A 72,089-nucleotide genomic window follows, 5' to 3' on the forward strand; every position below is an offset into this window, starting at 1 on the left:
CGATTCCATTAACTACCTTTTCAATATACTTTTAGTATTTAAAACTCTTATTAAAACATGCTTAATTAAAATATTTCAAATTTTATTAAGCTATGAAAAATAATTTCATTTGACTTTTAAAAAGTCAACCCTTTTTAAAAGTCAAATCATTTTCCAAACTCATTTGGATTTAAATATAACTACATAAATACTTTAATATATTTACGAAAATTCTTTAAAATTGTGGGGGATTACACCTACTCTGGTTCAAGTCGTCGTAAATAATTCTTCATAACTTAAACAGTAAATATATGTACCTCCATCTACATTGGTTCAAGTCGTCGTATACGTAGTTGTACGAGTAAGACTACGAGAGCGTGATCTACCCCACACTAGTGCTGCACATGTTTAAAGAAGCTCGGGTCACTAGTAGATGATGAGCCATCTCCTCGAAGTAACTACATTAGGCCGCTGAACTCCCTCATCCTCTGGGTGTAACTGCTGATGAATAAGGTTTTTAATGTTTCTCCTAATCGTCGTATCACACTCAGAAAGTTCAGCAAGTAAACGCTGAAGGTATTCCACATCGCGTTCACTAGGCTTATTAATACCCCTAGTTCTACCACTCTCCTTTGTAAAAGACAAATGAAATAAAGTTAACGATGTTTGGCAAAACATAAAGTATGAAGCATAAATAAAGAAAAACATTTCTATGTAAGATTTTGTTAGATCTATTCTAAAATTCAAAATAATCTGACACCCTATTTACTAAGAACCCAAAACTTTTTTTTTTACAGGACTAGAACCCAACTTAAAATTCAATATTACGCCATAAATTAATTTAACCAGGCTCAACCATATCTAGCATAAATCTATAACCCAAATTTGTGATAACCGAAATCCCAAATTACTGTACCCAAAATCAAATCGAACTTTACACTTAACATATATATAAACCCCCCACCAAGCAAAGATAAGAAACAAAAAGATCCCTAAAAGTAATTTGGAGTGACGTGATATATAATTAGTTTTCGTATTGCAAATACAATTTGGCTAAATATAGGACTTACTTTTTTATGTTGATACAGTTTCGAATTGCTTAAATCACAAGCCTTCAGATGTTGAATACACGACTTATTTCCTAAACCAATTCTAGATAGTGTTTAGTTGATGTACTATATATATGCCATTGGAGGTTAAGAATAACTCGAGCTTTTAGTTAGCCTCTAATTCATTCCACACCCTCTCCCTGCAATTACATCAATTCTCAAGTCATCTTATTCTCAATTTTCAACTTCTTATTTTTCACTAAAGAAAGCTTCAACAATCATATATAATGGCGATACTAGTTAGAATGAAGAGAGAGAGAAAATCCCCTATTGTGCTACCTACTGAAATCTTAATGGAAATTATAAGTAGGTTATCTGTTTCTACCATCCTTCAATGTTCCCGTCCTTCATCATCATTATACAGTATCACTATTGTTAATGTCGAGTTTAGCCGTATTGTTAAAAACCCTCACTTTGCTAAGTTATTCCAACGCTCATAATGAACAATGATAATATAACTTTGTCATGCACTTTCATAGGTTTCTATGACAATTCTACTACCTCCTCTTTCATAGAATATGAGGGGAATGATAACACCCTTGTCTTTACTCATGAACTAGACACGAATTGTCTTGTAACAAATAATGACAAATACTTGATAATAATAATATCAAATTTACACGTTTTGTGTTCTTGCAACGACATGCTTCTTGTTAGGTACATACACAACATAATGGATTATGCTATTGTTGGTGGTCTTTACGAGTCTTTCCTTTTGGTAAATCCCGTCACACGTTGTTGTTACACTGCTCACGGGTATGACGAAGTACAATTTAACCCATCTCAAATAGGATTCGAACCATACTACGGATTAAGTTATAGCCAGAAGTCGGGGAATTACAAAGTGGTTAGGTTTATAGTAAATAAATTGTCAAATAAATACCAAGTTCTTTAAGTCTTAACCATATTAGGCGGTAGCAAAATTTGGAGAACGATTCATATATTTCATGATGGTTTTGATTTATTAAGTGCTTCCGGATTAGTGAATGATGATTTACATTAAATAATAAGTAATGAAAATTTGATCTTAAGGTTCAACATCGATACAAAGGTTTCTGAGTTCTTTCCTACACCCTACAACGGAAAGCGAGAGACAGGTGATAGCTTCTTCAGTTTGTTAGATGGATTAATTTGTATTGGAGCCTCCAATAATCTCACATATAGTTCCTGTCTTGAAATTTGGGTGTTGAAGGAGTATGGATTGATGAGTTCCTGGATTCGTGTTTCGGTGATAGATGATTATGGTGAATTGTTGGAGCTTATCTAAGTCCTCAACAATGGCAAGATATTGATAATTTCGTGTGTTAAAAACAATTTTGTGGTTTTTGATATAGGTGTTGGAAGTTCAACAATGCTCAAATTAAGAAATACCCCTTGCCCAACATGGAAGAAATATCAAGTGTCTCCTTTGTTTATAGAGGGAAGTACATTAGAACATATTGTTAGATAATGGGCTAAAAGGATTAGTAACCACAAATGTGCGCACGTGCCGGTCGGGCCGGGTTCGGGCTCGGGCTCAGCGCGAGCGCGACGCGAACGTTAGGCCTGTGGTCCTTTTTGGACCCCATTCATTTTTCACTTGTCGCTAAGTGCAAGAATCATGTCTTGCCGTTGTTAGCATGATACTTAGTTGTTTCTTACGAGATTTCTGCTTTGATTTACTTCTCATTTTTTGCCTTTCCGTTTTTCATTGATTTTGTTCATCTTATAAAACCCGTTTCTTCTAATCAGTTCATATACACAGGAAAACCTAAACACACTTTCAAAACCTTTTCTCTGTGATATTGGATAATGTTTTGATCTCCAACCGTAGCTTGTGAGTGCACAGAATCTAAGGTGTTGTGCTAATCTTGGAGGGTGATCGCGATTGTTCTACTTGCACCGAGGTAGCGCGGAATTGTCTTTTAGGACATTGATCCCACGTTGCAGCGATCTTATTTACATCCTTTTCGGTAAGTTTATTTATTATATTGCAACAATCTAAAAGACGATTGTGGCTTCCAAATTCACTATTCCTGGCATGTCCAAACTAGAACCGTTAGATGGTAAAAACTATAAACGTTGGGCTATTAGGATGCAATTTTATTTGGAATAAATTGATGTTGCGTATGTTCTTGAGGATATAACCTTACCTTTTGATGAAGCTGAAAAATCTGAATTTGAAGCGAATTTTGCTAAGGATGATAGAACTTATAAGCGCATGCTGTTGCACCATATGTCTAATGCTCTGCTTGATATTTATATTTATATTTATACATGTATATGTATGGGATGCACTTAAGGGGAAATATGGGACTGATGATACTGGAACCAAACATAATTGTGTTAGTAAGTGGTTAGGTTTTCAAATTGATGATGAAAAACATATAATTGACCTAATCCATGACTATGAGAATATCATTATTGTTATTGCTAGACAGTGTATTTGTGATTATACCCTTGCTATAATGTTGCTTGAAAAACTGCCTCCCTCATGGAAAGACTTTCGTAATCAGTTGTTGCATATATAAAAAGACAAACCTAACCTTAGAGGAGCTCATAGGTCACCATAAAATTGAGGAGGAAAATCGTATTAAGATAAAGGAACCAATGTCTTTGGTGGTTCTTTTAAGGCAAATCTGGTGGAACCTAAGACTCCAAACCATAAAGGTAGGACCTTTAAAAAGGATTTCAAACCCCAAGGAGGAGTTCAAAAATACAAATTCAGGGAAAACTGTCACAATTGTGGTAAGGCAGGTCATAGAGCCAAAGACTGCAGAAGTAAGAAGAAAACTAGACATAACCAGCTAACATTGCTGAAACTGTTGATAACATTATAGCTGTTGTGTGAGAGGAAAATCTGGTAGGCAATGTTACTAAATGGATTGTTGATACTGGAGCAACGAGACACATCTGCACCAACCACAAAACATGTTTTCAACCTACGACAAAACTGATGGTGAGAATGTGTATATGGAATACTTAGCTTATGCAAGCATTCAAGGGAAAGGGAAGATAATTCTCAAACTCAGTTCTGAATAGCTTCTCACTCTTACTAATGTTTTACATGTTCCTGAAATGCGTAGGAATTTAATGTCTCGTTGTTTGCTTTTGAAGGTTGTCATAGACTTTCTTTTGAATCTGATAGGCTTGTTATTACTCGCGTCGGGGAATTTGTAGAGAAGGGTTTTTTGTAATGGGAGGCTTTTTATTATTGATGCTTCTGTTGAAATTATGAATAAAATGGCTTGTACTTTTTTTGCTTATATTGCTGAGTCTATTGATTTGTGGCATTCAAGGTTGGGTCATGTTAATTTTGCTTCTATTAAAAGACTTAAACATTTGAATTTAATTCCAAACTTCTCTATAACTGACTTTTTTAAATGCGAAGTATGTGTTGAAGTCAAATTTGCAAAGAAGACGTTCAAATCAATAGATAAACAGACTAAAATACTAGAGCTTGTTCATAGTGATTGGGGGGATTTTAAAAATCATGAGAGTTGGGGTGGTAAAAGGTATTACATTACTTTTGCTGATGATTGTTCTTCGTCTTACTATGATTTATCTTCTCAGGTCAAAAGATGAAGTAGAGGAATTGTTCCTCAAATAGAAGGAAGAGGTAGAAAATCAGCTAGATCGAAAGATCAAGAGACTTAGGAGTGACAGGGGTGGAGAATATGACCCTAACTCTCTTGAGACCTTTTACGAACAGAATGGTATAGTTCATGAAATGACTTCCCCCTCATACCCCCCTGAACAAAACAGGGTTGCTGAAAGAAAGAATAGGACTCTTAAGAACTTGATGAATGCGATGCTTATTAGTTTTGGAATTCCTAATAATATGTGGGGGGTCGGGGAAGCTATATATACTTTCTGCTTGTCATGTTTAAACCGAGTACCTCACAAGAAACTAGACAAAACCCCTTATGAATTGTGGAAGGGTAGAGCACCCAATCTGAAATACCTAAAAGTGTGGGGGTGTCTAGTAAAAGTTAGGGTTCCTAGCTTCAACAAAGATATACAAGGTCCAAAAATAGTTGATTTAATTTTTTTGGATATGCTTACCAAAGTGCTGCTTTTTCGTTTTCTTATTAAAGGTGCTAACAACTCTTATGTAGGTGCTAATATTATTGAATCAAGAGATGTGGAGTTCTTTGAACACATTTTTCCTATGAATCCTCTGGCATCAGTAATGAATTGCCATTTTCTAGTTCTGCACCTAACTTATGTGTTGCTCCTTCTTCAGATAATCCTATTTCATATTCGGAGCCAAGGAAAAGCAAACGAGCTCGAAAAGAAAATAGTTTTTGATTTGATTTTATTACTGCTTTCTTGACCGAACCTCATTTGATTGACTGTGAATTTGTCTCTGTTTTCATTTTAGAAGATGATCTAAAAGCTTATGATAAGGTAATGAGGTCCATTCATGTAGTATTCTAGAAAGAGGCCATTGATAATGAACGATTTAGTCCTAAGTAATAATACTTGGGAAGTGACTGATTTGCCTAGAGTTTGCAAGATTATTACTTGTAAATGGATCTTCAAGAAAATTTTGAAACTTGATGGATCCATTGATAAGTATAAGGCTAGAATTGTTGTCAGGGTGCTTTACTAAAAAAAACATGGTATAGAATATTTTGATACCTATTCCCCTTTCACTAAAATTGTAACAATAAGAACTTTGATAGCTCTTGCACTAGTAGAATAAATGTTATTTGCTGCGGTGATATTGCTGCGATTTTACCTATACGCAGCAATAAACAGGAAAAAAAATAGAAATTAACAATATTGATGCGGTTCCCGCCCAAAATCGCAGCAATATTGTCTAACGGACACTTTTTAAAAATAATGTGGGGCCCTGAACAACAAATATTGCTGCGGTTTCCACGTAGGACAGCAGCAATATATTAAAAAAATATTTTTTTAATATATTGTTGCGGTCCTCCGTTGAAACCGCAGCAATATATGCTGCACTAACAAAAAAAAAAAGGGCGCCTGTTGAAATTATAAAACACAGCATTAGGGTTTTTCTTTCACTCCTGTCAAGAAAGGCGCCTCTCTCCTCTCTCTCTCTCCCCCTCTCTCCTCTCTCTCTCTCTCCCCCTCTCCCCTCTCTCTTAGTCGCTCGTTTTCCCTCACCTTCTCTCTCCTCTCAGCCATCGTTTCTTCGTCGATGCGGTTCTTCGTTGTTCGTCAACCATGCACAACCATCTTCGACTTTTCTCTCTCCTCCTCTTCATTGTTCTTCGTTGTTCGTCGCTCGTGACCTATTGATCTCGGCCGTCGCTCGTCGTCCAGCCATTTCCGACCGTCGCTCGTGGTCTACAAATCTGGGTCGTCGCTCGTCGCTCGTGGTCTACAAATCTCGGCTTGGCTGAAGCTTGCTGTGTACCAGTTGTTCGTCGCTCGTGGTCTACAATTTGTTTCTATGTGTTTATTAGGCTGAGTTTGTACCTCATCGATGTCGAAACTGGCGACAGGCGAAGCCTCAGCGAAGCAGATCTCGCTGGACGCTCGTTTTATTTTTATTTTTTCTTAAATTTAATTCTTTGATTTTAGTTTTTCTTTTAGATTTGATTTTCTGATTTTTCTTCTTGTATTGTTATAATTTTTTAGATTTACTGTTATAATTTTCATCATCTTACCGTTATAATCTAATGTTAGGAGTTTCGATTTTTTTGATTTATTGTTAGTTTCATTTGTTGTGAATGAATGTGGTGTTATCTTAAAAGATCTGATACTTATTTGTTATGTGAATTTGGTGGATAGTGCATGGGTTATTTGCTTGGTTCTAATTTTTTAAATTTAATATAAAAAAAAAAAAAATTTCCTGTACCTTGACATATTACTGCGGTTTCTAGGCCAAAACCGCAGCAATATACTTAAGTAAATTATAAAAAAAAGGAATATTGTTGCGGTTTCTAGGCCAAAACCGCAGTAATATTCTCTTATAAACTAATAACGCATAATTATATTGCTGCGGTTTGGCCTAGAAACCGCAACAATATCTGACATATATTGCTGCGGTTTAAAACAGCAGCAATATAATTATTACCTATTGTTGCCCTCTTAATTGTTGCGTGCCGAAAACCGCAGCAATAGGTCACTTTTTGACCGCAACAAATAGCATTTATTCTACTAGTGTTGTTTGCATTCATAATCTTGTTGTGCATCAAATGGATGTGAAAACTGCATTTTTGAATGGAGATCTGGAGGAAGAGATTTACATGACTCAACCTAAAGGGTTTTTAGTTCCTGATCAAGTCAATATATGGACTTAAGCAAGCCCCGAAACAAGACATGACAAATTTGACAAAATTATGGTATGTAATGGTTTTCATGTAAATGAAGGTGACCCTTGTGTTTACTCTAAGCATGATGCTTCTGGATATGTTATCATTTGTATTTATGTGGATGATATGCTAATACTTGGTACTGACTTGGATCTTGTCAATAAGACAAAGAATTTCTTAAATTTAAAGTTTAATTTGAAATGAAAGACATGGGTAAGGCTGATGTTATTTTGGAAGTTAAAATTAAACTCATGGTATTTGTTTAAATAAGTCTCATTATGTAGAAAAACTTCTTAAAAAGTTTAACTCCTTTTATGTTGATCTATTCGAAACCCCCTGTGACCCAAGTTTTCATTTAATGAAAAATAAGGGTGATCCAGTATGTCAATCCGGGTATGCAAAAGTTGTTGGAAGTGTTATGTTTCTTATGAATTACACAAGACTAATATTGCTTATGCAGTAGACTAGGCAGGTACACTCATAACCGCAACAAAGATCATTGGGATGCTCTTCGACGGTTGCTTAGGTACCTTAAAGGTACCATGGATTGGGGTCTACACTTCTCTAACTTTGCAGTTGCTTGGAAGGTTTTCGTGATGCCAACAGGGTATCTGGTAATGATGCAATAATTAACTCCACTAGTGGCTATGTTTTTACACTAAGTGGTGGACTTGTATCTTGGAAATCATGCAAGCAATCTTGTACTGCCATGTCAACTATGGAATCTGAATTTATTACTCTTGAATTGGCAGGTCATGAGGCAGATTGGTTGAGAAATTTGCTTACAGATATTCCACTGAGGGGGAAGCTAGCTCCTTCAGTTGTTATGCATTGTGATCCGCAAGCTGCTATTGTTGTTGCAAACAACCATGCCTGCAATGGAAACAGAAGACATATTCGTCTGAGACACAAGACGAGTACGGACCTTATGTCAAATGGAGTAATATCCTCAGACTATCTAAAGTCTGAAAAGAACACCGCGGATCCGCTTACAAAAGGCCTATGTAGAAAACTAGTTTTAGAAACCTCGTAAGGGATGGGCTTGAGCAATTCATTGAATTGTTAGTAATGAACTCCAACTCACTACGAGTTCAAGGGAGACTATTATGTAATAATTCGGAAGCACTGAAATTTTATTTTTCCATTCCTAGATATTTGATTGTCAAAGTGTTTGCTACATTGTGAATGAGGATGAGCGAAAGGCTCTTAATGAACCCATATCCATATGTTTGGTGGTGTAATGTAGCTCATACTTGATGGGATTCAGCTACTTACGTGTGGAAGTGTGGCCGCTTCCTATGAGAATTGCTTGGGTCGATTCTTTATAATACCTATGAGTATCCAAGTATTAGACGTGTGGCTAGTATAAGACATCATTGTTATTCGCGGAGTATCAGAACTGTCTACATATATAATTACGTGTTTTGAGTGATAGGTCTCTTACAACCCACTAAGTTGAAGACTAAGGTCACTTAATGGAAAGGATTATGCTATCATAATATCACTAAGTGTTAATTCATGTCGCAAGACATTAACACTAATGCGATTATTTTGTTCTTGTCCAAATCATTCTTCTTTTCTTTTCTCGTATGTTGAACCTGTGGGGGATTGTTGGAAGCTCAACAATGCTCAAAGTAGGAAATACCCCTTGTCACACATGGAAAAAATATCAAGTACCTCCTTTGTTTATATAGGGAAGTACATTAGAACATCTTATTGGATAATGGGCTAAAAGGATTGGTAACCACACACGCACGCGTGCCGACTAGGCCAGGTTCGAGCTCGTGGCGAGCGCGGCGCGGGTTGTGGTTCTGTGGTCTTTTTTGGACCCCCAATAAGTTTTGACTTGTCGCTAAGTGCAAGAATCGCGTCTTGTCGTTGTTAGCGTGATACTTAGCCGTTTCTTAAGAGATTTCCACCTTGATTTACTTCCTTTATTTTTAGCCTATTCATTTGACATTGAATCTATTCATCTTATAAAACCCTTTTCTTCCCATCAGTTCATATATATACACAGAAAAACCTAAATACTTTCAAAACCTTTTCTCTCTGATATTGGGCAACGTTCGGATCACCAATCGTAGCTTGTAACTGCAAACAATCTATGGTGTTGTGCTAATCCTGGAGGGCGATCGCGGTGGTTCTACTTGCACCGGGATAGCGCGAAATTATATTTTAGTGTAGTGGTTCTCCTACGTCATAACGATCTTATTTACATCCTTTTTCTGTAAGTTTATTTATTATATTGCAACAATGAAAACAGGGAAGAGATCAGAGTCTCATGTACTGAAGGATCTAGATTTTAGGCGTGGGTTTAGATTACTACCTTTTAGTTCCAACTTCTTGTCATTAGATGATCAATACACATCTGTAACATAAATATATTTAAGGAAAGATCTAAGTCTCAGGTGTAGCATGAGATTTCTTCCCTTTGTTCCAAGCTTCTTGTAATAATAAATTAATAATCTATGATATATAAGAAAGTCAATTCAGTAATTGTATGATAATTGAGTATATATAATCTTTGGTGTTTCTTTTGCTCTATGTAATTCGATCTTTTAATTTCTAGTAGTCTCATGTGAGTTGAGGTTGTGAAAGAGTGCACGAAAAATTATATCGTGAATTATGTACCCTATCAAAATATATTTTCTAACCTATGCCTTGTGACATAGGTTAAGAATTTCAAGATTTCTTAAAGAAAAATTATAATACAACATGATTCTATCTGGGGATAATAAATAAAATAGATAGTGAAGGTAAATAACCCATGTAAGATTTTTTGGTTTGATTAGATTTTAAAATTAAAACTTTTGGTAAAATAATGCAATCTTATTTAGGAATTTAATGCTCTTAATTTATGCCTTGTGGTATAAGTTAGAAAAAAATTCAAATCTTAAATGAAAATTATAAAAATCAGCAAGCAAATAAGGAAATTGTAAAAGTTTTGTAATGTTAATCTTTCCAATATTCTAAGTTCTAACCATTAAAAAGATGAAATTACAAATTACAATGCATAAACTAATTTCGAGCATCTTACGCTCCAATGATATTTAACCACTAAAACTAAGATGTTCATGTAAGTGTAATCTGATCTTGATGAAGCTAATACAATGTGTACGCACGCTATTACACTAACACATCCCATGGAAGAGCACTCTTGCTAACAAACTGAATATTAACCAGATAATTTTATACAATCGATCTAACATATACGGACAGAAAAATTAGACCAAAAGAAGATTAGAAGCTAAAAGACAATCTAGCTCTTCGTTGAAAAGTATTGATTTTGTGGTTTTTATTGGTGAACTTTAGCTTGATTTCAGCTGAACTTGTGTAGTTCTTCACCTCCATCGTAAACTTCTTTCTTTATGGTACAAGTATTCATTAAGAGGGTTGTGCAAAGACCAGGGTCGGACCGGAATGGACCGGAGATTCTGATCTAGTCCACAAAAAAATCTGATTCCGGGTTTCTGGTTCGGTCCGGTTCAAATCCGAAAAAAGTGTATATGTTTAAAAACGTTTTAAAGTTAAAAAGTTAAAAATCTACTATGTAATGCTTTATGATTATTGTTATTAAAATTAGGAAATTTCATATGAATAATCCCAATTATGTCCGTTCTGCCAATATTAATCCCAACAATCTATTATCCTGGTATAATCCTAACTCTTACCTCTAATTCACAATATTAGTCCTTAAACTTGATTAACTTGTTATAATGGTGATTAAGAAAGTGTAATTTGTTAAAAGTAATTGCATTATAAAGTAGTGAACTTTTTCAGTTTTGGGCCTCTTAAATTCGGAGGCCCTATGCAACATCCCAACTCGTTATGGCTGCTAGCCGGCCTTGTATGTCGTGCCACCTCATATGGAAATAACTAGTATATATATGCACGTGATGCGTGCGTCAACAACCATATGTAGTTATATGTACGAGTAGACATATATTTCTAATCTAAAATTATATATTTTGGTTGTGATGTAAATTATTGAGGTTCTTTTGTAAATGTTACTATCTTTCTGCATTGAAGGTGACTGATTTTTAACTGTTCAGTACCATCACTGAAAATTTTGGTTGATGATTTAATAATTCCTTGTCAGCGGCTTTAGTATAGTTCTTTAACGATTATAAATGTTAATAAACCATATTGTTTGAACTTTTTAAATACAAAGTATTATGTTGTTAGGATATATTGCTAATTTTTTTATATTGAAGATTCTAATTAAATTTGTGAATTGTATCAATCTATTTGTCAAGTTATGAATGCTGATTATATATTCCATTTTGACTTATCCCATATGGCAAGTTGCATTGATTCTTAATTTTTTATATTCATGCGAGTTTCTAGCCACACGAAGGGCATGTTGTTAGGATATGTCGTTATATTATAAGGGAAAGGAGGGGCAATGGTATCCCCTTTTGAAATTACATTTCTAGACACACTAAAGAAATTATTTAAAAAAAATCTCCAATCAATGCAAATCAACGTAAATTTGACAAAAAAATTAAAGAAAGGAAGTTCCCAAATAACATCCTAAACAATTCAATGTGTCAACACAATCATATTAATGTAAATTTGTCAAAATTTTTTAAAGTAAATATACCATAAATTTGAAACGACACACTCAAAAACATACTGTACAAAGGATTATACATTGATTAAAACAAAATTAGAAGTGTGTTATCAAAATACATTATCGATAATATTGTATGTAAAAATATGCTGAATGATTTATGATGTATTTAGAAATATATATTCTTTATCAATAAAATAAGACTCTTTAATCTAATTGAACATCGATCAAATAGTCTCGACTTCATCTATATCATTAGAAACTACATAAGGTTAATCAACATACATAAATAACGGAGGAACTTACGGGAGCATAGAGAGCTCCTTAAGATTTCGAAGCAATAGAGTGTACCACGTAGGATTGCAATGTCATCAAGTTCTATTTTTATTTTTTAAAATAACAGAGTTTGTTTTTGAATGAATAACCTAAATTATCATATTATGTAAAATGCATATAATTTTTGCTACGTAATTCGAAATATTATGGTTTTTGTACAAATAGATAATGCTCGAAATATGCTTCGAAATAAGATCCATTTATAATATAGTTCTACAACTTATGAAATAGAGAGCGTCATTTAGGATTGTCATGTCATTTATTTTTATTTTAAATATTTTTGAAAATTAAATTTTACATATATATAAATACATAAAAGGAGTTTTGGATAGAGAAAAATTAGAGTTTCGTTTCGAAAAAACAACGTAAATTATTATATTACGTAAATTGAATACAGCTTTGCAAACTAATTTAAAATATTATAACTTTTTTTTTACTATTGGAGAGTGCTTGAAATATTTTTTAAAGCAAGATCCATTTACAATATAGTTTTACAAATCATGAAAATATATTTAATTAGATGAATGGTAAGTCATTATTTAGTCTTTCTTTTTAATTAGATGAATGGTAAATATATACTACATCCGTTTCAATTTAATTTACACACTTACAATTCTCACGCATGCCAATGCAAAATTTTGAGGACATATATCTTTAGTTTTGTATTTGTAAAAATTATAAAAAGTACATATTAATATAATACATACTAATACGAAACTAACAAGATCCCACATGACTATGTTTTTATTCACGTATAAATCACAAACGAGGGTCAAAGTGCAATTTGTGAATAGTGTAAAATGTCAAAGTGTGTAGATTAATATGAAACGGAGGTAGTATATATATATATATATATATACTTCCTCCGTTTCTAAATAAGTGCAACATTTGCATAGTGTTTACTATTCACAATTTAAACTTTAATTAGCTTTGGTGATTTACATTTTAGGAAAAACATAGTCATGTAGGATCTTGTTAGATTCATCTGAATGTGAATTTTTTCAATATCAACTTTTTATAATTTTTACTATTAATAATTGAAGATATTAATGGTTAAAATAATGCATTGGCAAACGTGAAAACAAAAAATGTTGCACTTATTTAGAAACGGAGGAAGTATAATATATAATATATATATAGTAATATATATATTATGTAATATAATATTAAATGTATATATAATATGTTAATATATATAATATTATATATACATATATGTATATATTATAATATATGTATATATACATATATATATATATATATACATATATATATATACATAATATATATATATACATATATATATATATATATATATATATATGTATATATATGTATATATATATATATATATGTATATATATAAATAATAATAATAGCTACAAGCATAGTATATTATATATGTAATTATAGCATTCGATCATAGGTACAATTAATAGGATCAAACATATTATCTTTCAAAACCTCAGCCTTATTACTCAATAGAACCAATATAATTTAGTATTGCAACAAAATTTATTAACAAAACTTTGTTGTTACAAATACTAAAATCTATAGCGATAAAGTTACATATATATTAGATTTTTGTATGATGAAAATATTAGAGTTTGATTTTGAAAAACTATATTAGAATATTATAGAAAACTCCCCCTAAACATGTCATGTCATTTTTTTTTTACTTTTAGTTTTTTAAAAAAAATAAAGATCGACATAGATATAAATATATACAAGGTAAATTAAATATAACTTTTGCTACATAATTCACAATATTATAATCCTTTTTACCATTAGAGAGTGCTCGAAATATACTTTGAAATAAGTTCCTTATACAATATAGTTTTACAACTTATGAAATTATATTTATTTATATGAACAATAAAGTATTATTTATTTTTTTATTTTAAATATATATATAAAATTAACTATAAAATAGCGTATTATATGTGACAATAACAATTATGTCTTTCAAAATCATACTTTTGAAAATTGAGTTATATATAGATAAAAAATACTATAGTGCGAGTGCACCAAACAGCCCCGACTACGCTTATAGTCAGAATACCCCAAAGTACGGACCTAGGTGCAGTCCGTACCATAAATGAGGTCGATGCCTGAAATTCTCACCGAATTCTCCTCTCTTTCTTATTTTCTTCTTTTTTAACCCTAATTTTTTTACTAACACAAAAAGAAGGCACATGCCTTCATTTTCTCCTTCCTCAATTGAAGACGAAAAGTTTCTTCCCCTAATTCCTTCTTACAACCAAATGAACCCTAAATTCTGAAAGACTGAAATCTACATAACAATAATGAGTTCAACTTCATCTTCAAATTTCAAGAAGAATTCAAATACCAGCTTAGGTAATGATAGGATTTACTATCGACATCCATTGCCTGCAGTAGTCCAAACTACCTGGAAATTCAACTACAATCAAGGAAAACGGTTCTATGGCTGCCCAATATCTAGCACCCGACTTATAGTCGGTGAGTTTTCCGGTCACCAACCTCATTTATGGTAATTGCACCCAGGTCCGTACTTTGGGGTGTTCTGGCTATACGTCTTAGTTGGGGCTGTTTGGTGCACCCGCGCTATAGTTCATAGTGTTAGGCCAATTTTGCCTTTATTTTATTCCTAGAATATTTATTGTATACATTATTATTTATGTTTTTCTTTTTCATATATCTATATGTCATATCTTATTATCTTATTCATGAACTTAGTTCTACTAATACTAATTGTTGGGAAATCAAGGTTTGCGATTCTAGACTTATTGAGGTCACATATCATAAAAAAGAGGGAAGTTTGATAATTTTTGATATGATAATGATTGATAAGTAGATGTTAGTTTTATATTTGATTAATTTTATTCATGATACCATCATTATGATCTTCTTTTTGGCTTTATCATCTTCCATTCTATATGCGTTAATGTTCATGTGTTATATCAAAAGTTGAAGTTGTGGGTGACACTCATGTTTATCTCTATTCTTCCACATCTAGTAAATTATTACGCTCTACTTTCTTAAAGTATCATTCAGGCATTTTTCACGTTAAAAATGTGTTAGCCATTGTTAGTCATATCAATTATTGGGATACCATTTAACAATAGACTTAGCTACAATATTCAATTACATATTAAAAATTATAGAATTTATACATCGTAATTACAAATCTAGAAATTGGAGTATAATGACAAATTAAATACTTAATGGATTTGTGCATGATTTTAAGGAGAAAAAAGATGGGTAGTTTAGCATAGAGGAACTCCTTTAATTAACTAGAATATGGGATAAATCCTTAATAAAGTAAAAACAACTTTATGAGGCAATATTAGTAATTAATTATGATTTTATTAACATAAAGTAAAGAACATATTATTATGAACTATACTTGGTTTTCTTTACCCAGAAGTAGAGTGGTCCCAATAGATGAAACTAGCCAAAGTGGTAATTGTTGTAATAGAAAAAGAACAGATAAAGTATGTAAATACGATGGTAATCAACAATGTAAACAAAAATTTACAAAAAATAAAATAAGCAACAAACTCGTGCAACGCACAAGCTTCAAAACTAGTTAATAACATATTTATAAAACTTTTATACATTATACGTTTGGCTGATTCAAGTTATTCAAGGAGTACTTATAAGATAGCACAATAAAAGTCTCTAAGATGCTATAAATAATATAATTACCTGGAAAAAATAATCAAGGGGTTTACGAAAAAATAATCTAATGCAATAACAAAATAACTAAAGCACAGATGAAGAAAAACTCTCTTTCTCTCACTTCTTTGTCACTTCTTGACTTAAACAGTAAATTAACGTACGCATAGAATGAATATGTTCAAGGAACAACCCTCCGCACTCATTAATAACCAATTGTATGGCACATGCGTATGCGATAGCAAAAGTAGAGAAAAACCGACAATAACCAAAGTAATCAAACATCCTGTTTCCTAAGTTCAGACGTTAAGTAACTTCAACAAATTGAGGCAGTAATGTGAGACATGGCCAACCAAATGGCAAAGAGTATATATAATATGTTGCCTATCAATTATGCACCTAGATTTCTCTAAGCTATCCTTGATCATTTGGCTATCAATGAACAAATCAACACATGACCACAATGTATCCAAGGTACAAGTGGAAGTTTGTAGCCAGGATTTGAGAGGGTGAATGTGCACTCTCTACCCTACAGGTGGTTGTGTTCCCAAAATGAAGCATGTCGTTGGTCCATGCTTTAACAAACTTGGTCTCATGAGGATTCAACCACGTTGTCTCAACATAATCAATAGCGAATTGCTTCCATGCTCAAGCAAATTTCAGTTCTGTAAATGCAAGTTCATATTCATCATTTATGTATGCATTTAGCACTTTTCACCAACAACCAGCACGGAAACACGCTCCAAATGGCTTGGATCCACAGGTTCTGGTAACTTGTGCCTCCACATCTTTGTTAATATGCCATGTAGAAAGGAGATGGGAAGAATCTGGAAAAACTATATGAATTGGCCTAACAAAACTCAATTCACGATCTGTCAGGCTCACATGATTGCCAAGCAGATTATGTAGGCACTCCAACACCCAAAGTTAACACTCTACAATATCATCCTTCACTATGGCGTAACTGATGAGAATTTCATGTTTGTCTATGCCACACCCACCAGCTCAACAAAAGGCATACCATATCGATTCATCTTATACGTTGAATCGATGCCAACTACCCAAGGGTATGTAGGAAATGCGTTCATACCAAGAGGATGAGCCATGAAGGCATGAGTAGTAATTTCCTTATTGTCAAGTAATGTCCATGACACATAGTTTTTCGGCCTAGCAAGGTGTACAAAATTTTCAACTGAAGTCCGGTCCTCACGCCCTTGCATCTTGTAAAAATATCTCTCATTTTAGATATGCTTGATTGTTTGGTGAAGATGTGGGTATGGCTTTGTTACAACAACATGTAGGTTTCTCAGTGCCGCCTCAACTTTAGTCATTTGCCAAACCATCCGCCTAGCATCATCATCGAGTCCACTTGTCCGCATGTGTCCCTCTTCATACACTATGAACGTGTGGTTGTGAAGCTCATACCTAATGTCGGTAATCCACACGGACCACCAGGTGTAATCTCCCGTAAATTTATGAATTTTATAAATATATTTTAGTATATATATATTTATATTTAAATATAATTTAGTTTTAAAATAATTTATTTAATTAAAAAGGTTGACTATTTGAAAGTCAAAGGAATTATTTTAAAGATTTAAAGAAGTTAAAATATTTTGTTTAGGCATGCTTCAAAAAACATTTGAAATACTTTTTGGATTTGAAAAAGGAGTTTAAATGGGCTTGAGGTATCCAAATACTAGTTAGATTAGGAAAATGACTTCTAGTGGTGTTAAGAGTTCAATCATCAATCCTACTCATCATTAATCTCTATTTAAAGCCCAATTGTCTTTTCCTAAACCCATAAGGAAAACATATATATAAACACATTAAACCCAAATATTGTCCCCACACATAGTTTTCTCTCTCCTCCCTCCCACATAACCTTTTACTTTCTCTTCCTCTCTCACGTTTTCTCTTTCTTTCTTTCTTCTCTTCCAAGAAATGATTTCTTCTTCCACAAGAAACCTCCCTTCTTCAATCAACCACAGTCGAACACCGTGTACGGCTGTCGCCGCTGCCACCTCCTCACGCTGACGTCCTCTTTGTCTTTTCTTTCCTTTTGTTTTGGTTTGATTACATTTCTTCCTCCTTAAGTTTTATTTAAAGATTATGTTTTAAGATTTGTTTTTAGTTTAATTATGTTTAGAAGCTTTAATTTGATGATTGAATTATGAATCTAAGATTAAATAATTAATGTATTGAAGAAATGAAAATTCAGATTTAATTATTATGTTTGATTGGAATTTTTAATGAATTTTTTAGGGAGTTAAAGATTGGAAAACCATAGTAATATGTTATAAACTATGGAATTGATAATACTTATAAGTTTAAGTATATACGTTTAAGTATGTTTTAAGGGAGTTTTAATAAAATATATATTGCTGGAATTTTGAAAAGGATATTAATGGAGTTTAAAGGATTTTACTGACTAGTATAGTAGTACTATGCTAGAGAGTATTAGTAATTGAAATTTTAATGCAACTTTTAAATATTTTTAAAGGAGGTTTCAAGTATTTTGAAGTTGTTGGAAATTATTATTTGAGTATTGATTATAAATTTTTATTGTTTGTTTTAGGTGGAGAATTCTCTCTAGGCAACTTTCAAGGTTGTCAAAGTGGCCTATCAATTTGTCTACACAAGGTACGTACATGCCTATGTGTTGATTGATGTAGTATCATGATTTTAAGAAGGAAAGCTATGTAGTATCATGTATAGGAACTTTGTGAGTTATAATGATTGCTATTATGTTGGATTTTGCATTTTTATGTCTTTGTGCGAACATGTTAAGTATGAGATTTATATCATGTTTGCATGGAAGATTGATGCAAGCATGTTGGTTGGGAATATTATTTTATTAATTCACATGGGAGAATTAATATATTTATTGGCATGGATCATATTGTTCCCTTTTATTATTATTTCACTACTCTATGAGGACCGGTAAGTTGATATTTTTATACGTTTGAAAGGTAAGTTGGTTGTTGGCTATGTTCAACAAATAAAGAAGGAATTAATCTTGAGTTGTAAATTGTATGATAACTTATTTAATCCTAAAATAAGAATAAAAGTTGTAATTGTTTGATTATGTATTATCGGTGTTGCTTGTGCGTCATAACAAGTAATAAATGGTAAATCATGTAAAGTGGAACTTGGATAGTAATAAACATTAGACTGGTGCACGTCTAAAGTTGGACAAACAGGAGTTGGGGTACATAGTGAGCGTGCCATGGCTTTTTATGGGTTTGTATTGATCACCTTTCCTATTTTTATTTTAAAGGTTCCTCGACATCGTAGGTCACGGGAATACGGAGTCACGCCCGTTTTTCGTCTTCCAAAGGGAAGACTGCTTTAGTTAGACAACTTGATCCAGTGACGATTCCATTTAATAAAAGTTTAGTTCAGTAAAAATTGTCTGCAAGTTATTATGTTATTATTTATCCCTGCTTACTATTCATTAGTATCATGTTAGGATTGTTTATATATTTATTTATTATGTAGGACTCAGCTTTGCTGATTACGTGCTTTGTTTGTGTGTGTTGCTCATGGCTTTGCCTTATTGACCTGTAATGATCCATTCTTGGTGAGCATATTCTCTAGTGCATTATCATTTACAGGTATGAAGATGATGCATCATGGGGTTTGAGATTAGAGAGCTTGTGTAGCTTGTTGATTTATTATCGTACTTTAGTTGATAGTCTTTATATTTAGTTTGGTTTGAAGTTAACATTAAATTTTTGGTTGGTTTTAAAGTTTACTTGGTTATTTATTAAATTTCAATTCTTAAAATTAAAAGATATGTTTTTCTGTGCAAAATTTTGAATAAGCCGATATGTTATCACATGAGCGATAATGCTTTGATAATTCTCTAAGTTTTATATTGAAAAGGTATTTTGAAAAAGAGAGAATTATCGAGGTGTTACACCAGGACTCTTAAATCAAATTAAACCTAGCTAAATGGACATCTACAATACTTTGTCGATGTATTAGGTCATTTCACCGTTCTCGGGTCCGCCTTATTCCCTTGTATCTCATCCCCCAAACACATCTCAAATAACACATGAGGGGAGGGCCCTCATTTTTCTTATACGAGGGAACAACTAATTCAAACCATATGAAAACTACGATTTCGTTAAGATATTCAACCGCTGCCTCAACCGTATTGAATTCTTCACTTATCCTAAATCTATTATGATAATTAAATTCGTCCCCATCATTGCACGAGTATGGAACATAATAAGCATGCACGTACGATCTACCATTTAGATATATGTTCAACTATTAATAAGTATGCATGTAAGATCTACCATTATATAGTAAAAATTCCAGCTATAAACTGATACAAAAACACAATAAAACAATAAGCCTAGGCCATGGATGCGTCCAAAAAAGACGTATGATCCATTGGTCAGGCGTCAAATATAGGCGCCTGCTCCATTGGTCAAGCGTCGAATAACTTAGGCGCTTGACCAGGGGGAGCATACGCCTATCTTAAACGCCTGTCTAGTGGAGTAGACGTCCTAGTTGGGCATCTGTCTAGGTTTTTAAGCGAAAAAAATATAATTGCCATATTTTCATGCTTTTTTAATTTGAGGCGAATTTAGTAACTACTCTAATATTAAAAATATATTATTTACTTGTATTTTTCACAATTTAAATAAATTATATCTACTACATTATATTTTCCAAAGTTAAAAACTACACTTACATTAAACTACGAATATTCAAAAGTATGTTCAACCGTTGAACATAATTACATATAATAAATCAATAACATAGACATTTCAGAATTGCAAGCTAAACATATAGATATAATTTACATAATAAATCTAGATCTAAACAATATAATAAATCTAGATATAAATAATATAATATATCTAGATATTATTTAGTACAAACATTGTAGATATAATTTATATAAATATGATTATTTGAACATAGTAAATCCTACTATTTACTTATATTTACTTGTATTTCTACCTAATTCTAAAATTACATATCATATTTCAAAATTTTAAGCTAAAAATCAATTAGCAAAAAATATTAACAATGCTTTTTACAAATGAAAAAAAGAAAATTTAGATGAGTCACCTAGTTTAGAACCCTAGTCCTATAATATGCGTCTAAATTAGACGCATAATCCTTTGGTCAGACGTCTAATTTAGGCACAACGTCTAATGTAGGCGCTTAACTACATTTACAGGTGATTTTTTTTTATATTGTCTGCCATGATGGCAGAGTTAGTTGTTTTTGATTGGTCAAAATCAGTCAACGCTGTGGTCAATGCCTGAGATCCTACTATTCTAAGATGTTATGACAGGGTTAAGAAAGAGAAAATGAGGAGTGAATAAAGAAAGTGGGGGTGGGTTTAGTATGAAACACATGGTACATATGGGGGATTTTTATAAAGAAAGGAAAAGGGAAAAGGAGGGTATCGGGGACAAATTTATGTATCTTTGTACAAAAATATAAGGCGTTAGTAAGGAAAAATAGGACGACATTAACAATACTCGACGAGCAACATGTGATAGCATAGTAATGTTGACATAATCTTCTATTCGAGGATCGAGTCTCATCCTTCATAAGGAGAGATTGTCAATTTTGACAATTTTTTTTTTACTAGGTAGTTTTTTTCTAAAGGTGGACATTTATTAGGTAGTTTTTTTTTTTTTTTTAAAAAAAATGCTTTCATAAACGAAGTATTGAAGAAAAAAGAAGCCAAACCTCCCTTCCCTCTTTCAAACTACGGAGCCGTTTAAGCAAATCAGCAGCTTTTCTCTCACTAACAAATAACAATGGCGAATACAGAAATACAACACCTCCATGAGTACGAACTCCGTCTTCTTCGCTGCTCCTTAACATCACCACCGTCCAATACCTCCCCTCTTCATCCTCATCCTACTCAATCTCAGCCGTCCATTCACTCTCTTATTGATGAAATTATCACCTTAATAGAATCCGGCAACTTTGTGGATTCTCTCTCCTCCGCTGGATTACTATCCATCTTTCCATCTTCCGACTCGTTTGAGTCAATTAACCCAACTCAGTTCTACGCCGAACTCGAAAGAAGCGTAGAGTCTTATTTACTAAATGATGCTGCTGATGCTGATGCTGATGCTGATGCTGATGCTGATGCTGGTTTAAAGTTAATAGTTGTTGTTGCCGTTGCCGTTGCTTCCTTATTCGCTTTCGTGCAGTGTAACTTCACAGGGTAATTTTCTTTCCTATTCAATTTCATATATTGTGACAATTAAGTGAAGTGTGTTTTTTTTTGGATTTTGAGTGTGAATTTGTGAAATTGAAATGTGTTTGATGTTTGTAGTCCAGTGATTGAGCTGCCTATAGTTCCGTTGCCGTGGATAACAGTTAAAGAAGGAAAGGAATGGGAAGCGTGGGCGCGAATTCAGTTGATGTCTGCTGGTTCTGACTTGGCTGCCAAATTGTCCAACTTGCAGGTACATTGATTTTGTTATAATCTTATTTAGTTGAAAGTTGTGCTGGTGATTTTGTGAAGTTGATGCTTTAGTAGAATATATAGAGAAACATAGTAATTTCGCACTGGAGTAAAAATATTTTACATAAAGCTATGAAGATGCTGAATGGTCATAGTGGCATAAGGAATTGTGGGTTTGAGTATCTGATTATCTTTCAATGACGTGTTAATTATGTGGAAGCTTTGTGTTTTCTGATAGGAGTTGGCATTGGAGTGTTTATGTTGGGATAGTTGTTTTTATAGCTCATTTTCCTAGAGTATCCCTGTGGTGTTGCATCATATCTTGTAACTATTCAATGATTGTGGGCAGTCTTTTTAAGCGATACAAGTGATACTTTCTCGATATGGTATATTCTGGCCAAACTGTGAATGAAAATCCATATGTTTATAGGGGGTGGGGGTAATTTACTATATGTTTTAAGGATTTTATCTAGTGTGTTTCAATTGTTGGGTTCTACTTTTACAAGAGTTTTCCATGCAGATGGCGATTTATTGGACTTCTTCAACAAACACTAATTTAGAAGTCCATATCCTCAGCCTTTGAGTCCTTGAACAAATAAAGGCATTTGTTTAGGATAATGGATGAATACAACATTAATGACACTGCAGTACTTAAATATATCTTGTGGGATTTATGGTTGTAGAGGGGAAACGAAACTGTCTAGATTAATGCTTCTAAACAAATATTATTGTGTAATATACTCCCTCTGTCCATATATTAGGCATACCTTTCTATTTTGTGCTATCCCACATATTAGGCCACCTTTTTTTCTATGATAGGAAGGGAATTATAAATTTAGTAAGCCGAACTTTGAACTTTCTTATTATAACCTAACATTTCCCTTGAACAAGAATACCAAGGAAAGACTACCATGTGGCATGATGGAGATGTAAACTTTAGAAAGTGAATAATTTGTTATGTTAACTCAATTCCTTAAAAGCGACTCTTGGTCATATATGGCCTATTTAGGCTGGTAGAACTTTCTTTTGGTCTTACATTGACCTATCCTTCTAGCGCTTCCTAAATATGTTTACGTAACTAGGTCTCTATTTTTTGAAGACTTCTCGCACTTCGGCTTTCTACCCTTTTTGTTTTAGCTAACAAACATTTCGTTTCCCAATAAGCATATGCATTTCAATTTTGCATAGTTTTACATGTCACGTAAGCATGGCAGACTTAAAAAATTTTGGGGCCCTGTGCTAAATATATATTTAGCCCTGTAAAATAAAATTTCATAATGTTAATATACAAAAGTATACTCTATAACACAAATGACATTACAATTTATATTTTGTTTCTTATTTTAATGAAGCACCCAAAAATTGATACTATATGATGTTTATATTTTCTTTATATGCATATTGGTAGACAATGTTGGAACATGAGAGAGGGGTAAGAGTACGACCTTGTTCTTTTGGACTAATTTTCAGTTCAGTTCACTTCAGTTTTCTATGCAATTCGGTTTCTCTCAGTCGAGTTAATTTCACTTCAATTCAGTTCAATTCAGTTTATCTCAGTCCAAAAGAATGGGGTCTGAAAGATATAATATATAAAGTTAGAAGATAATTTTTTAAGGTCATTTGTAACGACTAATCTTGTGAGTGGTTATTTCTAAGGTTAGGCAAATCCTTCCAATAAACATATCGTTATTAATGGCGGTTAATCATTATGCTTTTACAATTGTTAATAGATATTATGTTAATGTATTAGTTGGAAAAGGGAAAAGATAACAGTTTTACCAAGCTTGGCTTGGCTCACTTGGTGGGGATTCTACCTCATGACCTCAGGGGTTCGAATCCCACCAAGTGAGGGGCACTTGGAGGAGGATTCCCCTTCACACTCTTCCTCCTTCCAAGTGCTTGGGCTTCTGGACCCTGTGCGAGGGCATTCCAGATGTTATTCTTCTTACCGGTCTAAAAAAGTGGAAAAAGGGGGAAAAATTAACCAAGATAATTTTATTTATTAGACTTTGAAAAGGTAACTCGTTCACAACAATAGTAATGGAAGATTATAGTACTTTAAATGGGGGGGGGGCGGATAATAAGGTAAGTTGGTAGTTGGCACAAAGAAAATATAAGGGTGAAAGTATTTGATTGTCTTCGATCTCTAAATGTTAGTGCATAACAATTCCTTTTTAGCCTGAAGTACCAATGAGTCAAGGTTTGCCGAATCAAGTTTCATATTTTTTCCAAATATATTTTACAGTTTCTAGATTGAGGCCCTCCAACATTTTGGGCCTTGTGCTATTGGTCTGTTTGCACAGGATTGGCCTGCATATAAGTTACCTTTTAATCTTTCAATTGGTGTCCTGTAATTCCTGCAGTATATGATGTTTGCTAAGATTTTGCTCATGAAGACTAGAGATTTATTATTCAGTCAAAAAGTTGAATGTAGAGCTGGACTTGGAACTAGCACTTGGTGGCTCGCTAGACTTATGTTTCTACAACAACACATTTTGGATGAACGTTGTTCTTCACTACTTGATTTGCTGCAAGTTTTCATGGGTGAAAGTTTGAATTGTTTTGGCAATGTGGAAAAAGTAACAAGTTATTGGGGTGTGTCGTTAGAAGAAGAAGAGGCTTTAACTATTGTCTCAATGTTGCAACTAGAAGCTGGATTAGTTGAACATGCTTTTGGACGTGTTGACCCTGCAAGGTATCATCTTTCGCCTTCCATATGTTGCTTTTACCTAGATTATATCCTACTAAAGGTGTCCGTCAATGAGCCGGTGAATCGAGTCAGGAATTATAATTGAGCAATAGAGGATTAACAATGTGGTGTGTTACTTACTTACTTGGCTTACCCACTGCTATTCTTAAGGAGTTTGCCAACAATGTTTTTTTCTACCGGTCCACAACTTCTTCCTACTAAGTTGGCTAAATCACAATGTATAAGATCTTTACTCACAACCATGTTACTCATGCTCTTCATTTACCTCAAGTACTTGTGTTGGATCATCAGAAATGGGTATGGACACTTGGACACTTCATTTTCTGCCAAAGTTATGAAGGCTCATAAAATAGTAGAGATTGACACTTGGACATGTACCAAAGTCCGAAACTTTAAGTAACATATCACACTGCAAGTATATTGGAATTCTCCAACGAATCAGAGTCAATAAGTTGTCGTCCAAAAGTAGCTAAATAAATCTTGGATACCAATGTTAATCAAGACATAATAAACAAAAGTTGAACCTCAAATCAACTACTAGATAAGGTGATGAGAGTGAGGTTTCTCGAATCTATTTGCCATGCTTCCTTAGCAAGTCTGAGGTGAAATGGTTCTCACATGAATTTATTGTGAGGCATCAAAAGATATCCTTAAAATAGAAGTAACAAGTCTTCTCTTAAAATAAAAATTTTAACCTTGTCTCACAATAATTGCTGATAGAATGTAATGCTGTATGCAAGAATTTGCTACTTTCTCTCTTTTAGGTGATAAATGTATAGATGTAATCAATGTCAAAGGGGATGTAATTGAAATTACTTTGTCAAGAATTGCTTTTTATTCACGAGGTGTGCTCAATAGTAAAGTAAATCAAGTTCCACGAATGTGCTCCCCCCTTCTCCAAATGTCTGCATGCAGGGCCGAAATACAGTGTTGTGATGTCTTTGTTGTCTGCAATTAGCCAGTCTTTGATATAATTTTTATTTGTTGATTTCTCCACAACGATACTTTCTAGCTATATCCTTTTTGAATGGGCCATCTGTTGGATTTGCTTTTCACGTCTACCCAGGAAATGAAGCTAACTTTAGGGATGGCTATGAATTTTGAAGGAATTCCTCCTCTCTCCTCTACATGTACATCTTATCTGTTTTTCTTACTCCATAGTTATGGTGTTTTCAGGCATTATTTTGAAGCGGCAACAGCGTCTGTGGGGCTTGAGCTCTCTGTGACCGGTGCTATTGGTTTCCGGACAGTCCACCAAGTAAAGTTCTGATGAGTTCTAGTCTTTTGATTACTTATAGAACTGTATCTAATATCATTATAATGGGCTGCATGTAGGTGGAGCCAGTGCCACAGATGGTTCTTGTTGCGAGTGGAAGCTCTTATCGTAGTACCAGTAGCTCCCCTTTAGCAAGTGCTTCTCATGAAAGACATGCTTCGAACGACTTAGATTCACATCAAAATCAGCAACATATCAGAGAGGCTTCTGATGTGATGATGGCTCCAAAAATTGCTGACAATGGTGGCAATGGCACGAGTGGTGGCAATGGAATTTTGACAGCAATTCAGCAGGCAGTTGTACTCGCACAATGCCTTTTAATAGAAAAAAGTACTCGGTCAGACGAGTTTCAAAGTAAGCTTTCACTGAATTACATTACAAATTGTGTTAGACCTCTTCAGCAGGAGCTGTGCACAAAGTTAGTTAAAATGTGCAAATTAATACATTGAAGAGCAAGGATACCATTGGTAATGGACTTAGTACCCAAATCTTCCTGAACCCATTTATGCTTTGTCATTCAAGGAAAACTTCCTAGAAGCTGGTGTGATATGAAGAACTGAAGAAGCTAGCTGCTAGCCTCTTTCCCTTCTATTTTTAAACATAAAATTAGGATTTTTTTGGAAAGTCACATGATGCATGTTTTCCCGGTATGACCTAGCATATATCTGATTATATAAAGGTTACATGTTAACTTTTATTATTGATAGCAATTGTGTGACAAATTATGGTGTCTGAAATGGTAGATCCTCAAGATTAATACAAGTATTAAAATGAAATTTGGATGCTCCTGAAATGTTAATCTGTGATGTTTCATAGTATCATCTATGTTATTAATAATGCATTTAGGTTTGGAGGACTCTTGCGTTATTGTGCACTTTGTTTCTTATTTAAGATTTCCTTCGTCTTTTTAGTTGCTCCACTTTAACTTTCACGTTTCCCACTCCCAAGGGGCTTTGCCTCTGAATTTTGCCGGGTTGCTTGCTGGTTTGGTAGGAAATTCTCCTTACCAACCAAAAATAACGAAAGTAAAATTTTTTGTTAACACGAAAATTGATTCACTCTCTCCTTGTTGTTACAACCTTTAATGTGAGATTATTAAAGCAATTAAACAAACCGATAACTGCATGTCGTTATTTTGCAATGATGTCAAGATTAGGATGAATAGTATCGATGTCACTATTATTTGCTGCACTAGAATATTTGGACCCAGTTGATCTCTCTAATTTTAAGTATGAGTTCATTGCCTAGCTTTTGTTGAACTCCATTATATATTTTGTTTGCCTCCACTAGCTAACTGTCCATAGTCTTTTCAGTTCTTGAAATATTCATAAAACCAATTGTCAAATTAGATGAATTTCTGTTTGATTTAAGCATGATGCATCGTCAATAGCTCCACTAATCACCATTCTTTTCTTCTTACTTTCACTTTTTGAGCTAGGGTTTGTTAGTATTGGATATTGTGAAGTTATACAGAGGGCACTATTTCCTATTGCTAGCAGCCTGGGAAATGAGAACTGTGGGTTGTCTAGGTATTTTGGCATTTATTATTAGTGTCCCTTCCCCCTTTCCCTGTTGATTGTAACTTTTGTTGCTACCTTACTACGGTAGCAACAATGTACTGGCAGCAGGCAGCCTATGGGATTGGTGATGGTAGAAATTGTGGCTGTCATCTAGATTGAAACGGGTGCTGTAACTTAATTATTTTAGGTGGGTAAATGAAAGCAACCACGCTATTATCCGCTCGTATTCACTTGCACCTCCCATATTTATACGGTGTTCTTTTTCCTTCTTTCTCCCTCTCCTTCCTCTTCATCTAACCTACCACCACCACCGGCACCACCACCACCACTGCCGTCACTGCAGCAGATCCCTCCTCTCTTCTTCTTCTACTTCCTCCTCCCTTCTTGTTCCTCCCCCTTCCTCCTGCCAGATCTTCTTATTCACCGAAAGTTCCTCAACTTCCCTTTTTATCTACTCATTCTTTTTGCAAATTTACGGCACCTTTAGATTATTCACCCGGTCACCCCCATTTTACTCTCTCAATTCCACCATTAAAAACCCAGTTCCTTAAACGGGAGATTTCTTCCCACTTCCTAATTAATTCAACTCTTTTCCCAGAAAATTGAACTCTCTGAATTAATTTACAATCTGTAAGAAAATATAATTAAGCTACTGTATAAAACCAAAGTAGCAACAAACCCCAGTAAAAAAATACCCAGATCTTCTTCTTCGCTGCCACTGCCGCCACCTCACTTTGCCGGATCTTCTTCTTCTACCTCCTTCCTCCTGCCTTCTTCCTTCCTCACTCCTTTTGCTGCCAAAAGTTCCACCACGGTGGAAATGAAAAAGAATTTCGGTTCTACCATGGTGGCACCATCCGTTTTTTTTTTTTCCTTCCACCATGGTGGAACCGAAAGAAAAGGTCGGTGGAACCGAAACCTTTCGGTTTATGCAAAAAAAATTATTTTTGAGGGAAATAAAGTAAAAAATTAAATACATAATACTTATAAAATATAGGCGGTGTTTAGTAAATATGGGCGGTAAATAAAATCAGCCATGAAAAGGTCTGACGTGTAGTTTGTGCCTTATTTATCAATTGCATTGTTTCTCTTCATGTTTATGAGATAGTAGTTCTCTTATTATCTAGCTTTGTTATGTAAATGTAAATGTTGATATTGGTTGTATGCATAATGTTTTCTTTTTCCTAACCTTTTTACTAAGTGAATATCTCTTCTTCAGGATGGGAGATGGCCCCATATATAGAGGCTATTGATTCTCAGTTGTCATCATACTTCACTGTAAGTTGGACAGAGCTTCTAAGGGGTTTAGAGCTTTATTTGTTTTTGTTTTTTGCTTTTTTCTAAATGAGATGAATTAGATCAATGATGATCTAGATAAGAACAACACATAATTAAGGCTTTTGTATTTGAATATGGATTGTGCTTTCATGTTTGGGAGGATCGCTAAAACTTGTCTGGGATATGGAATGATTTAAGTCCGTACAACAATGTCACTCTAATTGCTGTGAGGTAGAATTTTCCCTTCAATCTTTGCAGCATGCTTGGATCATATAGGAACCCTGTGTCATTCTTCCACTTCAACCACCTGCTTTGATTCTGTGAGCCACATCACCATCCGATTCCCCATCCTTTTGGATAATAGATCCTAAATAACGGAAGAATTCAAAACCTTCCCGTCTAAGGTACTCACCCCCGCCTCTCTGTTTCGGACCCACTAAACTTACACTGGAAATATTCCTTCTTGTTTCTACTCGGCCTAAAGCCTCGAGATTTCAAAGTTTGTCTCCATGATTCCAACTTACTTTCCACTCCTTTGTTTCATCAATCAACACAATATATCTGCAAACATCATACACCTAGGTATATCATTTTGAATTGACCTCATTAATCCGTCCTTGACTATAGCAAAAAGAAACGGGCTAAGTGCAGAACCTTGATGCACTCCAGTCGTAATGGGGAACTCTTCAGTCTTTCCTACACTAGTGCGCACACTCGTGCTAACTCCCTCATACTAGTCCAAAGATAATTCACAAAAAACCTAAAAACAAGTGATGAAGCAATGCCCTAAGAAAGACCCCCCATAATACGTGGAACTAAAGAGCAGTTACTTCCTTAGAGAAACAACCCCCATAATACGTGGAATAAAGAGCAATTGCTTCCCTAGAAAAAGCCTTTTTTTCAAGTATTTCCAATTGTCTGTACACAATAGGGTATAATCTCGTTAGCATTAACAATTTAACATTGCCCAATACTTTTTAAGAGGCTCTTGTGTTGGTGCATAGGGGGTTTGGACTTGCATCTTTGTACACTGATGCTAATATAGTGGTTGATATTCCCATTAGACATTTGATTCCTCTCTTCAATATAAGTGGTTGAAATATCTAAATGTAGCTATGTCGATAAACTCAATTCTATAATCCAAAATTGAAGTGATATTTTCTTATTCATTTTTTTGTCCAAATTGTTATCAGTTTTCTTATTTTTCAAATTATGTATCAGTTTACTCCTCTTCACTATAAGTGGTTAGGCATGTTTAACATATAACATCTGGAAGCAGATCTTTTGCTTTTATTTCTTTATCTCAGAAAACATGTTTCTGGAAATACTCATGCTATTCTTCAAAAAATTTAATATGATGTGCAGTATTGTGCACTAATTTAAGAGAGATTTTTTATTGCATGATTGGTCAAAGCTTAAAATTAATGTTCCATCAGTTTTTCAAATTGACTAGTGAGTTTATATTGATTTGATAAGCAACGAATAATATGTAACAAGAACATTTAATTAATCTTAATCATAATCTCATACTTATTTTGAAATTGACATCATTTCAAATACTTTTATGCTTTATGTGGTTATTTGGTGGTAATAAGGGGGAGGGATGGGGGTTAGGAGACTTATGTAATGAAGATAGATAGGGACAAATGATAAAGTTTCCTTTTTGATGAGGAACAAAACGAAAATACAAGCTAAAAAGCTATGTTGGCATTCAACACGCAAAGTAAGAAAGTGTTGCAACTAAAAGAAAACAAAGGAAGTATTAAGATGGTAGTATAAAAATAAAAAAACATGAGGGGTTTTCAAGGATTTGTGACAGACTACCTCTGCTTTTATTGTAAGTTTCTGTTCAAAGTTTAATAGCTGCACTTATATCTACAGCTATATCTATATTATATGCCTATTCCCTCTTCAGATCAAATGTTCCTGCAACATCTTGCGCATTAGGTGGGAGTCCACTCGTAGTCGTACTGTGGAACGTGCTTTGCTTATGATGGACAAATTGGTAATATGCTCGTATTTTACCACTAATTGTTTTTTTTTCCAGAAAATAGTACTTGTGGTTGGCTGTTATACTTGCCTTTCTAATTTTGCAAGTGATTAGTAATTAAAGTGTTTTGCTATGACAGATATGTCAGTCTCTGCTTGAGAGCATTGACCCTGGTTTGGGTCTCTTTCTTTACTGATCTTGCCATTTCTTTTCCTTCTATATGCACATCATTACAGGTTCAAGATCTTTATGAGCCATCACCCCAAGTACTGGAGAGGGTTCGTTCCTTTTTTGCAGTTCATATCCCAGCCATACCTCTTCTGAGAAAGTACTTCCTTTCCTTGTGCAATAGTAATCAAATTATATTTTTTTTCGAGGGGATGAAACATAAACTTCTTTCTTGATTATGAAATTATGTTTGGACTTTGTTGTTTCTTTTGAAAATTCTCATGCTCAATTTTCGTCACTCTTCTTTTAGCATGTAATAAGTCTTTTTATCCGTCTATTTACTTTATATAAGATTCCACCTTTTTACAATTTCTATATCTCTTCTTTATTATCTGTTTCTGTAGGGAGTATGGTGAGCTTCTCATCAGTCGTGGTTTGATAGGGGAGGCACTCAAAATTTTTGAAGATCTAGAACTCTGGGATAATTTGATATATTGCTATTGGTATACTGAAGATAATTCCCTTTTATCATCTATTATTTTTTTTTATTATTGACCTAATCTATTAAATCCAATTGAGTAATATGATGCAAAAATTACACAACAGCCTATTAGAGAAGAAATCAGCGGCAGTTGAACTGATCAAAGCAAGGTTGCTGGAAACACCTTCTGATCCCAAGTTATGGTATGTGTCCCATCTTGCCTTTTACTTTTAATGGTTTGGTGTAGCTTAATGATGATGCTTAATGTTGAACCTCTATTATGGAGGAACTATTATTGGTGCGCTCTGAAAATTGTGTTTCTGTCTCTGCTGTGTCCCTTTTTAATGGTTATGATAGTTTGAAGTACCTTGGTTTCCCCCCTCTATTCTCTCTTTATGCAACATTTGTAATTTTATAGAGCGGTGGGTAAGATTATTTCGCTTTTCAATCTGACCATAAATGGCAAACCCATCTTTTTCTCAAACAGGTATATGTCATGGATAAGCTCTTTCTTCGACATCATGGTTCAGGCTTTCATCTCACGTTTATCCATGTGTACATATTTCATGGTCCCATAAAAACCAATCTTGTAACGTTATCTTCAAAATTTGTTGAATTTTGCAACACCATGTGCATAGAAAGGCAATTTGACTTTCTAGTACACAAGAAGAGATATATCTCCCATAAGATGCATTGACTAAAATTTACTACAGTAGCAAATCAACAATAGCATCTTCGAAGAATCTTCTTTACTATGGTTGAAGTTAGCTTCTTTTAAGAACAATATTGCCTTGACATTTCGCGCAAAAGGTGGTAGATGGTGTTTTTTCAATGGCACCGTAGACAAGATGTATTTACAAAACCTTTGAAGTAAGAATTGTTCCAAGAATCAATGTAATTATGCCAATCTGGTTTAAACTGGCTTGTTAGCAATGGTTAATAATGAGAGGTACAAATAGCTTCTTTGGTTCAAGCCATTCATAGTTTTAGGAGAATATAAAAAACTACTAATAAATTAGGATGTAGCCTTAAGGTTGTATTTGGTTGGGAGAATATCATTTTTGACTATAAGTGGTTTTCCTATTTCCTCCTTTCTTATGTAAGGTGGTGAATTTTTTTTTCATGGGGTCATTGGGGTGAAACATTTTTCTTTTGTAAGGATGAAATGAGGCTTCTTCCGTGCTCTTTTGCTCCTCCCGACACCCCTCCCCTTTTTGTCATCTCCTCTTCGCTTTAACTTTACATCAAAGAACCAAGCAGAGGAAAATGAAATTTGAAGCCTGATTCCCATTGAAATATATTTTAATTAAAAATGCTTTCCTCTAAAAAACCCACAACTTAAGTTCTCATAATTAGTGGAGCATGGAAAACTTTGCATCAGAATATTTTAAGAGAGAACTAGAGCTTCTGCCTTAACCATATTGCTTCATATATTATTTCAAAATTATGTATTTTTTATTGTCAAATTTGTGTGATGTTTGTATCAAGTTTGTTATGGTAGTAATGGTGCTACATCTTTGAATTGAACTTGGATGATGTCCATGCTTGGGACTTGGCTGTAAGTCTGTAATAAAGCATGTTAAGCACTGATATATTGGTTTGAACTCGGTGAAGGATTTTCTTTGGGAACATGGAGTTTTTTTATTAGATGTTACATAGACTCAGGATCTTCTGGTCCTTACTCCGTGGTTGTGCATTAATCTCACATGCTTGTTCCTCGAAAAGGAAGTTTTGGTTTGAGTTTGTGATGACTGTAGCTTGTTGTCCATGCCTTTGCATCTTTAATTGCAGCATTTGAAAATATTTTTCTGGCGTTATGTCAATTATGTGGACTTTGAGTTAGTTGGATTTCTAAATTATGAATTGCCATGTGTTCTGATTGACAATTGTGTCTTACTCCTTTGTCCTTGGAAGGTGCTCATTGGGTGATGTTACAAATGATGATTCCTGCTATGAGAGAGCTCTAGAGGTTTCTAATGATAGGTCTGCAAGAGCTAAGGTGCTTTCTCTGCATATTTCCATCCACTGGCATCTATTTTCCTTACTTTGGTTTATTGGAGAGTGGGGGTGGGGGTGGGGTGGGAAGGGGATTATAGTAAATCTTTGTAATATACTACATGGTCACCGTTGATGTTGGTGAACATTCCCATCAGCTAGATTTTTGCTGTTGCTGAGAGTTCTTCGTTTATTTTCAACAGAGATGTCTTGCTCGCAGTGCTTACAACAGGGGAGATTATGAGAGCTCTAAAGTTTTATGGTATGTAATTTACTGTTATAATTACTGATCTATCTCTACCCAGCCTGGGTTTGTCACTTCTCTTTACTGTAAGTACGTTCATTTTCATGTAGGGAGTCTGCCATGGCATTAAATTCACTTTATCCAGATGGTTGGTTTGCCCTTGGAGCTGCTGCATTGAAGGTAATAATAATTTGTATATGCTTCTAAGTATATGATTGTGTTAGGCTTTTTGCTGGAAAATGAATTGTCCTTCATCTGTTGACTTTGACTGCGTGGCATGAAGCTCATTTTTGAGTTGCATAATTTTCTGCAATTTATCTAGGTCTAACTAAGTCCTGCCACAAATGCAGGCAAGGGATGTCAGCAAGGCACTTGATGGTTTTACTCGTGCGGTTCAACTTGATCCTGATAATGGAGAGGCTTGGAACAATATCGCTTGTCTGTATGTGCTCATTTATATTGTTATATTCTAGCACCTTTTTGTTTAATATGCTTCACGGATGTGTTTTTTTTTCCTTGTTTGCTGCCTCCTTTCCAGCTTGTTTTTTTGTAGCTCTATCAAATTGTCATGTCATCTTTCTGTAGTACCATCAGATTGTGACGTGATCTTAGAACTCATTGTTATTGGCAGATCTCATATCATATCTAATAAGAAGAAAGAGGAAAGTCTTGAGAGAGGAATATACAAAGAGGAAAATTTTAGTTATATAATAAAACCAATTCAAATAAAATATGGTATTCCCTCCTTTGCCCCAAAGCCTTTTCCTTATTTTCCAAATTACATTGCTGACTCTTTTTTCGTTGACCTGGATCCAAGAATTAAAGTAGTGCTACCTTTTCTCCTCATTACTTGTATCATTTCAATCTCTTTTTACCATTAACTTTGCATAATATTTCATTTATACTTTTCTCAACAAAGGCCCACCAAATAGTTTTTTCTTAATAATTGTACCCAAAAGGATTAAGAAAAGGTTCGGGGACGGAGGGAGTGCTGACTAATATAATTATATTGCACTTTGATGATATTTTTTTTACTTGAGAGGAATTATTAGTAGTAGTGGTAGTAGTACTAGTAGTTAGTAGTAGTAGTAGCCAACAAGGTTATTTTTTTATTTTTATATTAAGGAGATTTGTTGCCATCCAATCCGATTTTTTTCCCCGGATCGTTTCAGAAGAATAAGAAAATTGTAATTTTCTTGGTTAGGTTAGATGTGGTTAGTTTCCATTAGCGTAAAAGCAAACTCTCAACCAGTGAAACCAGGAACGCGGGACGTACAGCCGAATCGCGTCCTGAGTCGTTCGTACCGAATCGCGGAACGAACGCGACCCAAATCGCCGCGGTTCGCGTCTTAGTACGGTGGTCACGGCGTTTCCTTTTTCTTCTTCAAGTGTTCATAATTTTGAATGTGCTTAATTTTGATTTTTGTTATGTTTTTCAATTTTCAGATTCAAGTTGAAGGTATCACCGTATTATACGAATGATGATGGAAAACTGAAAGGTTGAAGATGATGCACAGTGTAATATGAGACAAAAGTACAAACACAACTTGAGAAGCTTTATTGGGGGCCCATCATTTATTTTTTACTGTTTATCTTTCATTTTTTTTTTCTTTTTTTGAAAAGGTGTGTGGTTGCATTGGGAACTAGCAAGGTTGCAAGTTGCAACTAATATTGAATTTTTTAGCAGTATTAGTTTTACGAGTTAGTAATCATTGGGAACTAGCTATGGAGGTTTTTCTTGTTTAATCTTTTATGTAATCATATTTTGAGAAATGGATTAATGGTAATTAATATTTTAATTTTAAATACATTTTTAGTTCTGTTTTTTCAGATTTTTTTAAAAATAAATATATATTAAACTAAACACCAAACGTTCCCGATTCACTCAAGGTAGCGTTTCCCGTTTCCGTTTCCGTCCCGCGTTTCGTATCGAATTTCGTTCCTTGTATCACTGCTTGAAACATACTATGTAGCTTTATTTTTTGGAAGTTCTGGCTTAGTGAAGTTGCTAGTGCTACTTTATACTTGTTTCCTAACTTGGGTGGTCACTGCTATTTCCAAGGAGTTCTCGCTGTTGAGAGCAGTGATACAAGGAACGAAATTCGATACGAAACGCGGGACGGAAACGGAAACGGAAACGGGAAACGCTACCTTGAGTGAATCGGGAACGTTTGGTGTTTAGTTTAATATATATTTATTTTTTAAAAAATCTGAAAAAACAGAACTAAAAATGTATTTAAAATTAAAATATTAATTACCATTAATCCATTTCTCAAAATGTGATTACATAAAAGAAAAAACAAGAAAAACCTCCATAGCTAGTTCCCAATGATTACTAACTCGTAAAACTAATACTGCTAAAAAATTCAATATTAGTTGCAACTTGCAACCTTGCTAGTTCCCAATGCAACCACACACCTTTTCAAAAAAAAAAAAAAAAAAAAAATGAAAGATAAACAGTAAAAAATAAATGATGGGCCCCCAATAAAGCTTCTCAAGTTGTGTTTGTACTTTTGTCTCATATTACACTGTGCATCATCTTCAACCTTTCAGCTTTCCATCATCATTCGTATAATACGGTGATACCTTCAACTTGAATCTGAAAATTCGAAAAACATAACAAAAATCAAAATTAAGCACATTCAAAATTACGAACACTTGAAGAAGAAAAAGGAAACGCCATGACCACCGTACTGAGACGCGAACCGCAGCGATTTAGGTCGCGTTCGTTCCGCGATTCGGTACGAACGACTCAGGACGCGATTCGGCCGTACGTCCCGCGTTCTTGGTTTCACTGGTTGAGAGTTTGCTTTTTATTGATCCTTAGCAACTTTTATCGGCCTTGTGCCTCTGCTATTCAGCCTATTCTCCTATCTACAATTCGCTGTTTCTTTATTAATCAATACATTTTACTAATACAACTCTTCCTCTAACTCGGGTATTACTTGTGTATTGTGCTTTCTAGTAAATTAACTGTTGTTTGTTGACATTGCTGTGATGGACCTTGTGTTTTTACAGACATATGATAAGAAAAAAAAGCAAGGAGGCTTTCATTGCATTCAAGGAAGCACTGAAGATCAAGTTTGTCTGCTTTATCTAAATTACCCTGAATATTTTTATTTTCTTTTTGAGGCAAAATTACCCTGAATATATAGCTGCTGCTGTCTGTGGTTTTTTTGTTGACATTTTATTGCTTGGCAGAAGAAATAGCTGGCAAATGTGGGAGAACTACGGTCAAGTTGCAGCTGATGTTGGCAATTTTACTCAGGTTTGTTTTCTTAGTGGTCATTCTTTCTCTTGCTTTTGTTACATAAAGTAATGATGATACGGAACTGTGGATGATACAGTTGCTGTGTTGTTAGATTTTACAAGTTGTACCTTAAAGTACTTGCTTCCAAAGCAAATCCACTGTATGAAAGAATGTCAGCCTTCCAGCCTCTTCTAGTGTCTTATGTTAGAGAATTGGTAATGGTTGAACCAAAGTGCTCAGCAAATAACTGAACTAACACCAGCCAGTTCTTGAATCAATTATGGCATGGCCTATGGTATCTCTTTTTCATGTATGCCTGTGGGTTATATACTTGTGTTATATCTGGCTCCACCTATGCCAGGTTAGAAAAAGATCAAATTCAGTAAGTACATTCTCAATTAACCCACACTCATGTGCTCCTGTACTCCTTTCCTTATTGTCAGAGAGAAACAAGACACTTGTACATGCAAATTGGTATTTTAGTTGGTATTTGACCAACAATAATTTTTTTTGTTTTACTTGTGAATGTTTTCCCAACATAATGCTCTACTATGCAACACCTTCAGTGTTATTTAAAATATCATAAAAAAGATTCATACATGGTCTTGCAGGCACTGGAAGCGGTACAGATGGTGTTGGATCTCACTGGTAACAAAAGATATGATGGAGATTTGCTAGAGAGAATTGTGCAAGAAATGGAAAAACGATATAATTCTCCATATTCTGCAAATACAAGTGATGAAGATTGTGCCAATCATACAGTTTCAGGCTGTCAGTTGGCAGAGTCACGAGAAACGCAATGCTTGATGGAGTTATTAGGGAAAGTTCTCCAGCAGGTATGAGGATGTTGTTGTTACTTCCCATTCTAACTCCACAACAGAAACCTTATATAAATATGCATAAATACAACTATAATTGAGTAGGTTCTCTGACACGCAATGCTTGATGGAGTTATTAGGGAAAGTTCTCCAGCAGGTATGAGGATGTGATTGAACTAAAATAAGATTAAAAATTGTGCAACGCTGACCCATTTCGTAGGTTCTCTGACATAGGGTTATTTTTTGTGTTTTTGGCTTTCTTTTCACATCTGAGTGTATAGTAACAACAATAGCAATGGCAAAGCCTTAATCTGGAAATTCAATACGGCTGAAAAAATTATCTCATGTGGTTGTAAGCAATGATCCTCTTCCTCCATTGATTATAATGTTATATGCTCATGTTGAAGCCATTTTCTTCATGTTAGTTTCCTCTCCTTCCATTTAAGTCACCTTTGGCCTCCTTATGTTTTCTCTAAAATGCTCATAATCTCAACTACCTACTTTCCATACTCCAACCTTCCATCGAATATTCTATCCTCTAAGGTGTTTATCTACGCTTTTCTACCTACACTTATATTGTTAGTACGTTCTTTCCTAAATGCCCAAAATTTTGACCTACTTTCTCTGGTTTTTAGTTGTAACATAGGGGTGACTCCTATATATTATGTGACCCATGTAATAGGAGAGTGGTAGAGAGAGATGGAAAGATACCCATGTAATGTGGAGAGAGACAAAGAGAATCGATATGCCAAAAAAGGTACTTGCAACTATTTGAAAACATCCAAGATAGCGAACTTCACAACTCAAAATTGTGGAGGTAGTATATAAGCATATCCTATTAGCTGTTAAACATAACAGCCATTGGGATGGTGACAGGACTGATAGGCTTTCTTCCCCTAGGTCTTACTAGAGAAAATCCCTTCTATCTTTCTTTTCTTACTTTCTTTCATTTTTTTTTATTTGCTATCGGAAAAAAGTTCAGGTTTAAGCGAGAGAATGAGTTTTTGTAATCCTGTGATCAAGTCTGTGATAAAATCGCAATCAAGCACATAACATTGAATCTCGTGCAAGACATTCTTTAGCTAAGTCTATAGCAGCTGATTCAATAGCGGATGGTCTTGTTGAAGGCTTTTTTACTTCTACTGAGAGCAAAGTCCTTACTTACCAGACCGGGTTCCACTTCAGATTGTTGAAAGAGGAATACCTTTGTGAAGTGGAGGGCGGGGGTGGGCGAATGAAGTCACATGACTGACCTAGACGCACAAGTCAATGCCAGTTGTTGATTTTATTTAGCCGAATCAGTTCAAGGTAGTGTCGGGCAACAAGTTGCATCAAAGTGGGTAGTTTTTTGGCGTCTTTTTTTTTTTTTTTTGGAAATGTTATCTCTTCATAAATCAGTGTTAAAAAGGGTAGTTTTGTCAAAGTTTCCTAATGTTAGAAATTTTTTTGAGTAATTTATTTAGGATAACTTTGGTGCCTCGAGGTTTGGCAAAATTTCACTTTGGTAACCTGTGTTTTTTTATATTCCAATTTCCAATATAGGTGATTTGAGGTTTAAAATATGTTTCGACTTGGTGACGGGCTGACGACTATTTAACAGCATTACTTTTCAGTTAATGATTATAATATTCGAAACTATATATTTTTTTTTGTAAAATTATACTTCCTCTGTTTTTCAACTGCAACATATCTTTTTTCACGTATTTCAATGTAAAGTTTGACCATTCATATTGTTAATTACGTACAAGCGAAAAATACTAAAAGTTGATATTTGGAAAATATACATTAAAGCGAATTTAATAATATCTCTCTTGATAGTTAATTTTGCATATGAATAAATGTACGGTCAATGTTTGTCAAGTGTGACTATAAAATAAAATGTTGCAATTGAAAAAGCATGAAGGAGATGTAAAAATTATATAGAAGTTTGAAAAAAATAAAATAAGAAATAAAAATATATACTTCATCCGTTCTGAAATAAATGAAACGCTTCTCTTTTATGTGAGAGTTTTTTGACAGAAGCGTTTGATATATATTAGAATGGAGAAAGTATCAGAAAGTAATTCTAGAAATGCCAAAGAATAGATAATCAATTGGGCTCAAAATTTCATCATTTTTAATGAGGTCTCTACGTTTTAGAAAAGTGACAAAATTTGTAAAATAATACTCCCTCCATTGTCCATTCCTATATGTTCTTCCTATATGGAATATGGGAAGAAACCAAGGTAAATGCACTTGTGCACTCCTGCTCCTACTTTTTGGAACTTCTCTATTTTTTTAGGAACTTCTCTCTTATTGGACTCTCTTTCTCTTATTTTTTGGTACTTTTTCTCTTAATTTTTGTTGTCCAAACAAGATGATACTCCATATGTTGCATAATAGTCTGAACATTTTTTTGTATGTCCCCAAATTAGTTTGAACACTTCTCTTTTTTGCATGGTCCCACTATTATTATATTAGAGTTATCTAACACCCTTTTGGCCTACATTCTATCTCCATCAATTTAAAAAGACCCAACTATGTCTCCAATCGAATAAAAATAATAATCCAGTGGTTCCTATCAATAAAATAACTTTTGATAACCACATTATAACTTATCACCTTAGACTATGTGTTCCAACAAGTGTTCAAATCTATATGGGACAAATGGAATATTCTTTCTAGGAACTTTCTGAAACATCCTAATTGGAAAAACTAGGATAAACAAATAGGAACAAAGGAAGTAGTAAGTATTTATTAAAAAAAAGAATCACTCTTTTATGTAGTTGGTTAATTTCATCTAACTAATTTTGATTATTACTTTTAGTCCATGCTCATTATATATTTAATCCTATGTAAAATTTCTATATATGTCTAGTTGAAGGGGGGAGAATTTTTGAAATATCTATATGGTGTTTACCTTTATAGTATTTTGCTACTAATAAATGTTCTACAATATTGTTTTTCTATGATATATCACAATTTTATGAACTTCTAATATAATATAGGAAAATGTTGGGAATAAGTCTTGGGCCATCTTCTAAAAATAATTCATTCTTTTGATTATTTTATAATAAGTCTTAACTTTTATACCCATCTATTTCAAACAACTTATGAATTTTTGTTAACCTCTTTAACATGTTATGTATGTCTATGTGTTGCTATTTGATTGGTCCAATTTGTTTTACTTTTTAATTTTATTTTTAAAATTTAAATGTTCTTTTTTTACAAAAACCTTTCTCTTCTCCCTCCTCCATCACTCCTCTTTTCTCCCTTCCCCAAGACACCACTCCACCAAAAATTCAACCTCTCCCCCTGCGGCCACCGCCCGCTTTTCTTTCTCTCTTCTTGCCGCTGGGTCTCTGACATCTCCAAAGAATCCCCTCGATATCCACGTCATCGCCATTTCCGTTGGTTTTCCTCATGTGATGGGTATGTCAATTTTGGATTTGTTGCTGATATTTAAACGAAGTTGTGCATAAACAATGGTGGTCGTGGTGGGAGGCGGATTTTTGTGGGTAGGTTGGGGTAGGGCTCGCTCGAGGATGAGTGAGAGAGGGTTTAATGGTCGGGGGCTAGGCTTCGGGTTGGTGGGGCTGGGATGTTGGGGTGTGGTGGGGAGGAGACAGGAGAAAGAAAGGGGTGGAGGTGGTGGTCTACTGGTGGTGGAGTGTGAGAGGGGTGGAGGGAGAAAAAGAAAATTAAAGTGTAAAATGGCAAAGTACAAACAAATACAAAGAATCTACTTAAAACAATGCAAAAATACAAAAAATATAAAAATATGAGCATATATACAAGAAAGAAAAAACAGGCCCTGATCCACAGAACCGGTCACTAAACATTCACCTTGTTCAAAATTATGGGGTATAGAAGTTAGACTTATTATAAAATAATCAAAAGGCTAACTTATTTTGAGAAGACCGACCAAAGGTTGGCTTATTTGTGAATATCTCTAGATTAAATGCTAAAATTTAGTGATTTTACTAACCTTGATCATGACAACATTGTGGAAAAGATTTCATACTTATTAGTAATATATTACAAATTGGTGCTTAATGTAGGTGACCAAGTCGGAACATAGGTTGAAGGTTAGGTCACCAAAATGGGAATATGTAAAGCACGGGTCACCAAAGTGGAATTTGTTCAATTATTAGTGCACCAAAGTTGAGATTTTCCTACTCATTTGATGGGTTTTAGGATTTTTAACAGAATTTGTAAAGTTCGATTATGCAAACAAAATTCCAGTGATTTCCTCGAATTCTACGGCTATCACACTTCACCAACCAAGACACGTGTCGATGAAATGAATAATTTTTGACTTTACGCTTAGAGGCTCATAGTCTTGTGTGTATTTTGTATGTGAGACTGAGCGCTTTGAATCTCTACTTGCCTGGAAGTTCTTGAATACAATTATATTTTTCCCTGTGCAGGTTATTCGTTGTGTTGGAAGTGGAGATATCTGGGGCTTGTATGCTCGGTGGCATAAATTGAAGGGAGATCTTACAATGTGCTCAGAGGCCCTGTTAAAGCAAGTTAGATCTTGCCAGGTATTGCATCTTGACATTGTTCATCTGTCATCTATTTGAACTTCAGTATATTACTTAAGACGTTAATTGCGTTCTCCTTTGAAAAAAGTCTTAATAAATAATAAATGAATTGTTTAACTAGAATAACACAAACTTTGGCCGGTTCTTCCAAAATAATATTTCCTCTGTTTTATTTAATTGCACAATTTCTTTTTTTTTCACGTTTACTGAGACAATTCTTTGAACGTCAATATCTCTAATTGCATATAAGTAAAAATTAGAAAAATTTGATATTTGGAATCCTTGCATTGAGAAGAATCTAGAAGACTCCACTTGACTATATTTTTAGATGCGAGATGTCTTAACAAAGTTGGTTGGTGAATAGTGCTATTGTGCCAAAACGAAATGGTGCAATTTAAAACAAAATGGAGGAAGTACAAGCTTTGGATTATTATTTAATAATACAAACTTTACACTAGAATTCCTAGAGTAGGTGAAAGTAAGTTGTACTTGTACCCTTGCCCACCAGAAACCCCCTTGTCCCACCCCCAACCCGGAAATCACCCCTTTCCCCTCCCTCACCCCAAAAACCAACCCCACCCCTAAAATGGAGCCCCTTTCCATCACACCATTTCAATTCAAGCAAAAGTTTAGCTGTAGGTCTAATTTCTTCTCTAAAACCCTAAAGACCCAACTAAATTGATTGAACCTTCTTACAATTTCCTTGATTTGAGTTGCTTTCTCTGTTGTATTTTTTCCTATACTTAGTCTTTTTCCGACATAAAACCCCGATTGATGGGAAGAAATTCGGGATATAATCAATGGGGGGGGGGGGTACTATGTCCGGAATTCATATTTTTGAGTATAGGGCTGTAAACTTCTAGGTGGTGGTCTGATGTTTGATTTTGGGCCGGATGGCATTCGTCATTCAAGGATGATTCAGAGCTGGCTAATTTGACTGGTGTATCGTTGCTGGGGCTTTTGGATTTTGGGAAGAGGATGGTGCTCACGGAGTTGTGTAGGGATATTAAGGCTGGGTTAATGGCTACTGCTAGGCTTCGTTTGCTTGATTTTAAAATTCGGGATCGGATTTTGGAGTAATGCTAAAGAATTATGAGGTCATCGGGTTTAGTGGGAGGAGGGAGGGGAGTTGATGAGGAGAGAGAGAGAAGTAAAGAGGTGGGAAAGATATAGAAAGTGGATGGACTTGTTGACGGAGTGAAGGGAGGGGGGAGGGGAGCTATTGAGAGTCTTGGAGATAGTGAAGGAGGGGGGTGGTTTCCCGCGGGCAGAGATGGGGAGGGGGGTTTTCCAGTGTGCACGGGTGAGGGAGGAGGGAGAAAAAGGAAAAGAGTCAGGTTGGAGGTTAAGGATAAAAAAGAAGAAAAATGTTTTTTTATATTTAACTTAAAATTAAGAAAACCAACCAATGAATAGTGACACTTGTCTTGGTCTACATGTGTTATCAGGTTGCATCCGGTTTTGACAAGTGTCACATATTCGTTCCTACGGCGTCACATATTCGTTCCTACCCCCTGCTAATTGCCTTTCCTTTCCCTCATTCCCAAACACGGTTCAGAGGGTACACGATCCAATTATGCCAAATTAGCGTACTAAAATTAAATGGTCATTCTCTTTTTGTATATGATAGGATGATCGGGGAGAGAAGAGGCCTTAATTGAGGGAAATTTCTTAGAGTTGGGGTTTGAGAAAATAAACCCTAATTCCCTTAATTAAGTGTGAAACAAGAATATACATTGTAACAAAATGCTAGGGCTTTTATTACACAAGTTATTTCGAGAATAATGATATAGTTTTTTGTCACCATTATCAATTCAAGATAGAGAAAGGGGAATTGTTACAATATCAAAAACCTTTGATCTAATAATTGAGCCAACCAAAGGGGAAGGATAAAGGTAATTTGGGGCTTTAGGCTGCCTTGGGCCCGTGGTGATGCGAGTTCACCGACTCCTTGTCGGTTGCCAACTGACGGCTATTGCTGCTAGAAGAAAGAGATAGGGGATGGTACTTGTTTGAGAGAGAGAAAGAGAGAGAGATAGGGTGAAGGGGAGCATTGTTTAATTAATCTGATGGGGTGGGGGTGGAAAAGTCAAAGTAACTCTAATCAATTAATCAATATGAGGTAGGAAAGGAAAGGGAACCCAAAAGATATGTGTACACTACAACTCTTTCTCTCTTTTAAACTTTTACTGCCTTTTTGTTTTAGGCAACCAAAATTCACTTGCCATTAAAATAAAACTAAATCAAGTGATTGAGTTTTATTTTAAGTTTATATTCTATTTATTCACTTGTTAACATTTTTGACTTTTCCACTTCATATTTCTTAATAAGGAAGGAATTATGAGTAGGAAAATGGATCGGTGCACCAAATAATGTATCAAAATGAACCATGACCCCCAAAGTCGTACCAAAAAATAACCCTTATGATCCGAAGTTCGGCCAACTAGTATATGCGTTCTAGTACCCGTTTCGTGAACTATGTCAAACTGGTTTTGACCTACTCTAGGGATTTTAGTATAAAGTTTGTATTATAAAATAATAATCCAAATGTTGTATTATTTTGGGGGAACTAGCCAAAGTTTGATACCGTTCTAGTTAAATAATCCATTATAAATAGAAAAATTAATCAGTGAGAAGCAATCTTTTATAATTTTTGTGGCAACTTGACTCCTTTAGTTTTATTTTTACGCAAGAAACAACCTTAACCTACTTTTCAATATTGATCCGTCAGTTTCCAATGTTAACACGCATAAATCCCCCATGCGCTATACACATGAGTCGAGATTATAAACTCTTTTGAGGAGAAAATGGAGGGGAAAGGGTGGGAAAAGGAGAAAACCGATGCACTTGCAGTATTAATAGAAAGGTGGTCTATGGAAACCTGGAAATCGGTAGGTCAACGCCGGAAACCAGTGGACAACACCTGAAAATAGGGTAGGTTGTATCTCCCAAAAAAAGAAAATTTTGAAGGTCTTAAGTTGCGAGAAAAATTATAAAGATTGTTTTTCGCAAAAAATGGTAGTCATAGGTTCATTTTGACAATTCCATCTTTGTTAGAAGAATAGTTTGAGATTGGCGTGTTAGCAGCCATGACTGAAATATAATATCGCTGCCGTCGCCGCTGATTGATGCTACTAATGAGGAGGAATGTGGTGGGAATCTTAAGAGGAAAATGATTTCAAGTTTCAAGAAAGAAATTGAAAAGGTTCAAGATAAGGAGAAACGGGCCCAAGCGGAATTGAAGAGGTTGATGATGTTATAGAGGACAAAAGTAGAGAGATCAGTTTTAGCAATGGTAGGTTTAATCTTCCCGTCATAAAGATAGTTGAAGCTGGATAAGAATTGAAGAAGAAGAGAATAGATGACAGACTAAAGATCATTAAGGAGGAAGAAGATACAAAATCAAAGAGTAGCAGGAGGGAGAGGGGAGAGGAAAAAGACAAAAAAACATATTATTAACGATTATTAGCACGTGAGGGTTTTCACCTGCAATTTCAAGTCACTAACACGTAATGAACCAATATAAGAAGATAAGGTTAAAGGTGGGATTATACTAAGTTAATTCAAAGGTGGGATCGTTTGAAGAATATTGCTCAAAGGTGGGATCGTTTGAAGAATACTGATCAAAGGTGGGATTATTCCCATCAATATTTCCTAATTAATATTATGAACCTTGGACTGGTTCAACCTTTTGATGTGTATAGACTTATCTGTCAATTCTATTTCTCTCAGAATGACATTTTAATTAAAGTGAGTATGGAGCTAAGAATCTCCCATTAATGTGTATTTATCTTTTTCTTCCATTTATGCCTTGTTGGTCGAATATTGGGTTTGAAGTTATTGGCCATTTGGCAATGCCTTACTGTTTTCCTTTATGTCTCCCCAGGGATCAGAAGTTTGGAAAGATGTTGCTCGGTTTCAAAAGTATGCACATGCATCCTTAGAGCTTTGTAAAATATACATGGTAATATCATCTTCAACTGAAAGTCTTAGAGAGCTCCATGCAGCTGAAATGCATCTTCGCAACACTGTGAAGCAGGCAAGATTCTAGACTCTAGTCTCTCGTACACACCCTGTCGAAAACCACCATCTGAGTATCAATCTTGCACACATCTTCCCTCCCCCCCCCCCCCCCCAAACCCCCCCAGATAAAACTGAAGTAATTGTTGTATGTATTTTGCAGGCAAGTTCATTTACAGATACTGAGGAATTCAAAGCTCTCGAAGTTTGCCTAAATGAAGTTCAGATGAAGCTAAATTCCAATTCAGTTCCAACTTCTTAGAATGGTGCAAAGAACTAGTGGTTCTAAGGTAACAGCCACTAGAAACTTTCTTTGCAAGGGGTTTAATCTTAAAGCACACATATCTTCTGTGGGGAAAAACTTTTGTTAGTCTAAGTTTTTCTACATGTTTCTGCCTTGGCAAACATTAACACACTTCAACCAATGGTTTAGGCAATATGACTGGGGGTGTTGGGATATGTTCTTTTTTGATTTTATGTGTGCTTTTGTTTGGTGGTGTGGGTTGAGGTGTATAATCTTTCACATATCTTAGTTAATCCTGCAAATATGCGCGATTTTTCTTATCGTCCTTAATCTCTTACTGTGGTTTAATTCTTTTTGCTATTGAATCAACTAATTGCCAATGCTGATAAGAGTAATGTTTCTGTGATCTGCCTGAGCTCCTTGCAGGCTATTATTAATACTATGACTGCTGCATCGACAGTTCATTCTAATGTGTTAGAGGCTACTGTTGGCTTGTGTTAGACAGGAAGCTTGGGTGATAGGCTGATATGCTGATGCAAAATTGCCTGGTCTTTTGCAACATGTTGATTTGCTCTGTTATGCTTTGCGAAGCATCGCAATAATTTGCTGATATGCAAGTCCCTCCAACATCAAATGGCATTGATCTTGGTGACAATATCCAAAAAGCCTAAGTTGGTGTTTGGTACGGTGTTATGAATCATATGGGATCGTACATTGTACAGATTGGTCGTAACCGTTAAAGCTTATTATGTAAGGTGAATGCCAACCTTGGGAATGACTTGTACATTAACAAGGAAACTTTTTTTGGCTATAGCGTGGACACTGTATCTTCATTGTCTGTTAGCTTCTATTTTCATTTTGATCGAATCATATCACTAATTGTTTGGTTGCATCAAATCACAGGGGAAAGTCAAATGTGATTCAATATCTAGCCCCCATTATAAACTCATAATTGAGCAGGTTCATTATTAGTTACTACCTGGTTTTGAATTAATTGTTCCACATATTACTCTTGGATGTCCAATTTATAGTAACTTTTGCGAAAGAGTAGATGTACTGATTAAAAATTACTTTTGTAATTGAGTAACTGGTTTTGATTAAAATTTCTAATTTACTAAATAAATAAAGTGGTATGATTGCAATCTAACTTTTTAAAATGATCTTATTTAAATTGTTATATCTTTATGAGGGTTTGGATGATATGATAGCTAAAATAAGAAAGTAGTTGTTTAGCTAGCAATATCTCTTGGATCTACTAGGCAATCAGCAATATGTCCAACTTTATGTGTTTGATGATACTTATCTTTGTTATATTCTTGGTGTTTTGCAACACAAATTGGTAAATTGATATATTACTTGTTGTATGTCTGGATGGTTCCCAAATCTTAAAGTCCATACCTCGAAGAAAAACGTGCAACTACAAACATATTGGTTGAGTACCCTGTGAACTATGTCCTAGCATGGAAGAACAAAACTAAATAAAAGTTACTATTGTCAATGTGTTATGTTATACCATATTAGGGAATCACCCAGATTATCAAGCATTCATTTTCTAGGGAGGCATTAGGGTTGGCTGAGGAAAAAAACTTGAGCAAATGTCAGTGACTTAGTGATGAAGGTAGATTTTCACTATACTACGCAAACTAGAAAGTAGGACATTGAAAGTAAAGGAACAAATGTCATGTTCTCATTTAAGATTTCTTCACTTAATTACACTCGATTAATTTCTCAACTAAAGGGAATCAATCCTTGTTTACAAACCCAAAGCTCCAAGGGGTGTTTTCCCTTGCCCAGCTTCGAAGTAAAAAATGAGCATAGCTAACATAGCAAGTCTAGAATGTTTGATCTCAGCCAACTTCAGTCTTTCCAGCTTCTCTGTGTCTGGAACATATACACCATTGTTAATGGTTCCGGCTAAGCTTAGCGGGTCGAAAAACTTGCCACCAGGGTAACCTTGTTCCCCTGTTGCATTTGAAAAGTTTTCAGCTGTTCTTGACCATGGGGTTGCCCATTCCACTGATTGTGAATCCGGGTCAAAGAAATCAACCCATCTCTTGCTTTCTACCCAACCCATGAGCAAGAGTTGGGTCCCGAGCAATGTTCCGAATGAAAATGGAGCCAAGGCTCCTGGGTCTGCACCGGCCTCAAACCATGGGATACCACTCCATGCCTGCCCCACTAAGATACCAACAACTGCTAGCATCGCCCATCTCCCGTGGATTAGCTCTGCCTCTCTGTACCATTTTAGAAATGCTGGATCCTTCCCTAGGCCTAGTGGGTCGAACCCGAAGTCTCCTGGAAGTCTGATGTTTTTGCATGGAAATATATTAGTGAAAAAAACATAATCGCATACCTAGTTTCTAATACTGTATATAAGTTACATTTTTAGCAAAAAAATGTCACTTAATTTACAAGTTTGGTACATCTCATAGATGAACTGAATATTCTTTCCTAGCTAGTACCGTTAATCTTACATAGAATTATCAAATATACATCATACAATAGTGAAAATAAACTAGTGTTAATTTAATCTTTTGTTTGCAGTTTCTGATACTATGTCAAATGAACAACTCAACCAAAAACTTAAGCGGATGATTGGAACCGTAAGGTTTGTGTTATATTCTATCAGTTTCAGACTACTTCACAACTAATCTAAACGCAATAAAGAGGATGCAATAGCCAATAAGAGTTCAAATAAGAGCAAGAGAGGATTAACATACGAGCCATCAAGCCACTCAGGGTCGACGAAGTTGCCACCTCCTTTAACAGCAGGAATCCAAGACTTCTTGGGTGCGGCTGCTGCTGCCACAACCACCCTCCTGGTGGTAGAAATACCGGCACCAGCACCAGTGCCAACTTTGTTGTTGATAGCTACAAAGAGAGACTGACTACTCTTCTTGCCACCAGACAAGAAAGGTGAGGTGAATCCATTTACTACTGCTGTAGCAGATGTTGCAGCTGCCATATTACTACGCTAAATTTGCTGCTGTTGTTGCTGTTTTTTCCCTGCCTCTCCTCCTCCCGTAACAGCTTGTGTTAGTAAATTATTGAAGAGTAAAGTTTTGAGTGCTGATTTTATGAGCTAGTTTGTGGGGTTGGGAAGATCAAAACAGATTACATGAGAGGTGCCAAGTAGGATTAAAGAAATCTAGGGAAGATATCCAAATGGATATAAGGTGGATAGATAAGCAGCCAATCAGATGTTAGAACTCCATCCACATCTTCATATTGTTACAACCAGATGTATCATCTTAATTTTGGATTTCTTGTCACTTTCTTTGTTTTGTATTTAATGCCACTAATGTATGTTTGACGTGATTGAAGTGGGGCTCAATTACTAGTATTTGTTACCCCACTATTGGACAGCAGCCATCTCTTTAGAGCCACACACATATATGTTCCTTTTTTTTCCAAAAGATACTTCAAAATTTAGAAAATACTTTTTTCACATAAAAATTGAAAGAGTGGTGACATGTGTAATGATCAAAGCGAAAGGAAAAGAATTTAGACCAATAATACGAATTAGAAGGAAGAAAATCAACAGTTAATTGTAACCAACAGGTATCCTCTTGCTGATAGAATATGCCTGACTTAGATCATTAGGGATTGCATTAAACTTGCAATTTACAATAATTAGGAGAATTGTTAAGAAGGGGGACAGAAACCCGCTAAAACCAGATATATCAGACGAAAAAAATTGTAGAATTTGTGTAATCTCAACCCTTTATTTAAATATATGGTTATTAGTATTCCAAAATAAGATAATTTTGATTTAAAGCAAAAAGATAACGTTTTCTTCAAAATAAGATAATTTTTATTTGAAGAAAAAATTAATTGTGGTCTAAATTTCTCATCAAATGTCTACTTTGCAGCCAAACTTCACGTTCACGTATTGGAATTCATGTGAATTAGCGCCCTAGTGACGCTTATTTACCGCCATAGTTTGCAATCACAAACCTCCTTCCCTACCAATCTACTGTATCAATCACAAATTGTTTTTAAAAAATTCCTGATCAGAAGACTAATAACTATATTAAAGGAGATTGATTATATATTATGTGGTGTATATCCATATATACTTTGGAGCAATGTAAGTTCAATGGAACTCTATTTATATTAATTTTGTATTTAACTATATTTTTGAATGTAAATGGTTGTGTCAATGCTAATTATGGTGTGGATGTAAATTTCTTGTTTTGTTTTTATGTAATCAAGAAGGTAACTTACATGTGAGTTTTTTTTTCCCCTTTTTTAATATAGAGGTTGGGGTTGTGTTGATTGTATAACAGAAATTGCTAGATTCTGACTAAGCATAAAATTGATCGTATACTTTGACGACCTCTTTGAATCTGCTACTTCGCATGTCATACCGATGAGACAACTCAGAAATGTCGCCTTCTCCTTGAGTTACTTACATATAGAGCTGCTCCTTGAACTCTATTTATATTAATTTTGTATTTAATTATATTAGAGTTTGTTTAGTTAGTTCTGGTATACTTCATAGCATTTATTGATAATACAATCTGAACATACTTGGCTTTTGTATATAATTTAACAATATACTTGGTGTTGATAATACGATCTGACATTATAGTATGTTTGTATAAGTTACTTTAGTTAGTTCTGGTATAGTTTGTTTGGATACTTCTATCTGTCAGTATTATTGTTATTGATAGTTGAAATCATCCTTGTGTGTGTCTCAATTTTAATGGAATACTCGTCTGCAAACAATAAATTATATGCTCATATAGATGTCTTGGAAAATTGGATCCCTCATATTGGTATGGAATTTTTCGGTGGCGAATGCTTGGATTTCTGTTTATGTGCAAAAGAGGGTTACTGTTGTCTTGACAAGCGGGATAATTTGACAAATAATCCTAGAGCAGAAAGAAGATTTGGTTGTCAGTTTTGTCTTGGTATCTCTTTTGATAAGGTCGCTGGAAAATATCGAGTTCATGATTTTGTATCCGAACATAATCATGTACTCCATCCGCAAGAAACTACTCACTTACTATCGTCGCAAAGAAAAATAACTGAAGTACAAGCCATGAAAATTGAACGTGCTGATGATTTCGGTATTCAGTCTAGAGCAACACATGAGTTCATAGGTGCACATGTGGATGGAACATCCCATCTTGGCTACACCCGTCGAGATCACAAAAATTATCTAAGGAGTAAACGACAAAAAGATGTGATGTATGGGGAAGTTGGAAGTTTGTTAAGGTACTTTCACTTGCAAACAATGGTGAATCCTTCTTTCCAATATTCAGTTCAGTTGGATTGTGAAGAAAAAATAACAAACATATTTTGGGCAGATGCAAAAATGATCATTGACTATGCTTCATTTGGAGACGTAGTTGCCTTTGATACTACATTCGGCACAAACAAAGAAAATAGACCACTTGGTGTTTTTGTTGGTTTCAACCATTCCAGGAAGACAGTTGTTTTTGGAGCTGATTTATTATACAATGAAACAATTTAATCTTTTAAATGGCTTTTTGAAACCTTTCTAGCAACCCATGACAATGAGCATCCAAAGACTCCATTCACAGATCAAGATATTGCTATGGGAATTGCTATTGCAGAGGTGATGTCGGACAGTGCCGGATCTTGAAAGATTTGGTATAGGGGCCAGATTTTTCGACAATAACATATTAACAGATGTGAAAGTATAGAGCTATAAAAACATATGAATATACTTCTAAATCCAATGTAAAAATATGGATTAAACTAAAATATCATAAAATAGATATAAAAATGTTAAAATCACAAGGTCATGATCCCAAAAAAAGAACTAAAGTAATGTTCGACGATCTTTCAAAATTTTAAAATCATCAATAATTGACTTGGTGCTAAAACTCTTAGAAATTTCCCTTTCAATAAAAATAACTAAGCTATCCAACAAAAACTCATCTTCCATTTTATTATGCAGTCTTGTCTTCATGGTTTTCATGGCTGAGAACGCTCTTTCAGTTGTAGTTGTTGACACAGGAAGAGTCAATATTAGACGTATTAATCTATCAAATAAAAAATAAACATTTGACTTTCCTGTTTTTGCCAATTGTTCACAAATCTCCTCCAAAGTAGAATAATTTCACATATTTTGATCATCTTTCACTTCACAAATGAAATGTTGCAATTGATCCTTCAGATTGTACCTCTCTTGCTCCGTAAAATCTTTTGGATGATACTTTTCTACCAGTATGCAAATCTTATTGATATCAAATTGTTTAAAACCATCCTTTGGCTCTAACAATGACGACAAGGTCAAGAGCTCTAAGGCATCGTTAAATCTGCGGTTCAGCTCTTGTAATTGCTTGTCAATTGTACTTAAAAATATTTCAACTCGATAAAAATGGTTCATTGTAACTCGATCGTGTTGATGACGAGCTCTACCCTTACGAGCTAGATAAGGAGCATTCATATCAAGCACCAGAATATCATGTTGTTGACAAAACAGTCCCACTGAACCAAAAAAAACTTTCCCATCCATTCTCCCTCATTTCTTGAATGAGTGTTTGACTCGTAGAGACTAGTTTTATAGCATTCACAATATCTTGAGACTTTTGTTGTAAAGCTTGACAAAGAACATCAGCAATTCTCATAATTTCTTCCATTAAATTTGCTATGAACCCAAAATCAAAGGAAATCAATAAATTTAAAGCACCATCAGCATCCCCACGTTGGAAATATGTACACGACTTATCTGTCATGATATGCTCAAGTACTGAGACTATTGCATTGAACATTTTAAGCAAGCTACGAATTGAGTATAGATGTGAACCCCAACGTGTATCTCCAGCTCTTTTCAGGGTACCCATCTGATTAGTCCCTCTACCACTTTCTATTTCACCAATAGATAACAACCTTAATTTCAACAGCTTTACTTGCATGCAATTCATCAAGACGTTTGGGAGATGCAGCAATGACATTGACAATAAAAGTCAAATTAGAAAAAAAAATTGATGTATTGGACTTACATCTCTAGATGCAGCAACTATAGCAAGCTGTAAATGATGAGCATAACAATGAACATAATAAACATACGGGCAATCAGACAAAAATAATGCCTGCAAACCATTCCACTCACCTCTCATATTACTAGCACCATCATATCCTTAACCTCGAATATTTTCAATCGCTAATTCATGTCGAGAAAGGACTGAACACAATTCCTTTTAGAGAGTTGCTGCCGATGTATCTGAAACACGTATAAGGTCAAAAAATCGCTCCCTAATTGTTTCGTTCCGGTCAACAAACCTTAATACAAGTCTCATTTGCTCTCTTTTAGATTCATCTCGTGCTTCATCAACAATAATACAAAATTTGGAATCTCCAATTTCTTGTCTAATGTTCTTGCGAACCATATTGAAATAATATAGAGAATCTCTTTTTGGATCGATGGAGCAATGTACTTAGAATTATAAGGAGCTTGTCTTATTGCTTTGCCAACATCTTTATTATATATCGCCAACGTTTTTCTAAATTCAAGATAGTTTCCTTGATTGTGTGAATCCTTCGACTCATCATGACCTCTTAAAGCACAACCTTGTGTAGTTAACAAGCGAAGAACATCAATAGAAGCCTTGAGACGCAAGCGATTTTGCTTAATTTCTTTCACTTTGTTTATTGATAACATTACGAATATTTGCCTTTTGTTGAGGAAGAGTCCTATATGATTGTATAGCACTTCGATGTATTGTACATGGACCTTCTCCCACACGAGCAAGGAATCCACAATGTCTTCCATCATTAACCTTTTTTCAATTTTTAAATCCGGTTAAAATAAATGCCTTTACTCGAGCATCTGGTGTCTCAGTAAACAAATAACAAGGTAAACAAAATGCTGCATCTTTTGAGGGTAAGTATTCCAACCAATCGGGAAACTTTTGAAACCAAGTAGACTGAAATCGACAACGATGTTTCACTGGCCCGAAAAAGGGTAATCTAACTTGGGTTGGTATGGGCCTAGTTTTATATAAGCACGTCTTACTTCATTTCGTACTCTTCCAGCTGGATAATCCCAAATTGGAGGACGTAATCCTGGGTCACGTTCTAAAGAATCTATATCTACTATATCAATTCTCCTCCTTTGAAAAGGCTCTTCTTCTTGGTTATGTGTTGTCGTAGGATTGATATCTTCATTAATTGGGGTTGTATTTTCCTCAACTGAAATTGTATCATTTTCTTGCCTTTTTCTTTAAAAAAAGGAGGTAATAGATATTTGTTTATTCATGTTGTTGACCTGAAATAATATTTAGACGTTCTTTAGCTAATCGCTAGAAGTATTACTTTTAAAGTTGGTTCAAGACTTAATACACATAACATTAATCAATCAGTTTAACCCAACTCAATAAATATAAACAGTATAATAAAAAGTAAGCGATACCTTGAGTTTAAGAAAATACATACCTAATAAGTAATAAGTGTGCGTTGGCACAAAGATCGATGCTTTTATCTGAATAATATACTAATCACCTACATTTGTCAATTTTTCGTATGAGTAATTAAATTGATATTAGTAAATCAACTAGTTATATATACTTATACTAGTTTTGAATTTTTTTTATATATTTTTTTTGTAATTTTTTGTTAACATTATCGATTTTGAATTACCTTTACTTTATGTTAATAAAATCATCATTAATTATTCATCAAATTGCCTCATAAAATTGCGCTTACTTTATTAAGGAATTACTTATCCCCTACACTTGTTAATTAAAGGAGTACCTCTATGAAACTACACATTTGTTTTTCATTTTCTTAATTTCATGCCCAAACCCATTATTGTAGTAGAAAAAGAATTGATAAAATATTTGTCATTATATCCTTATTTTTATATTATCTTTAATATCTTTAATTATCTATTAATAAAATTTATAAAGAGTTGATATAAAGTTAGTATTGCAATGGTTGTTTCAATCTCTAATAAGTGAACGCATATTGACCGGAATTGTCAACTAACATATCAGTATATCACTATGATAAAAGTTTAAAAATAAAATAAAGTAGATATTGAGTGGCCACAAATGCAAAGAAGCTGTCATTGAAAATGTTGGCTACTTTAGTAGATTTGCAGCAGTTTGTTAGATGTTATCGTATGGTTTAGGCAAATCTCAAGAAGCAGGTTTTTTTTATGTTATTTTGTGATTTTATATGTGAATCATAGCCGTAGAGTGAATATACAGTATAGTAGTACTTATAATAGATTCCTAGTTATAATAGATCCCTAAAAGATAAATTTTTTTGGTTTTGTCATAGCCGTAGAGTGAATAAACTCTTATCTCTCAAACTCTAAATTTTATTATCTCTCAAACTCTAAATTTTATTATCTCTAAATTAATAAGATGACGTGACAATCCTAGGTGGCGCGCTCTATGCTCCTGAAAAGTTCATCTTTTATATATATATATATTGATTTTATTTATCGTTGTAAATGCAACAAAGGGGTATTTTTTGTGAGATATAAAATATTTCATTATTGCATTTAAAACAAAACGGAGGAAGTAATATAATTTATAATTACATAATACAAAACTCAATAATATTGCTTGCATCTACAATCATTTATAAAGTAAATAAAACACACATATGAATAAATTTGAAAAAACAAAAAAAAAATGAAATTGAAATACTATGAATCTATGATGATTGATGAGTGGCGTGTGATAACAATTAATCAATCATCATAGATTCATAGTATGGCGTGTGAATGTGATACTATTAACAATTAAAAAGTGTTGCAAGTTACTGCATTAGTCAATCAATAGGTTATAGGCAATAGCAGTTTAGAAGACAGAAATTACCAAGACTCGGGTTTTCTTTTCAGGTTTTATCTTTTAACTAGTAGTTTAGCCGTGTGAAATTTTTTTAAAACTGGGCTTTTTGGGCTCAACAAGCTTTACTTTTTTTTAAAAAAAAAAAACTTAGGGGGGGCCAGGCCTAGGCCCGCCCCCATTAAAATCCGCCACTGATGTCGGATGTGTGGCATGGACTATGTACTTGGCACATCAAGGAAAAATGCAACAAAGCACTTGTTAAGTAATGGAGCTGATGTTTTTTGAGAATTCAAAGCATCTATGTATAACATTGAAGAAGAGGCATAGTTTGAAAAAGCTTTCAATGCATTGCGTGGGAAAGTGAAAAAGGTTACTTGGTTAGACTTCATTTATCCCTTCAAGAAACTGTGGGCAAAGTGTTATATGAGAAATGGATTTTCCTTGGAGATGCGTAGTACTCAATTAAGCGAAAGCTTCAATTCTGATTTAAAAGATTATCTAATATGCAACATGGATATTATGCCCTTTTTCAAACAATTTGAGAGAGTACTTGATCTAAAATGTCAAAACAAGATAAATCATGAATTTGATTCGAAGGAAAATATGCCAAGGATTAAGATGAGGAGAATTCCTTTACTTAATCAAGTTTTTAAACTATACACTGCTCAAATATTTGCAAGCTTTCAAGATGAGTATAAATTGTCTACTACAGCTTATGTTAAGGATGTTGTAGAAGGTCAACTTCACAATGAATATAGAGTTGCTGGTACGTGTCGTTATGCGTACAAATTAAAACCTTATTTTATCCACATTAGTATTATCTAAGTTTAGTACAACGATAAATAAGGGTTGATCCCACGGAGAGGTTTATATAATCCTAAAATCCAAGTTCAACTAATTAAGAGTACTTAACTATTATATACATGTTATTTACTAATATATACATATTCACATTGTTTTGGGGGGTTTACAAGACGTTTTTATGAATTTAAAAACTACTAAAGATAAGTCTATCCTATATTTACAAGTGATGACAAGTAATTCCACTTTACGCTCATAATAGTTTACCACCGTCCGTCCCTTAATCTTATGCTTCCATCTTTACCCAGATGAAATTTGGTAGGTTCCCCTTTTTGAATCTTAGCTCGAATTCCCTTCAGAAGTTCATCTTGGCCCTATTTCTCCTTGATTTCTACACATAGTGATGGTTGTGCAGTCATTACGTTCATGAATTCTTGCAAAGCACCCCTCTTGACAACATACAGATTCATCCTTCAGAACTCCTCATATATTTCTTGGGGTACGCTTAGCAACGAGTTTACCACCTTTCTGGATTTGCGACTCAAGGCGTCTGCGACTTTATTTGCTTTACCAGGGTGGTACTAAATCTCCATGTCATAATCTTTTATTAATTCCAACCATCGCTGTTGTCTCGTGTTAAGCTCTTTTTGGGTGAAGATGTATTTCAAACTTTTATGATCCGTGAATATCTTACAAGGAACCCCATAAAGATAATGTCTCCATAATTATAACGCAAACACCAATGTAGCCAATTCCAATCATGCACATGATACTTCTTTTCATGCGGTCTAAACTGTCTGAATGCATAGGCTATCACTTTTCCATTCTACATAAGTACACAACCCAATCTATCCAATGATGCGTCACTATAGACCTCATACGACCCTCTGTTATCGTATAAGGCTAGACCGTGTGCGTTGTCAACCGACATTTTAACTCTTGGAAAGCTTCTTCAAATTTGGACGTCCATTGAAACATGACGTTATTCCGTATCAGACTGGTTATGGGCAAGGCTATACGGGAGAAATAATCAACAAAGGTTATGTAGTAACCTGCTAGCCCCATAAAACTGCGGACTTTGGTCACGGAGATAGGTGCTGGTCATTCCATGATTGCCTTGATCTTCTTAGGGTCCACGATAATTCCTTCCTTAAATACTACATGGCCAAAAACATAATTTGGTCCAATCAAAACTCACACTTACTAAACTTGGCATAAAGTTTCTCTTTTTGTAAAGTTCCCAGAACAATCCTCAAGTGTTCCTCGTGCTCGGAATGACTGTTGGGGCGTTAGTTTACCCAAATTTCATCACTACAAATTCATAATACCCGTATCTAGTTCTAAATGTCATCTTGGGTATGGAATCCTCCATAATTCTTATATGATGATACCCAGATCTTACATTTACTTTTGAAAACACTTTTACTCCCTTAAGTTGATCAAATAAGTCATCAATTCGGGGTAAAGGGTATCTATTCTTAATGGTAATCTTATTAGTCTCGTGATAGTCAATGCATAATCTCATGGTTCCCTCCTTCTTTCTAACAAATAATACAAGTGCCCACCAAGGTGATGCGCTAGGCCTTATGTAGCCCTTTAGAAGCAGTTCCTCAAGGTGAGTTTTTAACTCGGCCATTTCTGCTGGGACCATACGATACAGGGCCTTAGATATAAGAGTTGCTTCTTGCATTATGTTTATGTGGAAATCTACTACTCTATGAGGGGGTAACCTGAGTAACTCATTAGGAAATACGTCACAGAAATCCCTAACTATTGGTATTTCCTCTAGTTTAATCAAAATTTTGGTGGTGTCCACCACTTGACACAAATAACCGACATTCCCCCCTTTTAACTCCTTGATCGATCATCTTTAAGGCAGACACTATTTCAACCTTAGGTTTCACTTTAACCCCTTCATATTTCACTTGGGTTCCTAAGGGTGTCCTAAGTTGTATGGTCCGCTTAGAACATTCTATAACCGCCTTAGGATCTCTCAACCAATCCATCCCTAATATCACATCGTAGATCCCTAATTCAAACTGAACCAAATTTGCCATAAATTCCTTCTCAGAAATCCTGATAGGGCAATTCCTATAAATAATGTCATACCGAGACTGGGTTCCATCCGGGACACTTATTAATAAGTTTACTATGGACGGGGGAGGTGTATTTTTGAATTTTTTTTTACAAATGAAGCATAGATGAATGAATTGGTAACTCCAGAGTCAAACAACACATGAGCATTCATTGAACATACAGGAAAAGTGCCAGAAATAATATTACCTCCGGTTATAGGAGTCTCTAATTCACCTTGAGTGTTTTCAGACATGGCAAATACTTTGCTCGAGGTTCTCCCCAGATTTCCCCGATTTTCCTGGTTGAATCCTGCATTCCTTCCTTGGAAGCCTTGAGGGTTTCCCCCGGTTTTATTGTACCCAATAAATCCTGGTTGCTTCCTTGAGCCTTCACCACTCCCGGATCTTTGAGGACAATCTTTAAACCTGTGACCAGGCTTTTTGCACCCAAAGCATACCTCCTTCCCATCATAACTCTTCCCCCAATGGTCTTTTCCACACTTAAAACATGATTTTCCCTTCTTCGGTGCCCTTTGTTGATTCTCCCATTTTTGTTGTTGCTTCAAGCCACTCCTCACCCATTTATTTCCTCCATCATTTGGTTTTCCTTCATTTCTCCTCTTATTAGACTCCTCCTCCTTTTGATCAATTTGCTCTTGTTTCAGGACAGGTCATTCAATTCTTAATAGTTGGTATAGTATCTCAATCTCTTCTGATATTTGAAATTTAACCCTTCGAAGAAGCGAGATATTTTAAACTTTTCTAAACTGACTAATTCTGGGGGGAAATGAGATAACTCCATAAATTTGCAACGTATTCGACCACGGTCATCTTTCCTTGACAGAGATACAAAAACTCACTATTTGTTTTTTTCTACAAAGCTGGTGGATAAACCTTTGACGTAAGGTCTCCAGGAATTTGTCCCAAGTAATGTCCGGATGTTGAAAAATTTTCTTGACAGTCCTCAACTACATATTTGCAGCCCTTCAAGGTAAAATGTGGCAAATTTCACCTTCATGTGTTCAGGAGAGTTTATGATCTCAAATAACTTCTCCACGTATGTTATCTAGTCCTCAAACTTGACCGGATCTGGCTCCCCCTCATAAGTTCTTGGCTTATGAGATGATAGTATTTTGTAGAACTTCCCTTCTTCATCGTCGGGCTTATGACCCTGGCCTCCAGTATAGCCAATGACCGATATCATTCATGCTCTTCATTTGATGCAATCTTCCTTCTAATGTGGAACTTGGATCCCTAACATTCTCGGCCTCTTGAGTATAAGGGGTTTCGGCTTCTCCCGACATATTCCTAGGCGTTGCCTTTCTTCATTTTCTTCAAAGAATATTACCAATTAAGACAATTAGATTTCAACTGGACCATAGTCATCTACATCTCATCTAAGATAGAATTACTAGTTTATCACATTAACACGCAAACACACAATTTATGACAATCTACTATTATAACATTGGTGACCCATGTTCAAACATCAATTCTTGGCCCACCATAGCCAATTTAAATTATACACGTTCAGTTCATACAAAATTTTGGATAATCAAAACTAATTCATCCCCTACATGGGAGATAAATACCAACTTCTCATAAGGAAGTTCATCATTACTATGCTATAGATAGTGCACGGCATTAGAGTTCTACATCACTAATTTAAACATGCATAATTAGTTCATACAATCCAAAATAACCATAAAATAATGTCTCAACAAGGAAAGTAAAATAAGAAAAATATCTCTCGTTGCCTTCTACGGGACTCCCCTTGAATTCCACAAAGTTACTCTCATCTTAATCCAAATCCAAAGTGTCATAGTAGTAACCACTATCGATGGTGCTAATGTTAGGTTCCCCGGGTACATAATCGGGATCCCAAACATGAGTGTTGCTCACGACCCCGTACTGCTGCCATTTAGTGACACGCTCACACTAGGTAGGGTCCTCCTAGAGGTACATGCGCTAAACTGCCTCCTAGGCTTTTCTCTAGTTACCTTTGCCTCTTTAGTCACCTCACTAGCCCCTAACCGCTCATAAAATCTTTGCCAGTAGCCACCAACATCCTCACTCATCCCCTTCTCCCTAACTCTCATGTTTATCTTCCTCATGTCCCTAAGTACCTCATCTACTGTTACTTTCCACCTAATTGCCTCCTTCTCAACATGTTCGGGGCCTACCCCACTTTCAAGTATTTCTAAATCAGCCACATACAAATACAAAAGTCTCCAATATGCTGCCCTAAAGGATTCTCATGGTTCACACTGGGGTAAAGTCTTGATTAAAACATAAGCTTGAATCTCCGATCGCGAGTATTGGTTATGGTCCCCTCTCTCATACATCACATTTCATTCTGCTATCTTCCCAAGCACACAGTTTACGTTGTCCACAGCATCATTCCACGAAGCGTTCCTCGGCCTATGGGTGTCTGGCTCCGGCATGAAAGACCCACGTGCACGTTGTCCTCTTTGGTTCCTTGTATTCATCTACACCATATTTCAACAAACATAATGTCTGTTATTTCACATCAAACCATTAATCCTTAATTTTTAAGTTGAGTACATATATACATTCCCATCCTTAAGGATATTAAAAATAACCCCCACTTTAACGATTCTCTTATTTGCAAATTATTATTCCAATATACATTTTTTTCCCTATACACCCCTATTATCACATAAGAAGACAATACATGCATTCATACACATAACCCCACATTTTATACTTAAAATATAACGTAATAAAAAAAACTCTCCAATTTAGAAATATAAAAGAATAATAGTTTTCTTTGTAAAGTAATATAGGATTTCAAAGCTTGACTCTGCTACCAAGTGTAACAGCCCCGAAATTCAAAGAATCATAATAGCCTACGACGCGTTGCAGAAACTTATATTATTCATCTAGAGTTGTTACGTCCACAAGTGCTAAGTTGCAATCAAAATACTTAAAATCAAATAGTTTGAAATGTCTTTATTACAACACCATCAACCTTTAACTTTAAAGTCTATTAAAGGGTACACATACATCTACTACAAATATTAAGTTACTTTCAACAAGGGTAGAGTTCAACTAATAAATACACACAACAAAAGACTTCACAAAGAAACGTCGTCCCTCATGACCATAGTAATAGGGAAGCGGTCATCCCACCTACATGGTTTTTCCTGCAATCATTTACAACCCTGCCCCCACCTAGACAGGTTCAGGAACAAATTTCAACAACGGTTGAGTACATAAATTCATCCCTAAATTCATTTTTGGTGGCTTAAGACCATTTATATGCAATTTATGCTAAAACCATTATATTTCACATGTAAGATGTTTGTTAAAATATCAAGATATTACTATCCTAGCACAAATGCTTTAAATTAAGAATTTATATCAAGAGGGTTACCACATAGATCATTCAAAACCCTTAACGTCTAAGGTGTCCAGTTATTTGGGTAAAGCGAGCACAAGTAGAGAGGGGATCCCTAAACAAGAAGCCGGCTGTATGTAAACTAATGGAGGTCGTCGCTCTATCGTTAAATTTTTTTATACTTGCAAGCCTTAACTAGGACATGTCTCATATTCATTATTTGATGGGCTTCACCCACCCAACAAAGGTTCGGAAGGAGATCACCCATCCTCCAAGGGCTTTTGTTGATGTTCATATCGTACCTTATTTGGTATCTGCCTTTACCCATTATAGCACTTGTTCCCATAATTTATTTACACAAACGATTTAAATGTATAGTTTATCAATACCACTCTTGATTCAAAGAAATCATATTCATCCATGGAAGGGAAGAAGAATCACAACTACTATAATATTGCTAATCATTGCAAGACTTGAATCTTCTTTTGAAATCTTTCGTTTTACATTAACAATTCCACAAAATAGTTGAATATAAAGATAGAAGCAAATAAACAAATTTCTACTGTTTGTGAATGACTTGGTTGAGTTAATGTGCCTATTTAAACTTTATTAAAAAGGTTGAGTTAACTTGAACATGTGAAACTTTTGTCAGAATAATTCCAGCAAAACAGTGAATTTGAAATGAGCATAACTTCCTGCTCGATACTCCACAATTGGAAAATTTCAAGACCTAACCTTGAAGAATTTTTTGATACAAACATTTTTTCATGAAACAGGAAATAGCTAAAAATTGAGTTTCGGGGGGCAAATGTGTAATTTACAGTAATAGGTCATATCAAATTTGAAAGTAAGTTCATCAAATTGCCCTGATTCAAAGAGACTAATCTACGAGGACTTCTTCATAAAAAATCAAGTAGGAGTAAAGATCTTCCTAAACATAACAACTTCACCATTTTGTAATCATGCATGTATTCGTTTGTATACATATAAACATATTTTTAAAACCACACCTTAAACAAATCTTCAATGTTGCTATACTAGTGTGAATTTCTCCCTCCCTTGGATGGATTCACAACAAATATTACTTGTAAGTCAAAAATCAATTACATGCAACTATAATCATAGTTCAAGATTTTACATGCATGTACTAATCTCATTAATTTAGTTTATAAACACACATTTTTTATGCAATCCAACATCTTTTCACCAACATAAAAATAATATAATAGAAAAATGAGTGTTCTTATATACCTTAATCTCCCTAGTTGTCACTTGGACCCTTTCCTAGCTTCTTTAGTCTTCAAAGGATTAGATACTCTAGTACCTACACGAATTCATTAATGCATGTCATCATTTTCACGATCTAACCTTGAATCTCAACTTGAAAAGCATACCCTTTCATTTCTTAAGCCCCCTTACCTTAATATGGAGATTGTTTCCTCTATATCTTACATTTTCCCAAAAGTTTTACTCCAAGTTTTATTTTTTGGAAATATTACAGACAAAGAACTAGATTAGATTTACTCAAAGTGGGTAAATCCCAAACAGTAGAATTAGAGTTCTGAAAGTTTTGTGCTGTCAACCTAGAGTTGTTTACTACTTAGTTGAATCCCCGATTTTGACTTTTTTCTTTACTAGTTGGCCCGTGCGCAGTCCCCCAAGGTAGCAAAATTCAGGCATTAAAATTTATAGCGTTATTATTTTTGAGAAAGTATCTTAATTATTATTGGTTAATATAATACTTCCTTCGTTCGTTAATAATTGCAACATGTAGCGATTACGCATAACATATATATGCATATAACCCTTGTTAGTGAAACCCCCAAGGTAACGAAAATGGTGGTGGATAACTAAATGCAAGTATTAGCATGATTGATTTAACCAAAACCAAAGCATGTGAACTTGGTAGTTAGGAAGATAAAGTAATTAGATAGCATAGCATATATGCATATACCCCTTGTTAGTGCAACCCCCAAGGTAACGAAAATGGTGGTGGATAACTAAATGCAAGTATTAGCATGATTGATTTAACCAAAACCAAAGCATGTGAACTTGGTAGTTAGGAAGATAAAGTAATTAGATAGCATAACATATATGCATATAACCCTTGTTAGTGCAAGCTATTTTTGGGTTACAAAACACGTGTAGGGTTGTTTGCATCCTCTAAAATGACCTTAAGTCATTGTTATATTTGTTACAAAAACTCAATCATGTCTATTAGTAAAAGAGATAAGCTCATATTAGGTGATGATTAACTATAAGGGCCACATTGTCAACATGTAGTGATTGTTTGTTAAGCGAGAATACTTTATGCCCATAATGTGTCCCTATTATCAATACTATTAAGCATTGTTTATATGGTTTTAAAGTTAATCATTTGCGGTAAAAGAGGTAAATTAGCATCCAATGCAAGGAGAGTATATGTATATACCCAATATAAGTAATATGATTTAAATATGTTTCATATGATGTTTAGTAGTGGAAAAGTGTATTGGTATTATTTAGAACAGTTGTATGTGTAATGTATAGGAATATACATTGTACAGTGAAACTATGAGAAAATAGATCACTGACATCAAATAAAAATGGCTTTGTATGCTTCTTGAAACAATGGATAATGTAGTTAGTAGTAGTAAATTAAGTAATTGTTAAAATTAGCTCACATAAGTGACTCAATAGTTCCAAGCTCGCTTTGTCACTCTTCCATTTGGCAGTCAGTAGACAGTATTCTAAACTGGTTGGAAATAAATCTTGCATAAATAAAAAGTATGCTTTAATAAACTCTATAGGACTCAAAATATTTGATTCACTTTTCTCGTTATAATTGCCTAATTTTCAAGTATGTTGTTTGTCAGATTTTGAATTTGTGATTGCTATTAAACTGCATTTACTAATGCTCTTCCAATGTTGATATAAGACTAACATGAATTGAGAACTAAAAAAAGCCTCATCAAACTCTCAACTGTAATAGGTTTACTGAAACGTCTAAAACATATGTGTGCACCGCAAAGTGATCAAAAGTACATGGCATAGTGTAATACCATGTAAATTCGAACGTAGACAACATTATAATTGTATCAACATTAGAATTAGACCAAAAGTCATGTCTTGTTTCTTAAAGTATCATGGACAATACTTCTGAATATCAATGTAGGACAATCATATGATCATAAGCCATTAACTGGATGATATCCTTGCACGGAAAGACCTACAACAGGTCTTTACTATTATTTGCATCAGGTTTGCACATTGGATAGGAAATCACATGATGTCAGAAGTTTAAAGATCTTATGGAAGTTCACGTTAACTTTAAGAATCTAAAATAAAATCTCATATCATAGAAATGTTCAAATAACTTTAATTACGATAATGGAGCCTTAACTACAAGTGATCTCACATCGTCTGGTGTCTTAACGCTTCCCACACTGGAGTTGAGATTAACAGCTTATGGTAAAATATTAACAATTCTTGTGGAAGACTAACCAGTTCTATAGCTTTACAAAAACGTCGTAACACAGATGTAGTAATTTATGAAAAGGGCAATGTGACAATTAAAAGCTTAATTTCTTAGGGCTGTTTTGACAGTTCCTTTCTATATTCCCTCGCTCTCCACAGCGGTAACACTTTTTCTTCCAGTCACCTGCTTTACAATCTCAAGCCAGTGGCCATCAATTCCACAATTGAAGCATCTCCTTGATCCTGGTGGTGGTCCTCTGCCACTAGTCACGTGAACCACCTGGACCTCGTGGTCCCTAAATGACAAATAATAAGAACACTTAGCACATCAATAGCATATAAGAAATAATTAGATTGAACATTAACATATAAGTAGCACATCATCTCTATGCATCATAATACAATGCTACAATGCTGGCATCAAGGTATACTAAAGACTAAAAATCATTATATGTAAATCATACTAATTATCAAAAACAACTGAAAAAATATTGTAATGAACGCATTTCATAAAATTTCCATGATTATGTCAACGAAGAGTCCTTAACTAACAAGAAACTTTTCCTAAAAAACATTCACACGCGAATAAGGAGCTCCATTGCAACATACCCCCTTTGCAAACTCGACAATGATTCTGGTACCGTCAACATCACGACCATTTAAGCTATATCTTGCATCTCCAGCATCACGAGGATCACTATAATTCTATTATCAAAAGGACACCAGAACATCACAAAAGCTCATATATAATTAGAGAAGGGCACAACAAATGAATTACACTCCTAGGACAACATACAATTAGGTTAAAGAGAAGTGGTGATAAAGGGAAGAAATACATACAACAAAGGTATAGTCACGCTTCATATCCACGTCACGTACTCTGAGTAAACGGTTTCCATAAACAGTAAGGCCTATGTACCCTCATCACATAGAAATTATCTTCCTACTTGGTCCCGTCATCCTCTCGCTCTCTCCTCTCGCCCCTTTCTAGCTCTCTCCTATCCTTTTTCCTTTTTCACTCATAAGCTAAGTAAGTAATAAGATTTCAGCGAACCCATATAATTGGACTAAGTTGAAAGATAAAATATTTAGTAAGCCAACCTAAGATAGTCCTACTTTTATAATAATGCACAAGTGTAAAAATTAGTAAATCACAATAGGTTCCAATAGTAAAAATCACACCTCCAAGAAAACACTATTGCTGTATCGATTATTGAACTACATCATACATGCAATTTATGAGTTATACTAATACTTTTTACAAAATATACAAAATCGCAAAAGAAATTTAAGCAGTCAATACACATGTAAGAAACTTCCGCAAGGATCTTTGTACATCAATTATATAAATAGATATGATTGCATACTGCTCATGAATCTCTTGTAAATGCCACATGTCCTTATCTTGAGGAAACTTTGAAAAGTACTTGAGATTGCCAAGCATGCAAAGTGGAACATTTTCATCATTATACATTCAATTAACTGTTAACTATATGATAATTTTATTAGAGCTTTATTCTGAGTAGTGTTAAAACTTTCCTATTAACATACATGATAATAACCCTTCTCATAAGAGTTAAGAGCTGGAGTACGCAAAACCTGATGCTTCAGTCAAAATCACATAGCATCGCTACTCTTACGCTTTTTACATAGCATAGGAGCTGGAAAAGGAAGAAACAAAACTGATTATTTTGATTCTAAATTCATTAAACTAATTTCATTTAAAACTGGAATATTCCCAGCATTTATAACTTCAGGAGTATGGAACCTACAAATTAATAATTGTAAATAAACAATTGTATCTTTCAACATATTCGTCACTTGAAATATGTTTAAACGGATCACAACACTATCGAAGTGTTGAGCGCAACCGGGTAGAAGTAAAGCTGTGATCCTAGACAGAGAGCACTAACATAAAGGACAATAAAATTTATGGATTTGTTGAAGAGAGCACTCACAATAAAGGATCATCCAGAACGCTTTCAGTACTGGCGTCAACGTCATTGGCAAACCTTCCTTCTGAAGGTGCATGACTACGCGGGAAGACATGTACTCTTCTCTTGCTTCATCTCCAACCATCTACCCTTTCTTTCCAAGCTATATTTCCAAATCTAGGTGATGCAAATTCCCTTGAAATTCTAATATTAGCTGCAAAAAAATGATTCCCAAAGTGTAAATAAATTATACTCCAACAAAGGTCATTCAATAGTAAAGACAAAGAGACATGTATTTTAAATGCACAGCAAGTGAATACAAAATCATTATCATTACCTCTAGTGGTGGCCCCTGGTGATGGTATTGAGTAGCGCTCAGGGGATGGCGGGATGCAGCTAACAAGTCTCTAGAAATCTATGCAGCAATGAGAAAACAATTCATTAGCATGATAACTTGTGCACCAAATCAGGAATACACCAAATCAAAAAAAAAATTTATATACCGGTCGTCCACTTGCAAGCCTAGGGATATGGCTCACGGGAACCTCATTACCATAGCTAGGAGGACCAAGCCCCCCTAAGTGTCCCTGATTCTTATGCCAACCAAGCATTCTCTCTTGTGGCTTGTCCTTCAAGATCGCATTTCCTAAGGGCTCATTGACGCCAGTGAATGCCATCAACATTAGAATCTTCCACCTTATCCCATGAACTGCAGGACTACCTGTAAAAAAAGAAATAACACTCGTTAATCGTTAACTTTATAGCACTCATTCTGTGACAAAATTTGTACCTTATACTCTAAATGTCCATCTGCCTCACATTTCTGCTTCCTGTATCTTGTCTTACATTGCGGGAAAGATTGGTTGCCATCTTCCCTCTCGTGCTCGTAACAAGCATGACAAACTGGAAAGGCACGAGCATCACATGAGAATGGGAAACAAGTCTTGGAAGTTCAGTCTGATTATCCAAAGGAAATTCCTTAGAATTGGGAAATAAATCTTTATAAAGTGTAATCATGAAAGCAACATATGCACTTCCACTCGGAGCTTCATGCCAATCAAGAAATCCCAATCACCTCAAGAGAAATGCAGGTTTCCTGGCAAAAAGTGATCTTAAGGTGACTATAATAAGATGCCATATTAACCTGAAGATAGCATGAGATAGGCTTGCAAGTAAATACAATATCGATAGGCAAAAATCAACATAAAGCTCATAAGTCTTACTTTTTCCAATAAATGAAAATACCACACATGATTTATGCAAAAAACAGCTAAGTAAAGATCTTATAGGTAAATTTTATCTAATTGACAGACCACATTCTTTTATCATAGCATATATGCCTCTGCTTTCCGTAGAACCACAATTTCTTTGTTTCGACACACGAAACATTTGGAAATTGAAATTAAACTAAATCAAAACCCAAGTTAAGAAATAAATCATCAGCTTGATTTTTTGCATTGTACAAAAACAATCCTGAGTTTTGTAGCTAACACCACCTTATCTCACAATTAACTTTGGAAACCACCACCAAATGCATAGGGTGGTGTGAAATTCACCTATTTTCCTCCTTAACATTTACGCTCAAATTTCCTCCACCTCAAATGAATAAATTTCATTTTCAAACAAAAAAATTATGATAAAATAAATCAAGAGCAATCAAAAGGAAGTAACCTTGCATTGCAATGCCAAGTCTCATGTAATATTTTGGGGTGCAAAAAGGTAAACTGAAAGCTAATCTGGCTTCTAGTGAATATCAGATCTGCCGTTAGATCCACCAGAATCTAACAGTCTAAGTCTAAAATTTAATAATTGATTTTGAATATTTGCATCAATGTGATTATTATTCTATGAAGAGTCTGATGATCTCCCCTCAACATCCAAGCATGGTAGCCTCATACCCTCCCTACAACCAGGGGTACTAATACAATATCAAGAATAAAAGATGCCATCAATTACCTAGGCACTCTAACGAATTCAATAGGCTAATGGCTCATGGAAAGGATCCCCATAACCCAATTTAGCAGATACAACCGTACAACAACAATAACGACTAATGAACAAGAACAATAACTAAATGGTCTTTTATTATTTTCCCACTTGGAATAACTCTACTACTAATACTACTACTTATCACCAGAAGAACCTCTTATCACTCATGAGGGATCACAATACACATCAACAAGGGAATAGCAAAAACTATCTACAAAAACTCCAATAAATAACAGTAATCTGAATACCCTTCACCATGTCAAGCCTCTTGTAACTCTCCTACATAATCCCATGAGAATGAGCCCCAAACTATATAAATAAATGTAAAATCAGAAGATATGCAAAGATAACTAATGAATAATAAAAGAACTAATCATTGACAATACTAGAGGCAATATGAAATACCTAACACCTTATCCATCCCCCTTAAAAATGAAAACCCAATTAAATCAACCATAACCGTAAGAAGAAAAGAGAAAGGATCATTCTTGCAAATTTCCCAAGCTCCAAACCATCTGAATTCTTTGCTATCACCAATTTTCAATGTTGCACTAATAGCATTTCACCCGTGCTAATCTTATAAAATCAATAACTATTTTAACGATAGGTGGACTAAACTGATCTTTCATTTAGCATGAAACGTTTAACTACCATAACTTACTACCTGAGGTGATTCATAGAAATAACATAAAACACCTATAAAACAATATCCTATTAGCAATATCATAGCACTAACAATGACCTGGTGATGGTAGCCACTAAGACTTAACAGTACAAGATTTGGAAAAAGAGTGATTATCACTAAGACTTAACATCAGTACAAGATTTGGAGAAAGAGTTTAGTGAAGGAAAAAATTCTCATGGACACTCAAACTGGCATCAGTCCCACCCACTTGTCACCTGAAGAATGCTTAACACCTTTGTTATAAAACAGTTTGCATTAGACATACATATATCAAAAGTATAAAGACAACAAGAAATCCATTTAGATAACAAATTCCAAATTTTATGATTTAAACACCGCAGATGACCCATTTGGTGACTATAGTATAATCTACCTCCCCGTGAAAGAATTTAATTGCAACAATAGCCCTACAAACATTTTGTTATAGGAAATGAAAAAATAGAGAATCAAAGTTGGAAGATACAGTTCTATTTTGATTTAACAGCGGAATCCAGAAAAGCTAACCATTTAGAGTTACATAATGGCAGTAGTGTACCTCCCCTGAAGTGAATCTTCTTCCGGACTTTGGTATCTGCCAAACTGAACACATATGCATTGCCTTAAATTCTTAAGCGTTAAGATAGAAACATAAGGTTGACTAATGACTATAATAGGGAAAGGAGCAAATTATTCTTGCATCATTACAGTTGAGATTTCTTTGATTTATATGCTGAGAAAGTAAACAAAAAGTAAGGATATTTGTCTCACAGTAATATTGGGTACTTGATGTTAGTAAATTTGTTTGTTAATCCCTTTATGTGTATGAAACTGTTTCCAATAGCGCATAATGGGAATTTTAATTTCGGGGTGTTAGCTATAGGTTTTGAAAATACAAAATCAGCAAAAATAATTATAGGGTCCTATGAAGAGGGTGCAACTGACACTCCTTATCTCTATATAGGTCCACTAAAAACAGAGCAGCACATCACCAAGTAAATACAGCAGAATGTTTACCAAGAAAGATATCAACTATGATCCTTTGTCATTCTTTTAGTCCTTCATTTTTGCTTTCGCCTACTGAAATTCCCAGCCTTTTCTTGTTTCTTCCAAATCGCGCTTTTGTGCCT

The 72,089-nt window shown here is 34.7% G+C and overlaps 3 protein-coding genes across 7 annotated transcripts; 2 read left to right on the forward strand and 1 right to left on the reverse strand.

The window, feature by feature from the left end:
- The first annotated feature begins 21,496 nt into the window (after positions 1-21,496).
- On the forward strand, positions 21,497-47,897 carry LOC104883982 (uncharacterized). 5 transcript variants are annotated; one of them, XM_010668564.4, is made up of 21 exons: positions 21,497-22,140; positions 22,252-22,384; positions 24,747-25,078; positions 26,270-26,351; positions 26,429-26,723; positions 29,109-29,167; positions 31,083-31,172; positions 31,394-31,485; positions 31,730-31,828; positions 31,932-32,009; positions 33,721-33,805; positions 34,005-34,063; positions 34,156-34,225; positions 34,396-34,487; positions 37,064-37,126; positions 37,247-37,313; positions 37,907-38,131; positions 42,523-42,639; positions 46,526-46,678; positions 46,823-46,949; positions 47,320-47,897. In XM_010668564.4, the coding sequence occupies exons 1-20, from the start codon at positions 21,725-21,727 to the stop codon at positions 46,919-46,921; spliced, it is 2,706 nt and encodes a 901-aa protein (XP_010666866.2). In that variant the 5' UTR covers positions 21,497-21,724; the 3' UTR covers positions 46,922-46,949; positions 47,320-47,897. The 5 variants fall into 5 exon arrangements, with proteins under 5 accessions (XP_010666866.2, XP_019103037.2, XP_010666868.2 ...); XM_019247492.3 differs by having other exon boundaries at positions 47,330-47,897; XM_010668566.4 differs by having other exon boundaries at positions 47,409-47,897.
- A 671-nt stretch (positions 47,898-48,568) lies between these two features.
- LOC104883981 (chlorophyll a-b binding protein CP24, chloroplastic) lies at positions 48,569-49,964 on the reverse strand. The gene is made up of 2 exons (XM_010668563.4): positions 49,624-49,964; positions 48,569-49,206 (listed from the first exon to the last, which is right to left on the reverse strand). Exons 1-2 carry the CDS (start codon positions 49,866-49,868, stop codon positions 48,657-48,659), a joined length of 795 nt encoding a protein of 264 aa, XP_010666865.2. The 5' UTR covers positions 49,869-49,964; the 3' UTR covers positions 48,569-48,656.
- Positions 49,965-51,611: 1,647 nt separating this feature from the next.
- On the forward strand, positions 51,612-52,385 carry LOC125492772 (protein FAR1-RELATED SEQUENCE 5-like). The gene has a single exon (XM_048635489.1). The coding sequence runs from the start codon at positions 51,612-51,614 to the stop codon at positions 52,383-52,385; it is 774 nt and encodes a 257-aa protein (XP_048491446.1).
- Positions 52,386-72,089: the final 19,704 nt, after the last annotated feature.

Source organism: Beta vulgaris, chromosome 8 (assembly GCF_026745355.1).
Source record: "Beta vulgaris subsp. vulgaris cultivar EL10 chromosome 8, EL10.2, whole genome shotgun sequence".
Lineage (NCBI taxonomy): Eukaryota > Viridiplantae > Streptophyta > Magnoliopsida > Caryophyllales > Amaranthaceae > Beta > Beta vulgaris.

Excerpts from the sequence above, each read along its gene's own strand:
- LOC104883982 (XM_010668564.4), top strand. The coding sequence starts at position 21,725 with ATGGCGAATACAGAAATACAACACCTCCATGAGTACGAACTCCGTCTT. Across the intron at positions 25,079-26,269 it reads GGACGTGTTGACCCTGCAAG|GCATTATTTTGAAGCGGCAA; the intron begins GTATCATCTTTC and ends TGGTGTTTTCAG. Across the intron at positions 26,724-29,108 it reads TCGGTCAGACGAGTTTCAAA|GATGGGAGATGGCCCCATAT; the intron begins GTAAGCTTTCAC and ends TCTCTTCTTCAG.
- LOC104883981 (XM_010668563.4), bottom strand. The coding sequence starts at position 49,868 with ATGGCAGCTGCAACATCTGCTACAGCAGTAGTAAATGGATTCACCTCA. Across the intron at positions 49,207-49,623 it reads CCTGAGTGGCTTGATGGCTC|ACTTCCAGGAGACTTCGGGT; the intron begins GTATGTTAATCC and ends CAAAAACATCAG.
- LOC125492772 (XM_048635489.1), top strand. The coding sequence starts at position 51,612 with ATGGAATACTCGTCTGCAAACAATAAATTATATGCTCATATAGATGTC.